Source organism: Centruroides sculpturatus, unplaced genomic scaffold, assembly GCF_000671375.1.
Source record: "Centruroides sculpturatus isolate CEXI.00-Female unplaced genomic scaffold, Cexi_2.0 scaffold354, whole genome shotgun sequence".
Classification (NCBI taxonomy): Eukaryota; Metazoa; Arthropoda; class Arachnida; order Scorpiones; family Buthidae; genus Centruroides; species Centruroides sculpturatus.
In genome coordinates, this window is record NW_019384699.1 from 477,661 (window position 1) to 534,693 (window position 57,033).

The following is a 57,033-nucleotide window of genomic DNA, read 5'->3' on the forward strand; positions in this document are numbered from 1 at the left end:
GTGTTGCCAGCTAAAACACGTAAAAATAATATTAAAGTAGCCAAGACATAGCCAAATATTGTAGCGCCACATCACTAGCGAACATTTGAAATTTGCCGACTAGGACAGTCGGTTAATCGGGGGTCGGATAATCGACGCTCTACTGTAATTTGGCTTATCATGATGACTAGGTGTTTTCTTTTGTCAGCTCGTGTTAGGACCAAGTCATTGTTATTTACAATTGTTTTGCGTGCTTCAGCTGTTTCATTTCAATGCTTTTTGTTCTAAGTTGCTTTTTGTTCTCTTTGTTGATTTATAAATCTAAGACCTTGCCTTGCCCACATCAAATTTACGTCTTGCCCCGCCGCTGATCTGATTCCTTCTTAATCGTCGCTTGTCTGAATGTGAATATCTCGTTCGAAAGACTCTTGTTTTTATAGGTAGCGTGCAAAATTTCAGGTTTTTCTATAAAGGGGTTGCCGAAATATAAGCAGTTGAAAAGTTCAAAGAACTCCATAAAAGCTGTATCTTTCTTATTCATTTGGCGGTGCAGATGCTCCTAGAGAAAGAACAGCACTGGGTCTAGAGAGCTCAAATTTTAAATTTACGCCACTCTCGTTATCAGTGAGGTGATGGCAAAACTATCTACCCGCAAAACTGCGGGTAGATAGGTAAAACTTGGCGGGGTCCGATCTCTTGCTTTTATTGCTTCTTAAAATAAAATTGCAACCGAACGAATGATTTTCATTCGAAATGTTTTTCAGAATAAGTTATCAAAAGCTCATTTTAATTACATTATAATAAATAAAATTGTGTGTGGCGCCATCTGTTACGAGATTTTGTTATATAAATTTTTCATATTTTTAATTATTATAAAATGGCAAGCGGTTTAATTTTAGGGTATAAAAAAAATTATAATTGCTCATAACGAGTAAAATCTTCATTAATACCGACCCTCTTGAAATATGACACGATTCCCGCTCTATCTCTCTACTCTCTTGACCTTTAAACTTTTGTTTAAATATTATTCCGGCTCTTCAGCAAGGTTTTATTTATGCCTTTAATGTTTTCATTATTTAACTACTTGTTAAGTAGAAATAAGTTGAAACCGGTTACTTCATACTTGAATATTTGTAGTCTTGGGAAAGAAGTGGAAAGACAAATTTTTATGACAATCGATAAATAAATCATAAATTTAAGGAAAATAAATTCTAGAGATTTTTTCGTATCTCGTGCGTTTCATTCATTAAATTTAGTTGTAAATGATGCTGCCAAAGTAACAGTTAATTTTTTAACATTGTACAAGAATTGTGCACGTTTTTTCATGCATCCCCTTATAGATGGGACATACTAAATCGTAATAGTTTAACATTGAAAACCGTAAGTAATACAAAATGGGAGAGCATAATAAAAGCAGAATAAATATATCAAATATTTTAATGGATCTTTTAAAACTCCTGTCAACTATACAGAACTTTCATAAAAACATACCTGTAAGCAGTAGCGTAGCGTAGGAGGGGCGGCAGGAGCGGCAAAATTTGACAATAAATAATAATAATATCTTGTAAGAATTTGAACCATTTTATTTCATATTTTCGTCCACCTACGATTCGGAGCGATTGAAATGAGCACGGAATAGTGTTACCATCCGACCCGCCGTCCGGGGATATCGTGCTTCGACCTTTTTTTTTGCTTGTACGATTCATTCGTAATCATATACACCTCCAATATCCAATAGAGCTAGGTCACTTGCGTTACTCCTATCCAAGTTTCCCTAGTCGCTAACTATAACTGATGTAGAACCGGCATGCACTGCAAATTATTCTTCGCATTGCAAAATGATATACGCATGCGTCAGGAACTTCTGTTCGAACAAACCTCACCTGCCGTCTGGGTCAACGATTTTAAAAAGGTGACAACATAGCACAAAATTTTTCATTACTTATTCTGTGACGAAACTGAATTTTAGTCTTTTAAATTGAGATACCTAAACAAAGGGGCGGCGAAGTTCTCCTCTGCCCCGGGCGGCTGACACCCACGCTACGCCACTGCCTGTAAGCTCCTATCGGTTGGGTTAAGTTATAAATCTATTCGCAATTCAGATAATGGGGCGAGAGCGGCCAAATATCTAGCACGCAGGCGGCTAACAGGCCAGAACCGGTCCTGCAGGATAAAATCATTGGAAGCGTTGTATGATATTTTGGTGTGTAGCTTCCATTGGGTGATGTTGGTGCTCTGTAAAGCGTGTGCACGAATGCGTATAATCTGGCTGCTTGGAAGCTGTCCCGTATTCGACAATACGGCGCTTCCATTCCGCCACTGATATTCGAATATACAATAGCAATCTTGTCGTTTTTTTCACATGTAGTATAGAAATTTGTAATAAGATACGTAATACGGTTATAATAAAATATTAATTTTAATTAATTCAAAGTACGTTAAAATATGAAAATAATCGCGCATTGTCTTTATATTTTAGAAAATACAAGGGAAACGGCGCTTCCAAGGACAGCACGCCACTGATATTTTTCAATTTAAACAACCACAAACTTTATTTTATTTTATTTATTTATTTTTTTGGATAAAAGGTAATCACATCAATATTTGACACGATAAGCAATCATACATTGAAATTTTGTGCCAATTAAGCAATGTGTTTATTTTTGGCTAAATTTTATTGCTTGAAGACAGGCGCCTGGACGTTGGGATATGTTGTCTATTTTCCGAATCCCAAAAGGGCCCCAAATTCCATTATCAACAAAATTCATGACTTTAGCCAATTCTGCAAATAGAAAAGAAACTAATGAACGATATTTTTTATTTTATATTTCCCCATGCAACTTCGTCGTATGTTGACCAAAACCTGGCCTTGAAAACATGGAACATTGTTTTACAGGCCAAATTAGTTGTAATTTCAACTCCAGCCATCTTACAGGAGCGGCGATCCAACGTTAAATCAGAAGCTTCTTGAATAATGTATGATGTTCTTTTTTAAAGTTTGTTCCTCCCTTTTGTAGTCTGCGGGTGCCGATGCTTGAAGACGATATAAAATAAAAAATTATATATAATTCGTTGTCAAGTATGCAGCTCGATATTTGTCAACGTATTACTTAATAAAATATTGTTTGTTCGTAATTACATTTAGAGCAGCGAGTAAGTAGTCAGCAAGTGACCATTACACTCGTCCAATGTAACTGAAGCTTAATATTTTCTTGCAAGGAATGAATTAATAATTTAGCCTGGTTAACTTGAAGTAATTTTTTCCCCCGATCGTCTAGCATAGTATTTTACATGTTAAATCAAAACTGGTTAACTCGAATGGGTTTTGACACAATATTTTCATTATATTCTTCGGAATTTTATTTAAATTAAAACAATTAATTCATCTATCGAATTATTAATCAGAAACTTTCTATAAAGCGAGGGCTAAAAATAAATTTCGTATCATGTGACGAAAGGCTTCCAAACAGCGAGTCACCTAGATACTATTTATTACGAACATTTTATTTTGATTGTGGACGAATTTCTCCCACTAGCTAAGATAACAGATAGCTTTTTCTTTTATTTAAAATTTATTATAGTCGAATATGTAAAACTTAAAAATACGACAACAATTGCAATGAGTGGTATGTTTGTGATAAAATATTAAAAAACAAATTCTAGGCGTGAAATACCAAAATTAAGTCCTCACTAAACACTTAGCAGCGAACAAATCAGCCATTCGGTGAAGCGTTTGAGTTTCTGGACAACACCGAAGTTTACATTGACAAAATTCTACGTAATAAGGCCCACAGAAATATCGTATAGATAGTTTATGGGTCACCAATAAACCAATGCACGAAATCTATTTTTAGCCAAACCTCCATAATCCGAATCTTTCCCGACCGATTAGGTAACTAGGTTCCAATGTAGCTTTTACTTTGTTCTTAGCAATACGTAGGTACAATATTCTATTTCTTTGGAATTTCCCCAAGTTTGTTTTGACCTGTAGATTTAGAAGTTAGGTAGATCATCTTATAGATCAATCAGCTGCCTACGTGAAACGCTGGCGGAAATTTTCGACTTGTCTTATACATCCTTGTTCAGTACATACTGTACTTTGGCATTGTTTAAGATTTGACTCCTAGTTTTAGAACAATCAAGTCAATTTAGCTCGTTTTGTATACAAGCTCAGGCTCTGAAGTATTTATTGTGCATACAGGCTTTTCTTGCATAGCATCATAGACAATATACAGAAGTCTATTGATATTAACCTTAATAACAGCATATACGATCACTTTATAACAAAGCAACCATACCAAATATATTATAGTCAGAAAATTCTTAAATAAACACACATAATCATCATAGAAACATTGCACTTTTTATTTTAGCAGCAAATTATACATTATAAAATTTCGTGTTACATTCTCATAATTTTTATTACTATTAACTTATACAGAGTACTCATAATTTGACATACAAAAATTTACTCAAATTCAAATCAGTGATTCCACAAAATGCATTGAATGCACAAGAAGCATTCTGCAAATGCATAATCAACAATTTTTTTTGTTTATTTTAAACAGATAAATTTTACTTTGTTCATTATAAAATAAAAACAAAATAGTATCAATAGTCACCAGTACTGAATGACGAACAGTAATTAATATTCACAAAACTGTATGATATATTTCAACAATCTCCATGGCTCGTTTCTTTGCCAATCTGATTATTTCAATAACATTCTAGTCTTAAGCAAACCACTGAAATTTGATCAAAAATGCATCAAAATTAGAATAGCTTATAATGTGTACATGACAACACAAACATATTAATATAATCAGACATGCATGGCCATCTTAAGGAACAAGTCCCATCTGGTGGAAACCGCGAATGCTAAANCTAGTAGGTAATGTGAGGATTACCTAGATACTCTGCACATTATCTAAGTAATTTGAGAAATGGAACAATTTTCACAACTTTAACGGATCACGCTAGTTAATCTGCAGATTAGCTAGATAATCTGCAGATTAACGAGTTTCGAGCTTTAGCGGTAACATATATACTTTTTTGACAGACGACGTATAATCGGGAACGACCTAACTCGAAACGACGTAAGTCGAGGTATACCTATAATGAGTTAATTGTCCCAACAGTTAGTTGAATAATTGAAAGCAACAACAAAAATCCAGAAAAAATCGTACTTATAATATCAAATCAAAGAAAACTTTTTATCTCCACCTCAAAAGGATCATACAGCCAAAATATACGGCTTCCGCTAAGTGATCACAGACGTCTCGACAACCGTCGTCGCCAGAAGCTACTCCTCTCTCTCTCTCCGTAGTCGATGTGTCGCCTTTTATAAGGCACTGATGCAAACTAAGTTTGCTTTTCCTTTCTTTGTCACATGTGCTTAGGAGTTTGTCCTTAACTAAAAAGAACCCCAAAAAGAAAATAATTAAATAAAAATAACGCCCCAAAACAAAAAATAACGATCGGACGTTTACTCCTTTACACCCCTCCCCTCTTAAAAAAAAGAAATAAAAATTATTTCTTTTACAGGGTTTGAAAATCATTATATCTCTAAAAGGGTGCCTGTCCTGTTTCTGCAATATTGGTATAGGGCGGTCAGTTTGCGGTCGTTCTATCTTTGAGGTGGAGATTTACAATTCCATTACACCGATGATTGGCAAGAAATAATAAAAAAATTGTAAACGTTGTCGGCGATGTTTTCTTGCTGGGTTTCTTTATTCGTTCCTTAAACCTGAGTTTGGTAGGCTATTGGTAGTTTATTCTCTTTCGGGGTCGAAGTCGTCTGGGCTATGGTGACGTTCGATCAAGAGGAGTTGGTGGAGATGCAGTAGTCTTCGCTTGTGGAAACAAGTTGTATTTCTTAAGATTTGATATATGATGTCGTCCATGTTTGGCTCCTGTAGTTCGTAGACTAGTGGCGATATCACTTTGGAAATCTCATAAGGTCCAGACCATTTTGGGGCAAACTTTGCACTAAAACGTTTGGGAGAACAAGAGATTGGATGAGTTTTCAATAATACTGGAGTACCCACCTTATATGAGAGTGGCCGCCGTCTCAGATTATAAGTTTTTTCTTGTTGGCGTTGAGCCTTTATGTTTTTCTGTGCATGCTCTAAAATCTTTTAGAATTCATTATATTTTTCCTCTATACTTTGAGGTTTGTTAGGCTGATTTATGAGGCGATCCCAAGGAAGTGTTATTTCTCTGCCGAGGTGCAATTTCGACGGTGTAAATTTCGTGGAGTCTTGTACACTGGTACGTACAGCAAGAGCTAACTTCTGGAGGTGAAAAAACACATAAAATATAGGAATGCTTACGATAATAAATACTGTGTTTAGACGTTATATTAATTAACAGAGTTTTTAAAATTTCTTTAAGATAAAATATTACGGAAATTTTTTAATTAATTGTAAAAAATTATAGTAAATGAATACATAAGTTGGTGTACAGACATATGCTTTTTCTATGCACAAGACTGTAGGTTTCTTTTTTATTAATCCTGAGATTAGGAGATTCAAATAGATTTTTCAGCAAATAAATATCAGATTGTAGGATCTTTGGATTGGAACATATCAACTTAATATGGTCAATATAAACTACAACATGGGATTTAAGATGACAAAGAAGGCTGTGATATATAATGAAAAGAAGAAAGGCCACTGAGAATAGAACCTTGCTGAACACAAAGAAATTGTCAACAAATTCATAATCGCCTACTTTATTTTTACATTTTCGTATCAAAAAGAAATCATTGAGCCATGAACGAATCGCTGATCGATTCATGAAACCAGTAAAGAAAAATATTTGGTAAGACGGAATCAAAGGCACTACTAACGTCTATATAATGATAAAAGACAAAGTTTGTATCAAATTCATAGTTTTGGAATGATGGCGAATACCACAATGCGTTTATTTATCACAGTGTAAAAGAAGATTCAAACGTATAAATGTAAATAGATTTTATTTCGAATGTTTTTTGTCGTCACGATCAGTAAAAAAAATATTCCAGCAACGAGTTGCGAAACTTTCCCAGCAAAAAACACTAGGACTCTAACAGAAAGTTGAAATTGTATGGCACCATCTGTATCATGAGATTTTGTATTATTATTATTATTATTAAATGGCAAAAGGCTTAATTTTGAAGGAAGAAACAAGTTTTTAAAATATTGTAAATGTCAATAACAATTAAAATATTCATGAAGTCCGAGTAAATTTCAGGCCAAATAAAACTGGTCACTATAGGAAGGTGGTCGTGTCACCGACATGGTCACATTGGCAGGTTCCATTGTGTGTGTATGTGTATATATGTATAATCAGTAAAAAAATATTTGGTTACAAGTAAATGATTTTGTTATAACAATTAAAATTCAGATTTTAATATCAAAAGTAAATTGTTACCAGAGCCTCTTTGGCCATCGGCCATTGCGACCGACGTTACCGCTTCCCGGGACGTGGACCCAGAGGTTGGATTTTGGGAAGAGTGTTCGGGTTGTGAACGGTGTTGTTTATAATGCACGTGAATGGAATCGTTGGTGATTGGATGCGACGAATGTGTCGTTGTTTGAACTGTGTGTTTCAGCGTAAGGGATGTTGTTGTTTATATGCGTGGATGTGAATTACTAAACTAGTGTGTGTACGACAAGGGGAAAAAAATTAAAAACCCCTTGTCTACTTACATCTAGATTAGTAAATTAAACTTAAGGTTTTAGTTTCAATGTTTAGTATGACAAGAGGAAAAAAAATTAAAAAACCTCTTGCCTTCTTATCCTAAATTAGTAAATAGAAAAAGAAATTTAAATGTTAGTATGACAAGAGGAAAAAAAAATAAAAAACCTCTTGCCTTCTTATCCTACGTTAGTAAATTGAAACTAAAACCTTAAATTTAAATGTTGTTAGTATGACAAGAGGAAAAAACAAACGAAAAAAACCTCTTGCCTTCTTATCCTAGGTTAGTAATATCCTTCAGAAATAGCAAAGGAAAAAGTCGTTCACATCTCTTACGAAGCGACGCTTTTTCCTTTCCATCTTTGCCCACACCGAACGAGAGGATCCCACTCGTTGGAAAAGGGAGGAATGATCGAAACATTCCTCCCCTCCCAGTGCGTCAAAGATGATGTCGTCAACATGGAGACATTTCACCTTTCGGAACACGTCCGAATGGCGAAATGTCTCCTCTCCGTTCAACGCGGAACAGAGAATGCTGTCGACATCCGCTATTCCTGAAGGCGATCCCGTGAAGGAAGAACCCCTTCCGCGATCGATGGAAGAGAGTTCCTCTCCCCGCTCAAAGGAGGAAAAGGCCCTCTCTTCATCGATTGCGGAAGGAGAACGCCCTTCACACTTCTTTGTCTTCTTGGGCCGCAGCCAACGCCAGAACCGCCAGCTCTTCATTCTGTAAAGAAACAAAAAAATATATATATTAAACTAATTAATGGGATTCGGATGTACTTAATGCAGAAAAAGTTCAAGATTATACTCACGACGGATCGAAATTCGGATAGCTCGCGTTAGATTCTACCGGAAATCGCTAAAACGTTCTAACTGTATTTGCAGTAGAGATGACCGACCCGGAACGAAGAAACTCTCTAACGTGTAATTTGTATTTGTACGACAGAAAATTAAAGACACGCCGCACATAGCCAAGCAGAAAAGGCACTCGTACTCGATCTCGAGTCCAAGTCGTAACAAGTGTTTCATTCAAGAGCAATTTACCCTAACGTGCGTACAAACGGTACGTCACATAAACGCAACGACGGCATTTAAAAGAGTTTCGTGCAAAGAAATTCCGAACGAGTCGACGAAAACACAACACAAACGTACGAAGAAGCGAAATGTGCCGACAGCCGAACTCGTTATTCGGGACAGGAACGTTTAAGTGGCACAAAAGCATTCGCAGGGGATTACGTAAGTGTGGAAGATCGACTGCACTCAGAAAAGACCACTTTGTGGAAAGAGACAAACAGCTTAAGGAAAAGAATTCTTTGTGTCCAGCCTGTATACTTAATTGTTAAGTTTATTAGTACTGTATTAGATGTGTTTGCAGACAATTTAATTCTCGCAAAATACGCCATTAAAAGCGTTGTAACTAATACATAGATTCAACAGAGAAATCGGAGGTCAAAGGACGAAATTTTTGACCCGTCGAAGGAACATCAAATGCTTCAGAATCCATCAGACAATGTTACGAGAGTATATTTTAGTTAAAATTACGATACGCTTTGCGATGGAATTCGTATTTAAAGTTAGTATTAAATAAGTTTTAATTGAATTTCTATAAATAAGATATTTGCAAATAATCCTTATTCTTTGATTGTGTTTATAAAATATAAATCTAAATTAATTAATTACGAAAATAAACCAATGAGCAAATAGTTAATACTTTGCGTCCGTCGTTTTCGGCGCTTCGGTCGCTTTCCAAAGTGGCGGCTGGTTTAAAAGTCAAAAGAGGTGCGTTTCAGATGGCGCCCCCACCAGTGGGCGAGTGGTCTCCGTTGCTGCTCATCGTAGTGGTGACCAGACCCTAAAGACTGGGAGGNTATTTAAGAGAGAAATAATGTTGTGATATGGTTCACATCTCCAGAGTTGCAGACGATACCATTCGTAGGTGGGGAATGATGAATGGATGGGCGACTCCTGTGACCATTTCCTCCGTTTCAGTCCAGGAGCGGGTGGAGTTGACGGGCTTCTCTTCACTGTCAACCAAGCAGATAGCCATCGGGGTGGAGGGATTCGTTCGACTGTCAGCTATGCACGTTTCGGTCTTGCAGGATATGCTTGAAAGGATGTCGATGAAATGAGTTGTTCTGTGCTTAAACAAAATCGCCTTAAAAATTTCCAATTATTTTACAATAATAAAATGCTTAAAATACATTTTTAAATTACTAAAAAATTATCTTCTTTTTTTTAAAAAAAAAAAATACGTTTTAAAAATGGCCGCTCAACTAATCCCTTTCATTCTTTTAATTTTGTAACAAAATATAGGCTACACTTTAAATTATATTTACGTCAAAAGTAAACTAATTCTATAGAAAAACCATATTAAAATACAGCAAACCGCTTATTAAAATTAGCGGAAAATTATACTTTTTCAATTATTAAAATTGGCTTTTAAAAGATTAATTCAAATCAAATAATATTTATCAGAAAACTTTTTGATAAATATTGATAATAAAAAGTTAGTTTTAAAAGTGAAATTTTGTAGAATATTCATATAATATTTTAAACAGAATTAAAATATTCAAAAATATTATGGGAGATGAAAATATTTACAAATTTGTAAATTCTTTTGAATAGAATTCAATTTCGTATTTTATATAACTAAATATTTATATAAAATTATACAAGATAAAGAAAAAATAAAAACAAAATTAATTTATATTAACTTATATTATGAATACGAAACTATATATAAAGAACATATTACACGGCGTCCTTAATGTATATTAAGGTAATTTCAATTATTTATTAATCAAAATAGGCGAGAAAATTATTTTAAAAATACGTTTTTAAAATTTGCATAGTAAATTTTTCGACTTTTGTTTCCATCCTTGAATTCTCTACAGAAGAATTTTGTTTACCTCACCTAAAATATGGCCTTAAGCGATATATTTTACGCATGCGTATGCTATTTAATTATATACATAGTTAATAATACAAAACTTATCATTTAAAGTTAAACTTTATTTTAATTATNGTAATTATTCGCATTTATTAATAATTGTTATGAAGTAATAACGAGACACAGCAAAAAATAATAAGAGAAATATAAAATATCGAAACGAAATATAACTATTAAATTAAGTAGTGAACGTTTAATAGGAAAAAAATTAAAATAAAAATAATAATAATAATAATAATAAAATATGATGAATCGATGGCAAACGCTGCCATCTATGGAGTAAAAAAGAAATTAAAATGGTTACCTTTTACGTATTTGAATAACGTTTGAGAAAATAATTTATTCATTTTAAAATTCTAATTAATTAATTTACTTATTTTTATCTTTAAATTATTTGCTTTCAAATTAAATAATCTATATATAAATAAATATAATTAAATATATACGAAATTATAATTTTTTAGATATTAACGAATAAAAGAAAATTGTAAATTATTACTTAAGACAATTTACAGCTTTTTATATTTAAAAAAAAAACTTTAAAAATCTACAGGTGAAATAACGAAATTAAAATATTTTTATAACCCGTAGAGGGTGGAATTCATCTACGCCATTGCCTCTTCCCTCCCCCCTTAAACACGTGGTGAAAACAAAGTTTTATATTTTTAAATGGAAGACGAACTTTTTCGTCTATTAATAAAAATTTTACAGGCTTATTCAAATCTCTATTATTGCCGAATAGTATCACTATTTATAATAAACATCGGCCGCTTCTATATTTAGGAAATAATCAATGACGATGTAAAATCAGCAGATGCCTAGAATAAATTCCAAGTGGTTTACGAAAGGATGCGTAATAATAGTCCGTCGTTTATCTATTTTCCAATACAATAATTGAAAATAAAGAACGAAAAAGTTTCGGAAATCACGCTAACGCCTTATATTCTAACATCCGTTTGATGGGCTACTGGCGTGATGTCAAAGGTCGAATAGAGGTCGACCGTGTCGCTAGCTTTGAATTTCAATGTAGAAATCCATTCGACGAGGAAAAAAAAAAACAGGAAACTAAAATCATTTTCCACTTTATTTAATTTCATTTATATTTACCTCTCTTTCCTTTAAAAAGGATACGAATATATTTATTTACTCCAAACATTTTTTTTTTTTTTTAATAGCTTCTGGTATAAAAATGGCGGCAACCTACAATGTTATTATTTACAAAGACGTATAATTTAATCGACAGAATAATTAATCAAAGGCAGAAGCCGGGATGCGGACTCGCTTGCTATATACAACGTAACGGTTGTTCGTACTTGTATATATCGGAAATAAATACTGTATACTACCCTAATACAAAAAGGTAGCCGACGAAAAGATAATTCAGTCGGTTTATAAAATAGACTACGTAATACGGAACACTGGTGGCGAGTTTCGGACCATCCGGCGAGTTTTTCCATTCTCAGGGGAACGGCCTTATTTACGCTCGAAATTCTAAAACTAACGACCAGACCGGAGCGTATGACGTATAGACCGGGCGTATCTTTTGTTTGGAAAACGTAATTCAAAGTGATGCGTTTTTGTTTTAACCAAGGAGTCTTTATAACAAAAATCAGCGGCAGGAAACTTTGCACCGGTCACTCGATATTGCTATTTCAATTTAGCAAAAAATCGCCATTCGCCGGTCGTAGTAAAACCAATCGAAATTTCTCTATAACCTTTCTAGAAATACAAAACCGATCTTTGAAAACGGGGAAACCCAATAAGATAATAAATCGGCGCTAAAAGCCATCCAATTAATAAATTAAAATTATATTTACTTTAAAAATGGGAGGAAATGTTATTCTTTATTCCCCACTTTTTAATTGAGTCGACGAAAAAAAAAAAAATTAGGTAATTAAACGCTCGTTTAAGTTTAGATCTGTGCGAGTTAATAAAAGGAAAAAGAAGTGGGCCGCCGTTTGGACCATTGTTTGAAAAATGAGTGAGGGAAGTTGGAAGTTTGTCTTTGGCTAGAGGGGTAAGCTCTATCAATATGACAGTGGCAGAGGGAGCTTTTGCCGGTCAAGAAGACCTAATGACCAAAGGCGAACGCTTCTGTTGTTTCCTGCAATCAGCAGCAGCTGCGATGGCGTTATCAGTAATAACGTGGCTCGGCTTAAGACGACGGTACACAACTTCTCAATTATGTCGACCCAAAACTTTCGGGTTGGAAAAACGGAAAAAATATCAAAAAAATATATCCTTCGCACCAGCTAACAAGGAAGAATAGTTGACTCCGGGCTAAGTTTCTTGACCAGATGACGGCCAAAAAATCTCGCATCAAATTGATCCGCCCAAAAAAAAAACATTCCATTTTCTACTTTAATTTACTTATTTTATTAAACGTTCTTTTCTATCATTCCCTATCATTTATTTCTTTTAAACTATTTAAATCTTGCCGTATCGATTAACAAAATTCGGCAATTTATTTTTTTAAAAAAAATATATATTAAATTTATTAATAAATTACAAATTATACATAATTTTAGGTTTTTATGGAATAAAATTTTTATCGATATCTGCGGTAATTATAATTATTTTTTTTTTATTTCTAATAATTAACACATTTTTATTAACTATTTTTGTCGATTCTCGATTAAATTCGATATAAAAAATTACGTTCTAATTTTTTTCGGGACTCAACCTGCTTCCATCTATTGTTAAAAAGCCAAACTAATTTTTTCGCATCGGTAAAAATATGCCTATTTGTCAAAAAAAACAAAAAAAAAACTAGACGGCGCTTAAAAAGTATTTTTTTTCCTTTTTTTAAAGTAGTTATTTGTATTTAAGTGGTTAATAAGGCCGAAAATTCTCGTTTATATCCCTGTGACGTCACGAGAAAGTTTATAATTTACGTCACTGGAAATTATGCATAAAAGTGTAAAATTCCGCAATAAAACTGACTAAATATTAGTGTAGCGGTTAAATTGATGCGGCTAATATGTTTCGGTGGATACGGCCGTCGAGAACGTGTCTAGAAGAACGGAATGCTAATTTGCGCAACAGCGTCCTCTATCCGACGTTTAAATTGTAAATAAGTAACCGTTGCCTTTAAAAATCCTATTTACGCCATTACTTAAGTTACGGAAAATAAATAGAATGTTTTTTATTCGTCTCTTTTATTTTAACGCATTTCACCATTAAAAATAAAATTAATCTTAAGCCGTTGACATAGATTACGACGCATTTTGGACCATCGATTTTACCCGTCGTTCTTAGTAGAGCCAGGAATCAATTTTTACGAAAATTTTAAGAAATGGAAGTAATAAAAATTTATAAAATATTTTATTACTTAATACGTTTAATTTTACATTTCAAAATCTTGGTCCTGTGTAGTTTCTAACGAAAAAGGTCAAGTCGACGAGTGGCGACATCTGTTATTAAAAGTAGGAATTTAATTTACGGCGGATAATTATCTCGGAATAACGGTAGAGAAATCGGAAGATATATCCAATCCGTTTTTGCCAAATTTACAGCGACTTTTATGTAAATTTGGCGGCGGGCGCATTATTTCTATCCAAAGACGTATTTTCGGCGGTCGTTTTTCCCTCGTCTGTAGAAAACGTAACCCAGTAAAATATTGTCGGTACTATACTAGAAAGTTTAGTGACATAACGTGTCATCTGTATTTTTGTACTTTTTTTATAGCTTAAACTTCCTATTTTTAATGCAAGGATTAAAACATTATATATAAACATTAATACAAAATAAGTACTATATTTAATTATGATCGTCCTGTTTTTCTCAAACTTTTTTCTCAGTCATTCAATATATTTGTTTGTAATGGTTCCGTCACCCACACGATTATTAATAGAAATGTACTCAACAACGAGCTAGAATTTAAACTACAGAGTGGCTTTAGTAACACCATGTTAAAAGAAAATTGAAATATATGTTCGCCATTTTCTTTTTAGTCAAAGGGCGTGACGTTTGTGTTGAGATTGTGTCGTGTAAAGATAACGAGCTAGAATATTCTAACTCGTGGAAAAGTTTTAATCCTTGACTGAGATGTGCGAGTCAAAATGACCTACTTAGTTTTTTTTTTTTTTTTTTAATTTTGGAAGTAAATAAGACATTTCTTTCTTTAACCCTTTATTTAAACGTTTCTATTGTTTGTTGTTCAGTTGGCTATATCTAAAATTTGGTGAAAGTATAAACTAACAGAATATGATAAAAGGAAAACATATTGGTCGATTACGAAAGACATTAAAGCGTCAGGATAGGATACTAAAAGCAACATATCTTGAAAATAGGTAAGGTATAATGAAATGAGAAGGGTGGAAAGAAGCGGGTTAGTCTGTGACAGAACAGTGGGAAATCGCTCGAAAGGAATCGGATTTTCGTATACAATGGCAAAGCGAAAGTTAGCACCGACGCCAATCATAAAAAACAAGGTTAGAATGGGCCAAACCAAAGCATTCCTGAACTGTAGACTGGATGAAACTGTTTATTAATGAGTCACGAATTAGCATTGCTTGAAACTTCTGTCTGGCGGTTCTAACGAAGCTTACGAGGACGACTGTCTAAAGGACAAAGTTGCCTATATCAGTTACGATTTGGAATCGCGTGTCGGGTAAAGGACGGGAGAGTCGGCCATTATTACAACAGTCGATGTCTCGAAGACTTTCTTATTCCATCTATTGAAAACATGTTTGGTGGTGACGATGTCATTGCCAAACTGTTGCGAATTTTCTTCACCAATACTAGATTGGCTAGCCAATAGTTCAAACGCAATCTGATAGGTAACACGTACTGGAATTAAACTTGGTCCCGGACAAAGTTCCGTGCTGCAAATCAATCTTTTGACTACTATCGATAGCGAATATCATTATTATTATTAGTTTAACTATGTCCGAAAGAATTAAGGCCGTCGTAAAAGCTCAACGTGAAGCAACCAAATCTTTTTCCGTTTTACGATTCCAATTTTTCATATATATATATATAAAACTTTAAAATAATTATAAATGGCAATAAACGAAATACCATNTTTTTTTTAATTTTTGAGCCTAACCCTCCTTTTCGTATTAGTTCTTTGTTTCGCATAACACGGATTCGCATAACGGCAATTTTTTGGAACGTAACTACCGTGTTATACGGGGGTTACCTGTATTATAATTGTTCTTATACTGAAATGAAGAACAGTGATGGACCTGCTGCTGGAAACGGACGGTTTACTTTTCTTTTTATAATAAAAAAAATCCGGCAACGAGTTGCGCAACTTTCTCGACTGTTGCGAGATTTTACTTAGAAACTAACTTTTGTGTTTTTAACTACAATGTAATAAATAGAATTGTGTGTGGCGCCATCTGTTATGTGATTTTGTCATAAAAGCTAATTGAAATAATTATCTTCAATTCACATAGTGGAATAACACTGATAATTCAATGAATAAGCGTAATGTCACGACATATATTTACAATTTAATCGTCTAATTTTATGATCGATGAATAAAATTTATTTTGAAAATAAGAAAGTAAAGTTCAATCTCGGTATTCTGATATGTAAGCTCGCCGATTAAGGGGGGGAATTTATTCCCTACCGTCGGGATGGACTAAAATCAATTCGTATGTGAGTGACGGTTTTAAGGAGGCAGGAAGAGACAAGTGTTTCACAAAGAAACAGTTTATTTAGGTGACAATGCTTACATAATTAGGTCAATGTCCGGAAGTCCGGAGTTTGGTTCACGTTGTCTTCGAAAGTTCTTTCCTTTTTCTTTTCGTGTTGGCGAGTCGGTCTTCGTTGATGTTGAAATTAATCGTACAAAATATCAAAGGTTTCACAAGGAACTGGAGACGTTGCGTGTACCTGATGGTCTGGAGAGGATGAAGCTATTCTATCCTTTTCGAACTAGTTCTCATCAAAAACTCTTGACTGGGTTCATCGCTTATTGGCTACAGCTTTTTCTCCTCGCTTCTCAATTGGTCTCCCACTTGTTTCCAGATGTAAATGGAGCTCCGTTCCGGGCGCGGGAGAGGTCAGCTAGAGATTGTCTATCCGACACCTAGACTCTGATCGCGTTTTGTCGATGACTATGACACCCACGCTCATTCTAATATTTTTCTAGTTTCGTTTTACTCTCTAAACTGCGTTTTAAGTTTTAAATATTTCCCTTTTTAATTTTCTTTATCTAAAATTTTGTTTTTCCCGCTATTCTTTATGAGCGTCGACGTCAAAGTCCGGTGTCGCCGACTCGACACTTATATAATTTGTTTTCTTGAAGGTTGAACTTAACAATTTTATTATTTATTTTTTTTTGCGCTATTTCCGGGCCTCACAGATACAACTAAAACTGGAATAGTGTCGATTAAGGAGATTGCCGGATTATTAGTTTATTCGGTGGCTTAATCGTTCGGAAAGAAAACATTCGTTTACTTATTTGTATTAACCAAAAACACATATTGAATATCAAGAAAATATGGAAAAGAAACAATCAATTTGAGCAGCTTAAAATGAGCCGAATACTCTTTAATATCGTGCCCTAGTTGGGGCTCGGTATCATACCTCTTTTGGTGGAAATTTGTTCAAATTTAGTGGGAACTTGAGTTTGAAATAGTGGGAAAATTGTCTACGACATACAACAGTGTCAAGAATACCCGAGTCTCCTAGTGTTTTATTATCGAGATTGTACTGTATGTTTCCTAGATCTCTATTAGTATAACACTTACAACAGTAGACGGCTAATGGCCGAGACAGTACAGACATTAACTTGCCACTCTGGTAATTCAAAATCACAGCCTCAAGAATTTTCATGGATGATTTAATCCGTTGATTCCTGGCAGCATACAATTTTGAAGTGGACCATACCCATAATGAGCATGAAAAAAGCAATCAGTATGCACAGTGAAGAAAGAGTAAACAAAAATCCAACCACAAATATAAAAAAAAACGAGACTGTTTTATAGCATCAAACGAGACGTTCATTTTTATTTCAAAGGATAACTTTTATACATTTTTATATTTTGGCTGTATATAAAATAAATGCATTTAAATTTGCATAATTATTAATTCATTTAATTCGTATTAATTTGGATTATACAAAAAAACTTTAATACGAATCCTCAAATTACAATTAATGCAAATTGACCATTTAAAAAGCGAATTCAATTGATGGTATTAGGCAACGACATTGTTTTAAAGAATTTATTTTATGTATTTGAAGAAGTAATATACGAAAAAAACGCAAAGAATCAACAATACAGGTTTAGCAGTTAATTTTATCCTTCCCTCTTTTCCAGCATAATCACATCCGCAAAGATTCGGAACATTTTCTTGGCATCGTTTATGGACGATCATATTACATGCTGCAAAATAATAGAAAATATAACATAAACCTTGTAAAAATATTAAATTAATTGATTATGTTTCCAGGAAGAACATCAATTACAGCGAGGGAAAGAACTAATTAAATAAATGAAAGAATTTTCAATGTAACATTAGTGAACAGCATTCAAAAATACTGTTCTAAAAAAATTAAGAATAAAAGTGTAGATATTCATTAACTGCTAATTTATTCTATATGAAAGTAAATTTAATAAATGCTAATTAAGAAGATCAGTAGCTGTAGTTATGAGTAATTCTACAACCTTCCACAATGACAAAGAGAAGCTCCAATTAAAACAAGTTCAAATAATTATCTTAAAATGAAAAGATTTATATGCAATGAAACTTTATAACCTCAAATAATGCATTTCTTCGAATTTTTGGCCAATTAATTATAAAGATTTGTAAATAAATGCTTACCTTTGCATTTGAGTCCTTGATAGATGAGGCCATAAAGTAGAGAACCACAATGTTCGCAGAAAGTGGGAGTGAAGAAAGTATTGGCAAGAAAATTGTGTTTCGTCCTGACATCCTGTAATTAAAAAAAAAGGTCAATAATTAATAACAATTTAATTTAAAATATTTCTTAAACTGTAAAATTTTGAGTGTTCTGTATGTTAAAATGAGCCGTAATTTATTGTAGAGTAATAAGGTGTTAAATAATCATTAAAGATTTTGTGAATTAATCTCGTTCACTGGTGTGATAAACCCGCATATATATGTGTCTATTTGATATAGACTAAGTGTTAAACAATATAAAGGGCTAAAAACAATAGATTATTCCATCGTACTATAAAAATTTACAATAGATAATGGTCACATGAATAGGTTTGGGCCTGGATTCCTTGAGGATATGCTCATACTTTAAATCGCTGTCATCTGTCTAATCCAGTGTTTTCCTTTCCAGACTACTGCCTCCTTTTAGTGTATATATTTCTATATTTCTTACATATATATTGTTTCAAAATAAATTTTTGTCCCCCTGTCTTCCAATACTCTATTACCCACAGCTCCAGTCTTCTGGGAATCACTGGTATAATAAAAAACTTTAAAATAATTATAAATGGCAATAAACGAAATACCATTAGAAGAGTACCGGAAATTCCTGAATAATAATTACAGGATATAATTTCTGGGATTTTTTATGACGTAAGCTGTCACACACTTATTTTAAACATTAACATAAAACGGCCACCTTTTATCAACGTGATTTATTCGTTGATTAATCAAAGAAAATCCGAGAATAAGTGTGCCACGCAACTTTCACAAATGAAATGGCATAAACCATAAATGTAAGCTTCCTTGGCAAATACATATTAAATTACTGGGTATATAGACCTAAAGACAATGATGCAACCTTACGAGTTAATCTTTCTTTGATACTATTGTTTTTGGATAGGCAGGCAAATAATGCGGTACACAGAAATTAAACCAGAGTAAGAAGGAAAACGGGCTGTCGTGACTAACATTTTCATAGAAACGAAAGCAGGAAACCATCACACTGGATACTAGCGAGAATCTACATTTTCATTTATACAAGTTCACACCAACATGAAAAATCAGAATTAGTTACTTTGGACTGGACACTTTCAGATCACATTACGAGTTTACCCAGTATTTACAGCATGTACCGTGGGAATGTGCTCGACACGTTGGTAGAGTTCCTATAGGTGTGCGCGCCCATGAAGACTAGTGCATCTCGGAGTACGACAGATTCCTCGATGGATGTCCGTCCGATACTGCGATCAAATTGGTCCCATGGATGTTTCGACGGATTTGAGATCAGGGAAATTTGGTGGCGGTAGTTGAGTCTGCATTGTGCTCTGTAGACAACTCTGGTCACGTGGCGCGATGCATGGTCTTGCCGAAAGATACCGTTGTCCCCTGGATCGGCAAGTACGAGTATACCTGATTAGCGACAATCAATAAACAATCATTTGTTTTGAAGTACCGTTTGCAAGTACCACCAGTCCAAGCCATGCCACGAAAACATTCCCTCGGTTATAATGCATCTCATCAGCCTGTCTCCTGCTAACAATATTGTACGGATGTCTGTTCTTGCGGATTTCTCACCTAATATGACACAGTCCAACCGCTCGATGGAGCAGAAATTTTAATTCTAGAAAACCACCCGTTGTCAAACTTCCAAGATTACCAAGCAAACCGATAGCTTTTTTTGCAAAAAAACAAAAGTCGTCCCCGTTGAGACGCTAGGCATCTACTCCACTCCGAGTTCTTGTGGACCTTTAGTTCATTTGGGCAGCCAGCTGTTCAATAAGATGCAATTGATCGTTTCCGTTTGTGTTCGCCTCCAGTCGGTGGCTTTTATGCTTGGTTTGTCGAAAAGCTGCCTCATTGTTTTGGTACACTTTCACCACTACAGCAAACGCTTCAGTTAGCTGCTTGAAAACGTGGCACCACATTTTCAAACAGCTAATTGCCGAGTCTGGTGTAATAGCCGATGAGCGTGCTTTTTTGAAGGTCCGATAGGTCGCATGCTTTGGCTCGCAAATGTCAAGCGTTAATCTTTTATGCATGGTGTTTATGCAATACATGTGGTATGACTTGCTAGAATTTGCTTTCTGCACTGGTAGTAGTCATAATAATGTGACTGAACAATGTACAGAATAATGAATGTATAATAAATATAAAGAACCAGTATTGAATTTTTAATTTAGTTTTAATATGTGAATTTAGTTTGTACTCTTATTTTTAACCATTATATTAATAGTTTAATGAACATTAACACCTTCCTTTAAAAAAAATGAAAAGTATTTTATAATAAACACTGGTAAAATTATATGTATGTTTGAAGTCACTTTGTTTTAAATTTCTTATAAGCATCAAAAACAAAAACAGTTATCTTGGAGCAAAGAATCATTTCACTGCTTCTCTAGAACTGTTATGGATGCAATAAAAACTATTTTTACACTACAGATTCCATCTCCATCAGCAGATGATGGAAATTGGATTTTGTGATGTATTGCTGCCCATTTTACTTATATTGTAACATGTGGATTGTCCTGCATTGCATAAATTTCATCATCCAATGTCATACATATGAACTGTCCTGTTCAATAATTTGAAGAAAAAACTATGCTGTTAAAATTTTTGCACAGTTTAATTAAGTACTCGGTGACAAAATTTACAATAAAATTTTAGGTATGATTGTATTTGACACAATGTAAATTAAATGAGTTACATTCTAATTGGAACTTAACATAAAAAACAAGAAAACAAATTTCCAATATTGAAAGCTAATTTATTTTTTAAAAAGCTAATAGATTAAAATACAATTTCATAGTAAAATAATATTTGTAAAGCTGAAATAATTACACAGAGAAATTCTTCTGCTTCAAAACACTAATTTTAGACTTAAACCTAGCCCCAGAATGAGTTATCGACAAAGATATTGTACAAACTGTCTTGAATGTATTAAAAGTCACATTGAATTTATATCAAATTTCATTTTTTATAAGTCCAAGACAAATAATTTTGCCTTGAGCACTCGTAGACCAGTTTTTAACTAAAAATTTTAGCTAGACGTGTTGAAACCTGAAATGTTAAACTATCGGAAGTCATTCACTTGGTCTGCAATAAATAGTCTGAAATAACATTAAAGAAGAAGCAAATTTTAAGCTAGGTGTAATTCACTTCTAACTGAAAAATGCATCATTTTTGTTCAGTTAGCCATTGGCATATATTTCAAAATTCTTCAAAGTTACACTCACAATGAAAATGTTAACTATACTACACAATCAACTAGATTAATTCTAATATGGATAAATTAAAAGGAAATTACTCTCTCATGTTTTAATTCTTTTCTAAAACATAGCCTACATGTTAAATTCTGCTAGATTCTCATTTAACGAATTCAAACAACAATTTCTCATTAATTATAACAAATTATTATATTTTCCTCTTCAAATATTTACATCTTCAAATGAATTACAGAAAACATACCACAATTTTTTGTAAAAATATATAGATATTGGGAAGGTAAAGAAATTACAATAAACTAAACCTTTGAGAAAGAAAAATGCAATATCTTTTGGCAAAATAAAAGCTAAATGCAGTAGTTTAAAAAAGGAAAAAAAAAACAACATTTGAGAATTCATTAAAATGAACATAAAGTTGTTTGTATTTTCCATTTAAGTAATGAGAAAATTAAATCTATAATTAAATTTTACAGCTATGTTGACCTATATTTTAACAAGATATGAAAACTATGCACAGACCAAATAAATAATTGAGATATGTCTTTGTTTCAAAAACAGATGCATTTTAAGATGCTTTCAGACTGTTTACAGAATTCCATTGAGTACTTCCCAATAGAATGCAATTTTTATTAGTGATTAATAATTAAGCAAATTTAGGCATAATGAATAAAGGGTTAACATGTTAAGATTTTTAGCAGGATTAATAAAAATATAAGTTACAGGAAATAAAATATTTGAAAGAGAAAATGTCAAAACCAATTTAAAATTTTTTAAGGTTAAATTATACAAAAATCTCTTTCCATTTACAACAATTAATGTAATTGTAAATGTTAGGATGTTTAAAGAAGAAAGAGGAAATATATATATAGTAAGTAGTCAAAACTAATATTGTTTTACAAATTAAGATTTCAAGAACAATTACATATGAAGTTCCCTTGGAGGCTTATACAATTTATCGCACTTTTGTCACCGGCAGGAACAATACAGCAGCAACTGCACCTGTGAAAAAACACTTGGAAAGTCCAGATTAAGAATCATCATATTTGATTCAGGCTGTTTGATATTTAGGTTCAAATTTAAAAATGCTGTCTATTCAAGGTCAAAATTATATATTTAAACTTTGAAATTTAAGAAATATATTATTAAAATTTATCTTATATCAGGACTCTCTAATATTGTCTACATTTAATTAATTAAAAAAAAAACAAAACAAATTTGCGGATAAGAATTTTACGCAGTGCTATTTAGCCCCTTTCCAGAACACAGGATCGGCAGCAAATGCCCTGCTTGTCAGCTCCCACAGCAACAACAGCACTGCACACTGGGCCCTAAAATCTGGCAGCCAGGTACATATCCGCATTCAGCTGGTACAGGAACCAGGAACAACAGGAACAGGACAGCACAGGAACCATTAACTGCAACACTACTGCGCCTGTGGTTATATAGAAATAAACATCAGTCAGAATTTTAAGACAGTTTTTATTGTACCAACTACATAGAAAAAAAGATGCTCGTCTCACTAAACATGACAAAAACATTATACTCGATTGCATTTAATTAATATGTTTCTTATAAGAAAGTTTACATAAAAACAAAGCAAAATTCAATAATTAAGACTGTTATTCTTTTGCTTAATTTAATCGTTGTCATCTGCCATGATATGCAGTTGCTACTTTCATGGTATGCTGCATTTTTATAAAACTTCCAAAACTGAAAATGCAGTGGGTCCACTTGTGAACCGAATTTATGATCAATTAACTGCATTTATTCGCTAGCAATCTGCAATATAGTCAGATAATTTTAAACATTTCTTAATTTTGTAATGCATTATATTCCTGGAATCACAAAGAAAGGTGACAATAAGTTTCATTTACTATTGAGAAAAATAAACATTAAAGAAAATTATATGATAGAATTAACTTTCAGCACTAATATTATTCAAATATTTGAGTCTATGTTAAATAGATCCTGTTTAAAGTGTATGTCATGTTTGATTCTTTAAAAAGAATTACTAAATTATAATATTCAATTAAAGAAAGTTATAAAGAAAAATGAATCATGCTGTAAAGATCAACAATGAACTAAAAATTATGAAATAAGCAGATTAAAGTAAATGTGTCGTATTTTAAAAATCATGCAGGTAGATAATTAATCCACCAGCAAATTAATTATTTATCCCATGCATAATACTGGTGTACTAATTAAAAAAATTTTTTTATGAAGGGTAGATGACAGTATGTCAATGAATAAAGTGAAAAAAGTTAACACATAACCTTCAAATTATAAGAACAATCCAGAGTTATGCACAATATTCTGCCTGGAATTATGATTCTTGTAATGTCATGATGCTTACTCCAAGTTGTAATCATTATGGACTTTGTGATTTACTTCTGCTTCTGCTTTCTCTGGCATTATTATTATTTTCTGCACTCCTACTTCTGCTTCTACTACGACTTTTGCTTCTGCTACGGCTTTTGGTTGGACTTCGACTTCTGCTTCTGCTCTTACTACGGCTCTTGCTACGACTGACGCTCTTTGCAGGGCTCTTGCTTGCGCAAGGGCTCTGACTACCATCTCTGCTCTTACTTCTACTCTTGCTTCTCTTTTCACTACCATTCTTCTCTTTACTAACACTCCGACTCCTACTTCTACTTTGGCTTTTGCTAGGACTCTTATGCTTTCTTTTTCCTCTACTTTTACTCCGGCTTCGGGAACGAGATCTGAAAGTTAAATACAATTTTTAAAATTTACTTTTATATATATATGCGTTATAATAGATTATAAAAGAAAATAAAATATAACTTAATATTTTGATTACATTAATGTATTTTAAAAACTTGTTATTAAAGTTTTCAAAGGTATTAGCTGTATAAGCATGTCAAAAGTGCCCCCAAACAAAACTGAAATTTTTTATAAAGCATATGATTTGTCTTGGCATTAAACCACTTGGCATCATTTTGTTAGAAACTATAGAAATTCTCTAGTACCAAGATGTCATTTGAATTTTGGTTGAGTTTGATTTTTATTCAAACTTAGTACTAGACATTATAGTAGTGTTTAATAATAACTTTGATAATTCTTGAATTAGTGCAAGAACAAGTACCCACAACACAGTAAAGATATTATCAAATCTATAAAGATGTATATTGCCTTTTTCTCAAAAAATAAGCAAAGTTTTTATATGGACAAGTTTTTGATTGAAATGGCTACAAAGAAATTCTGCTATAATTTGTAATGTAATTTGGCAGTAAAATGCTGGTTTTTAATTCCATTAACTCCTTTTCCTGAATTTTTTAAATTTCACATCCTTAAAAATCTGACAAAAATATGTTTTTTTATCTCATGAAAACACATTTACAAAAAATGGAGACATTACTACCATATTTTTTATAAGAAAACCGTATTTGAAATTTTATTTTTTAATTTTGATTTTGCCAAAAAGTCTAAATAGAATTTTTTCAGATGTAAAATAATAATTCACAGCACTATATTTCTAAAATGTTCATAAATAAATAAAATTAAAGACAGAAAAAGAGGAAAACATGATTTTCAACAGAATAAAAGAAGTTAAGCACTTGAAAATTGCTACACTATAATTTAATACCAAGGAAAATCATATGCTACATAAAAAATTCAATTTGATTTGGGACACTTCACACATTTATTTGGCAGACCCTTTATTTAATTAGAGTTAAATAAATATATATTTAGTCCATAACATGATAATTCAGCATACTGTTTTTGCAAATCTCTATGAAGTTGAGAAATACAAAAGACGTATTCCACAATGTCAGGGAGCCATTTTCTAAAATCTGAGAGAGCATATTTTTGCAATTTTAGAGATTTAATCATATTTGGCATGTTTGGAATAATTGGACTATTTAGTTATACCTTATAAATAAAAGGGCAATTTTGTTTGTATGTATATGTTATATATGAGGCCTTTGCAGTGTTGTTTGTATTTGCATCATTGTTGAATTTTGTCTTTTTTTCTCTCTAAACTTTTACAGAAAAATTATCCTTACTTTACTTTCCTATAAACCCATTCCATCATATATTTTTTAAAGAAAAAGTCCCACAAATATCTTTCAAATGACTATAAAAGTTTTGATGACACTGCCTATAGATCAATCTTACACAAAAAACAAAAAAGTCATATTATTTAATTTCATGTTCAATTACTTTCATTTTGGAAATAATTAAATTTTGTTACCATAATTTACTAAGAACATGTGACATAAAATACACAACAAAAAACCCAAGTCCTTCCAGTGGCAATGTTTTAACAAAATATGAATGTTTTTGAAGTCCTCCTGAAGTCTGCATCAGGTTTAAAAATATAAATTCCATAATGGAATGAATCAAACAAAATGTCTGAAGAATTTGAACCTTAAATCAATAAATTTGAAAAGGTAATAAATATGACTGAACTAATCAGGAATGCAAGGGTAAGAGTGAGTGGTAAAGATTAAATAGAAGTGCAACTGCCAAGTGCACAAAATTTGTTTTTCATCTTTATGATTAATACAGTTGCCTAATTGGTCTGCTGTAAAGATCTCCAAGGCTTCTAAATCTCTAATACAGTCATTATGTTGTTATAATCGATTACCTGAGGTTAATAGATTATACCTTGCCTCACCAAGTTTAGTTTCAACGTTGTCAGAGGCATACATGGACAGAGTAGTGGATGATTTCATGCTGTCAATAGCATATTTGTGCTCTTTTAAGCATTGCTTGAGGGATATGATCTAAACAAGGAATATGTTACCAGCTAAAATTACCTAAAGTGATGTTATTTAATTGGCATCTCTTTACCCAAGTACCAGTAATTTACTTGATTCCTTCCAAGGTAAAAATCTAATGATGCATGACTATTTTGAAAGTACTTTAAAAATTTTATTATTATTTTCCATCTAATTTCAATTTTAATAGCAGAACAGTTCAAATTACTTTTCCAAAAGTTCTCTTTCTCTTCTTAAAATTACTTTCTTAATATTTTGAGAGGAGAAAATTTTTTTAACTTTTGTAAATATTTCTGCAAAATACAATGAAATAAGTCTATGCAAATATGTGTAAATAAAATAAATTTTATTAAGGGAATCAAAATAAAAAATTTGTTGATGTAACAATGAAAGCAATTATTCAATTTCAAGGTGTCTACCAGAAGTTACTTTTAATTTTTACAAACTTTTTTCAGTTTTTGCATGACCATAGTAAACTGCACACATGAAGGTAAAAAAAGTACACTATTCCAATATAGTATGATTCACGAACAATTCATTTCCAAATAAGTTATTACACCAAGCTTCTTAACTTATGTGTTCCCAGTGGCATAGAGTGGCCACCCCATAAAAAACACATCAAACATATTTTGAACAAAAATGAAAAAGATGTAACTATAGGAAAAAAGAACCTGTAAAAAATTAGGACAGTGTTACCAACAGCTATTAATTAAGCGCAACTAATCACTTAAACAGGTAGGATAGTCAATAAAACTAAGAAAACACATTCCTTACCAAATTTTCAACTACAAACAATGTTTTGCAGAAAAATAAAATTGTGTCTGGCATCTTGTTGCTACTAGCCTAACAAAACTTTCCTTTTTATTACAATAGACCCAGTGTGTTGAGAGTTCATATGGGGTCTGGGAATAAAGCAGGTCCAGGCCCCTTCAGCCATCTTTTTTTGAACAAATGAAATATGTAAAATGTTTCTTTATTAATAAAAACCAATCTTAATGATTTTATTTCCTGTTAGTAAAAATAACATTAATTTTATTGGGATAGGAACCACTACAAGACCATCATAAGTTTTCTCCAAGCCTAGGAAAAAATCCCCACCTCACCTTCTCTCTCTGATGGCTCTGAGTAAGCCAAAAGTGCTGCCCCAAAAATATGCCATCAAGAGAAACAGCCCTAGATGTGCTACTGTGTGCCTCCAAGATTAGTGAGTTCACTGTAACTCTTAAAATTTGTGGTGGTGCCATCTGTTATAAAGTTTTTAAATAAAATATGACATTTTTAACTATTATAAAATAGCAAAAAGCTTAATTTTAAGGGTAGGGACGAGTTTTATGAACAATCGTAAATGCTAATAACGAGTAAAATCTTCATTAAGTCCAATGCTACTAGAGATTTACATAACCCCCCTTTATCTCCCCTACCCCTCGACTTTTAATTACCAAAATTTAATATCATCGATCTCCCTAATAAACAAACCTCCCTGCAAATTTTCAGAAATTTTTGGCAAAAACCACAGAAGTTATTAATCTTCAAAGAGGATGAAAATCATGCTCCCCACACACTAATAACCATACATACAGAATTATCCTCTAAATTTTTTTTGCATTTTAATGTTTCAAGGTGTCTTAAAAGTCCAAAAATGTAAACTTTTTGAGGGTCATTTTTTCACTGATTGCCATACTTTCCCTCTGTTATATATAATAGCTGGAAAAGTAAAATCAGTTGCAATTATTTTTAAAAAATGTAGTAAAGGTTAAAAAAACATGCAGGTAAAATTAAATAAATAAAACAACAACACACAAATAAATAAATTTATGAAAAATAATTATAAAATTATTACTAAATTAACACTAAACAAATTAAACTTAAAATTAAAACTAAAAATAATAACCAAAACTCTGGCATTTACAACAAAACTGACACTAAAATCAACTTTTAAATTTACATTATTTGTATGTAGTGGTGATGTCACATTTTGCTTTTAATACAGTAGTGTATCACTTATAACAAACCAATTTTAAAAGTACAAATGAAACATCCATAAGAGCAGTATTATTTTTTCCAGATACAATGAACCCATATATAACAATTATTATTTGGATTTAAAAATTGAAAGTTATTGCTTATTACAAATCATGCATACAAAGAATACTAGAGTTATCACTAGGATTTTTAAATAAAAACTTTTCCCCCTAACATAATGAGAGTGGTTAAACAAAACCTAAAATGGGAAATGTTGCTTAACTTTTTTATCACAAATTTAAATTTTCATTTAATGAAAATTAATCGACAGGACAATAAGTATATACTTAGAAAATTTTTTTTAAATTTCCTACAGAAAACTTTAAGTGTCCTCCGTCCTTTTAGTCCTTTTGAACACCAGCAGGAAATAACAATTTCATGGCGTAGATGACCTTTATTTAAAGGCTTCTCCCCACCTTTTAAAGTTCACCCTTAGGAAATTTTTTGCAATTTTTCAAAGTTTAAATTTGTATACTCTCTCAGTACCAGTTTTACTTCACTAAAGTATTGTCTGAGATTAATCTACCAGCCAGTAACAATGAACTTAGAAATTTGCACTGTTGAGGAATTTCATTTGTTATTTGTAATTTAAATTTTAAATGTTATTTGTGATCTGTTATTAAAAATTAAATGATTTTCAAAGGTATTTTGTTCAATTTCCTGCCCATTTAACATTTGGAAATTTAAAGTGTGTTATTGATTGACTAGAAAATTTCAACTGTAAATACAGTTAAAATTTTCTAGCCAAAAAGTTGGATGGTTTGGTTTTGTTCATCACAAAATTTAAAATTTATGCTGTCATTGGTTAGAAAAATTCTGTTCACTGACATTGTTTATAAAGAGTAACAAACTGCATGTAATCTTGAGGCATGTTGACCCCTGCCATTTGCTGGGTCAGAATTACAAAGTACTGTGCATACAAAGGGTCAGAATTACAAAGTCCTTCTGAATTACAGAATTACAAAGTCCTTCTGAAATACGACAACTCTAAGCCCTAATCAGTGTAAACAAAAAGTAATTTATGTTAGACTATATATCAAATTAAAAAGTGAGAAAGCAGTGTAAAGCAAAATGAATTATGTAAAGAAATGATTATAACTAATTTAACAGTTGCTACCATTGGACAGAAAAAGAAAAAATACGAGTTTCAAACACAATAATTTGAATGCTAAGAAGCTTAGAAAATCAGTGCATGATGAATTAGTTTAAGGATTGTTAAAATGGTTTACTCAAAAAGACTTAAGAATACAACTGTTAGTAGTGTTATATTGTAGTCAAAAGTGGAAGAATTAGGAATCAAAGTGTAAAAGAGTACAGAGTTTAAATGGATTAGAAGTTGGATCAAGAGATTTAAAAAAAAGGCAAATATTGGAAGCCAAAAAATTGTTGGAAAAGCAGCTGTAGTAAACATGAATGTGGTAGAAGATTTTTTGCAAAATAAGTGTCCAAAAATTAGACAAAATTTCCAAGATTGTTATATCTTTTAACGCATATGAAATGAGTTTTTTATAAGTTATACCAAGTAGAATGCTAAATTTCAAAAGAGAAAACTGTGCAGGAGAAAGATTATCCAAAGAATGAATTACTATTCTGCTATCAGCAAATCTCATGGAAATGGAAAAGAGAAAATTGTTAGTAATCAGTAAATCAAAAAATCCAAGATATTCAATAATCAACGGCTGGTAATAATCAACTAGTAAACTACAAACTAACCAAAGAGAATGGATGACCTCTGACATTTTCTGTGGTAAACTGTAAGTATGGAATGAAGAACCGAGAAGAACAAACATCCCAAAATCAATAATTTATGTTGCATTAAACTGGTGTTCATGCCACCCAATACAGCTTCAAAATTACAGCCTTTAGATCAAGCAATTATACATAGCTTAAAGAGCAGCTATTGGTAATTTCTCCTTTTGAAAATGGTAACTTCTATAGATAATAGTAAAGAATCATTTTCTATAAATCTTAATACAATCAACTTCATCCATATGGCATGGCAAAATGTATCAATACAAACAATAGCAAACTGTTTTCACCAAGCTGGCTTTCTACAAACTAATGGAAAAGAGTACATTTCCAATGACGACATTCCAATCAACAAACTTTGAAAAAGTGAACTTACAAATGTTGAAACGAAAGGTGTTCCAAACAATGTTCCCTCTAAGCTGCGCGGCTGCGCACTGCTCAAATTGTTGCCGCGCATGAGAATTTATGTACGAGTATGCACACTGATTTAAATTGTTGTTTATTTATTTCTCACTCTGTCTGCAACATGATTATTGCTACTTACATTTCAATTAAATACATTAAATCATTGACAAGAGATAATATTTTGTATAAAAGTATGTTTTAAATAACGTGACCACCACCTTATTGCTTGCTGAGGGAGTTTTATTAAAATCGAACGCTTTCGATCCACTTAACGGATCATCATCAGGATAGAATATACTAAAATGGAATACGTTAAGTGGATCGAAAGCGTTCGATTTTAATAAAACTCCCTCAGCAAGCAATAAGGTGGTGGTCACGTTATTTGTTTATTTTTGCTGGGTACGATTGTATTCAATAGTATGTTTTAAAATGAATTTTAATCTCCACACCAACCGAATGCCGAAAATCTATCGGGCTAGTATAAGGCTAATTATTAAATGAATTACGTAACCAATTTGGCTTCAGAGGTAAGTGTTAGGCACCATCTCTAATTATTATGTTAATAAGAGATGGCACCTAACGCTTAGGCGCCATCTCTTACTAACATAATAATTAGAGATGGCACCTAACGCTTACCTCTGAAGCCAAATTGGTTACGTAATTCATTTAATAATTAGCCTTATACTAGCCCGATAGATTTTCGGCATTCAGTTGGTGTGTAGCTTTATTATATATTGGGTTTAGCAATGTTTGAATTTTAATCTCTACTTTATAATTATTAATGTTAATAAGAGATGGCGCCTAATGCTTACCTCTAAAGCCAAATTGGTTACGTAATTCATTTAATAATTAGCCTTATACTAGCCCGATAGATTTTCGGCATTCAGTTGGTGTGTAGCTTTATTATATATTGGGTTTAGCAATGTTTGAATTTTAATCTCTACTTTATAATTAATTATTTTAATTTTTATAGAAAAAAATAAGATTTTATATATATATGCTCAGCAAAAATATTTTTTGCTCAGAGAAGTATATGTTCCACTCATCGACAAAAAAAAATTAGAGAGAACATTGGTTCCAAGATGTGCTCCCTCTGCAGTTACTGAATGCATTTTCTGACTATGATTTTGAAGAATATGTCGGGATTGATGAGGTATTAGTAGGAAACTTTGAATGATGATGATTTGGCTTCAGTGTCTTCCAAAAATAATAAAATCAGTGAGGATGAAGATGATGATACGACATACACAGACTGTGTCAACATTCCGATAATGCCAGTTTCTGAAGTTTTGTAAAACACTTGTTATTTGAGAGTTTTTACAAATGCATAATGCTTCACAAAATTTTTTAAATACTTTTTCTGAGGTGGAACTATACATTACAGAATGCTATGTAACCACCAAAAACTGATAAACAAACATAACATTTTTTAAGTAACCATAAACATTTATATTGATATATAGTTGGTTTGCTGTATGTTATATTAACAATGTAAATTCGTCTCTGTAATCCAAAACACACGCTTTGGTAGACATCTCACAGCAATTTCTGGTTAGCAAATTTAACTTTTATTTTTCATTGTTAAAATAAAAGTTAAATTTGCTAACCAGAAATTGCTGTGAGATACGTCTACCAAAGCGTGTGTTTTGGATTACAGAGACGAATTTACATTGTTAATTTATATTGATCTTTTAATGGAAAACTTCGTATGTAACAAATTGTTACCTTTTATCTTTGAGACATTTAAACTTTAGTTTTTCAAAATTAAGCTGTTTTATTTCTTATCTGATATAATGAAGATTGATTATAATGAACCAGTTCTGGCAGTACATAGTGTTATAAGCAGACACTACTGTATATACAGATTCATAAAATCGAGTTTTTATATTGGTAAGTTTAACTTCCAGATTATCACACTTTTTAAAAATCAATTATTATTTATTTTAAATTTAAGCAGGTAACAGAATGAATAAGTTTTTAATTAGAAAAAAAATTTTGAACATTTTTATTTTAAAAATTATGGTGTGCTGCAAAAATCTAATTAAGTTCAAAATATGTCACTAATTCAAAAAGGATGGGAAACACTGGTCTAGGTTAAAGTATACAACAAGTTTCAAAATTCACCAAACAGATGAATGCAGAGCAAAAACTGAAAAATAATAATAGAGAGTTGAAGAGGAGATGCTAGGTAGTTCACTGTCAAATATAGTAAGCCCATAAAAATGTTAAAAAGCAGGTCAAAAAAAAAGAAAATGATTTCAAATGCAACACATCCACTCGGTGAAGTAGAGATAATGTTACTTTACACATTCCAGATGTAAAGAGAGCATAGACACACTTTTCAAACTTCATGAGAGTCATGTTTAAAGAAACAAAATCTGTACATGACTGGCAAAAAGCAGGAATTTTTAACCTGTCCTACGTTGATCCCGAAAATTTTCGGGTTGACCTCATTGACCTGCGTGGGTGATCCCGAATATTTCTGTTTTTACATTGGAACGTTTTTGATACTAAATGTTGCTTCGCGTCATAATTTTTATATTAAAACAAACTTTTAAAATAAAATTTTTTTGTTTTTAGATTATTCAATATATATATTTTGTTTGTGAAACATAAAAAAATAATTTTTTACGATACAGTAAACACAATTTTTATTTTTAAAAAAAATTAGGCTTAACATCGGCGTAAATTCAACATGGCATCACACGCAACAAATAAACATTTCAACATCGAATAGGTTAACAAGCTAGAATGCAAGTATGTTCACTTAACTCTAAGGTTAGAATAAATTTTAAGCTGGAAGTTTTCATTTCTTTCATATCTGAATTTGACATTTCTCATCAAGTTTTCTTTACTTGAGAACTGATATCTCAGAAAATTTTGCTGATGAACAAGGCAAGGAATAGGAACTTGTCCCCTGAACATATAGAAGGATTGCATTTAAAAGTGATTTTTCTGAAAGAAACAATGAAATCTTTGCATCTTGAAATGTCATGATAGCATGCTTTGTTCCAATAAATAAAGAACATAAGAACAGAGTGTAGATTGTACTGATAACAATAATTAAAATGACAGGCTTAATGAAATTATTTTTTCTATTAATTGTGTAAGGAGTTAAGTCTAAATGTTATCTTTTATTTAGTTATTGTTATTATTTATTTTGCAAACTTTTTATTTTGTTTGAAAGATGAAAACTCCACACCACTCAGACAAAATTCTAAAAATAAAATTTTAACTATTTGCATGATTGACAGTCATAACGCCGACAACGTCAATCTAATAAGGCATCTTGGATTAAGCAATTTCTCATTTGAGTTAAATTGTCTAGTAATCCTTTTTGTTATTAATTTAAAAAAAAAAATAACAGAATATTTTGGGAAGATTGGAAGGACTAGTGTAACTAAAAGATTGTAATAAAAAGAGAATAATACTTGGTAGTGTGTGTTAAGTATGTAAATGAGTTGGAGTGGCATAGCTAATTGTGACGTCACACCAAGGTCTATAAAAACTCCAGCAACAGTGAAGAGAACAGGTTAAAACTTCTGACAGCAAGCAAAGACCATTCCAGAGCAAGGGACAAGAAGAATTTCCTGATGTTTCTCTGGTGTGACAGTTAGGTAGTTTAGATCACATAAATTTCCTTTTGTTGTTGTTGAGTTCTGCTTGTTTTGTGGAGAGTTAAAACTTAAGTTAAAGTTATGTTCCCCACCTGTCAGGAAGATTTGTGAACATTTGTTGATGAGACTATGTCTCATCTCTAAAATCATGCTGCTATCAACAGCTGCACATCTTAGAGGTTTGAAGGAGTACATGTCAGGAGTTGTAATTTGGCACAGAATATTTGGTGCCCAAATCATGTGCACATAAAATAAACCAGGCTTGTAGGTAGTCAGGGGACCGAGAACTGGGTCAAAAGAAAATACAAAATGCTGAGACTGTTTCTAGAAACAGGCGCGAGTGCGAGATTCATGCATGCGTTGCCCACACTCTCCAAAACATAGTTTTGTCCCAAAAATGGCTTTGCTGTTTTACTTGTTTTGGTTTTCTTTTTGATTTGAATTAATTATAGCTTTGAATTTTATACTTCTTTTATATAGTTTATCGCAATTAATGCATTTTCATGATTTTTTTTACTAATTGCGCATGAATAGTTTGTTTGCTCGTAATAAATTTTTGTTTCCTTTAATAAATTCAGGATTTTTACAGTAATTGTGTTTTGAACTAATCTGTTTGTTATTTTGTCCATTTTTGAAGTCTAGCCCTGTCAACTGACTAATCCTTGTTTCTCTGTTATTTTTCTATGTAACACCATATTGTTAGGTTTTTTCCAGACTAATGAATAATGTGTTATAATTGCAATTATTATTATTTTTTCCCCTCTAATTACAACTAGCTTTTACTAACATAGTTTTAATAATGAGAAGTTTCAGTCAGTATTGTTTCTTACTAACAAGAACTTGTATTAACTATAAAACTTTTAATGAATACTAGTATTATCAACTGTATTCACTTAATTCCAGATTAACTAGTTAAAACTAGAATTAATGAAGCGACTACAGTAGAGCATTGATTATCCAAAACAATTTGGGACTGGAATTGTTCGGATAACTGATCATTTACAAAAAACATATTAAAAACAAAACTGTACTGTATATAATTTGTATCACACGTCTTAAAATACATACCTTACATAATGTAATATATTAAACTAGGCCTATAGTTCAGTTTAGCAGGGAGGGGAAGAGTGCTGCAATGCCACAGCCCTACCAGAAATTTTAATTTGCCAACTGGAATGCTTTTGGTTAACCGATGTTTTGGTTGATCAGTATTCAGATAATCGATGCTCTACTGTATCTGTCTTATTATAATGATTTTCAAAAATAATTGATGAACAATCTCTAAAGAATAAAGAGATTATTAGTTTTCCAATTTTATCTTCAGTATTCATATTAATCAAAATCTTTGTAATCAAGGCAGTAACGTCTAGAATAACTAGACATACAAGTAAATGCAAAATAAGAAATAGACTAATTAAATTCATAAGAAATACATACCAATTCTACAATTGTAATAATAAAAAAATCTTTCAAAGAACAAGAAAATGATTACTTGTTCTCATAATAAAAAGTTATTGTCTATCTCTACTATAATATACATATGGAAGTTTGTAGAAATAAAATTGCAAAAATTATCAAAGTATGTGCTACAGTCAACCCCCCCTATAACACTATTGATACTAACGTTTTATATGAATTCCATGTACAAGTCACTTAGATTTTACAAATACATGTGCCGAGCTGTGAACGGCTCACGTATTTGTAAAATCTAAGTGACTCGTACAACATGGAATTCATATAAAACGGAATTATCAACAGTGTTATAGGGGGTTTGACTGTAATTTGAAATTTTCACACTACTGATTATTATCTGAATGCAAAGAACTGTAGCTTTGAATTTCAAAGACTGACAGGACACAATATTTATGTTATATATGTTCTCTTATTTAAAATATTCTGGATTTTTTCCAATGATAAATACTACTTTACAAAATATTTTAAAATTTTAGTTCAGCTCAAAATATTACTTCAGAAATAATAACTTTTTTTTTTCTTTGTTCTCCAACTTTAAAATCACATTTAAAAGAAAAATGTTCAATTTCAACTTAAAAGTTTTTTTCATGAATGAAATAAAATATTAATATAATATAATTAACATTAATGTGTCATGTATTGTCTATTTAAAACAATACTTAAAACTAAAATTAGCATTCTTAAGTCATATAATCTAATATATAATCGAGACGGGTTGATGATAATAATAATAATAATAAGCGCAGAGCCCAAACGGTTAGGAGTTGAAAGTTGAAATTTGGTACACAGATAGGGTACGTCACGAAAACGCACACTAAGAAGGGATTTTTCGAAATTCTCCCCCGGGGGGAGAGAGACAGGATTAAAACTTCTATATACATTATGGATACGAGCCCAAACGGTTAGGAGTTGAAAGTTGAAATTTGGTACACAGTTAGGGTACGTTAGGAGAACGCACACTAAGAAGGGATTTTTCGAAATTCCTCCCCACGGGGGAGAGGGACAGGATTAAGGCTTAACACTTCCATCAACAATGGAAGTGTTAAGTAACAATGGAAGTGCTAAGTAACAATGGAAGTGTTAAGTAACAATGGAAGTTTTAAGTAACAATAAAAGTTTTAAGTAACAATGGAAGTGTCAACAATGGAAATGTTACGTAACAATGGAATTGTTAAGAGAAAGCGACGTGCAATACGCAGATGCAGTTTTTTTCGTTTTTGCGGGAAATCGAACATATTTTTAGACCCATCTAAAAATTCTCTAATTAGTCTGGAAACAAGGGGACCCAATTCTTGCATTCTGTGAAAACGGGTAAGGTTGACTGTAACGTAATAATCTTTATCTTAGTTATCGTTACTTTTGCCCGAGCAACGTTGGGCCCACCTGCTAGTTACTTATAATGGAAAAAAATGTATGTAGAATATAACTTACTCTGATCTAGAATCGTCACGACTACGCCTGTGTCTTCTGGAACGACTTCTTGAACGTCGATGCCTTCTACTACGAGATGTAGAACGTGATCTTCTGAAAAAAAATACTTTTATATCTACTGTGTATGCATGTGTATATATGTATGTATGTGTATATATATATATACACACACACACACAAACATAAATACTTAATAAGTGAAGACACAATTTTAATCTCATTATAATTGATTAAGACCAAAATATAATACAACAATAATCATTTATACAAATTCTTAAAAAATGACTATATTATTAAGACAATTTATAAACAAATAATTAAAAACTGACAATCATTTCTAACAAAGTGAATTATAATTAATTACCCTAATTTTAATTATTGATATTTTAAGTTTTTCATGCAACTCAAAGCATTTTCAACTTACCAATTAAATATAAAAATGTATAAAATAAGCACATTAATTTATTTTATTATATAATCAGTCTTTGTACATATATAAACAATCCAGTAAAATCTTTTCATCTACAAAAAGTGACTTTTAGTTATTAACTTTATATCAAATATTAGGCAATTTATGGTTTTAAAACAATTATACTGTGATGATATATAAAAGAATGAAAAATTTATTACATAATAGCAATTTTTTCCCACAAACAAAAAGCTTTTATTTGATTTACACAAATAGACAATATTGTAGTACAAGGCAAGCAAGGTGTATCCCTCAAATAATAATACAGTAGAGCGTCGATTTTCCGAATCAATTGGGGACTGGGGTTGTTCGCATAACTGATATTTCGGATAACCAATTTATGTACGAAAAAATAGTTTAACGTGTCCGATGTTAAAATTTTTATCCGTTGCGTGTCGCTTCGCGTTGAATTTTTATCGATGTTAAGCCTAACAAAGACTATTGTATCGTTAAAAATTATTTTATTTTGTACAAACAAAATAAATATATTGAAAAATATAAAAACAATAAAAAATTATACTTCAGATGTTAATTTAGTATCAAAAACGTAAAATATTTGAGTAGCCCAAGACATAGCCAAAGATTGNTCAACATCGGACTCGATGACCAATTAGTGCTTACTGAACCGTAGCACTATGCAAATGTCATGTAGCGTGATTCCTGGCCGACCAATTAGCCATCACCAGCCGTAACGTTATGCAAATCTGTGATTCCCAAGCCATAGTCTTATGCAAATCATGCCGTGTGGCGTAATTGTCTGCTGACCAATCAGTGGCTGTACTTTCAAAAAGCCAAAGGCCACCTTCAACCATCTGTCGATGACCGTTACGACTAAAAAAACTTAGCTAGGTCTTACTTTCAGGGGGAGGTCTTATATTTCGCAATTCAGCAAAATCTGTGCTAGGTCTTATTTTCTGCGGATGTCTTATTTTCGGGAAACAGGGTAGACTTAAAATATTCGATATCTAAACCAGAAAGAGTTAGCTAGAAATAGACTTATTTATAGAACAACCCCCCATTTCTCACTTCAGGGAAAGTTATAAAACAGTTGGGTGCTAATGACTTTGTGAAAGGGAAAAGTTCTACACTTAGAAACTTCAAAAGAAGGGATTTGGCCTGTACCATCGTCCGCGGGCCGCATAAACATTGATAAGGGGCCGTATGTGGCCCACGGGCGGCAGGTTGTGCACCCCTGTTAAAAGCCTTTTTTGAAATTTAGTGACAAGAAACCTTGAATGGATTCTAATGTAGTTATGTATCTACAACAGAATAAATATCATAAAAGGCAAACATGACATTTAAAAACCAAGGAAGAAAGCTCTGCCGTATGTATTGCAAGTTGAATTTTGAATATTCAACTGAATGAGAATTTAATAATCCATTAAAAATTTAAGTGAATTAAATGTGGCTGTATGCCATATTGTCTGCTTTTGTCCTGACATTTTCCCATTCTTTGTACTTTTCATCTTTGAGAACTTTCTAATCTTAATTCTTCTTTCTTTAAGGTGAAGGCAATTTCCTAGAATTCACTAACAATGTATACAAGGATACCTCGGGGCATACAAAACAAAGGGAAGTCACTTTTAAGCTGGTGCTCAATGAGAGAGGATGATGAAAAGCAAGAGAGATGTCACAATGTCCGGTGCTCAAGTAAGCAGGTAAAGTCAGAACTTCAAACTGAAAGGAACCTTAAAATTCCCAGGTCAAAATTAGCATATTAGAGTCTGAATTTCATTTGACCAGCTTGACGAGTCTAAAGAGCAACCAACTATTGGGATAAAATATACAACTCTCAAGAACTGAGGCAAAGAATTATTGTGTGTTTAATAAGCTTTCACATGGCACCTCATTGTAACCGAACAATGTTTGCAGTGCTCAAGTATTCTTTCCTATCCTATCCATTATCTTTGCTACTTCTCACCTCCTAACCTCTAAGTCCTTTCTAGGTATAAATTATAACCAAACCTTTACAAAAACCTTTAATATGCAGCCTTTTTTATTAACTTTTCAAATGTTTTTGGCCATTTGAATAACCTTCTCCAGGAATAAAAAATCAAATGATTCCAATTTCTATAAAACAAAATTTATTTTGGAATGATTTTAAATTTTCATAGATGTCAAATGGCCAAAAATGTTTGAAAAGTTAATAAAAAACTCTGCATATTAAATGTTTTTGTTGAAGTTTGGTTGTTATTTAAGTGCAGTTAGAGAAGACATTATAAATTATTATAAATACTAAGGATTAGTATTAAGGAGAAATTTTTGTAAATATTATTTTTGGTTCCTTTTTGTATAAATTGCAATAATTTTTGTAATTGTTCTACCAATGACCAGATTTCAGGTGACTGTTAATCAAAACACCCTTGAGTTGGAATCCCTTTGTATCTGTACATTATTATCATGCCTAATAAATTCATTTTTTCTATCTTCTACTTTGCTTGTGTCTTTGCTGGATGATTGCCCTCGTCGATCAATGAAACCCTTTCATAATCATCACATAGATAAAACTTAATAAAACTTAATAAGTCTCATAATTATAGCAGTTTGATCAACTTTTCATTATGCATTTTATTGTAATTCAGATATCATTAATATGTAATATATACTATTCAGATATTATTAATATGTAATATATATGTAATATTTTACTCTTGTATCATTTTATTTTAAATGCAACTGTTATGCATTTTATGGAATTTTGTTGATTTGTACTCTGGGATAGACCTTCAATGCCAAATAGTACTGTGTTTTGTTTAAATAAAATAAATAAATAAACTTTAAGGATATACACAGATATGATGGCCACTTAATATAATTTTATCTGCATTGCTAAAAAAAACATTTTTTCTTAATTTGTCTGTTGTAAAATTGCAACAAGTGGCCTGAATGATTTTTTCTGATTATGTTATGCCATCTTGTATACTAATTTTCAGGTTTTGACATTGAATTGAATTGAAAATTATTTTACCATAATAATGGTTGCATAAATGGACAAATACAAATATATGAGAAATACAATAATAGCTAAAATACTGTTATTTTTAATGTTTATGTTTACTGAAAGAAAATAAAAATTTCTTCTTGAATATTTGTTTTTGTATTATATATTTTCACAATATTGTACTTATTAATGTTTATTGTGCAAGAAAACATTAGAAAAGGCAAGTTTTGCTTATATTCACATTTTTTAAAGAAAAAATTAAATCACCATAATACTGGGACAAATGAAATTTCCAATTCCACAAGCAATACTCTAACTACAGTCGACCCCCCTATAACACAGGTTCCTATGTTCGGATTGCTATATCACGGCAAAAAAATTGCGACAGTATTCGTACAAACATGCTAAAAAAACTCCTATAATTCAGTAAAACGTCATCGCAGACTCGTGTCGCGACAGGATTGCACAAACCATTGAGTTTAAACGAGCAGCGGACCTAAAACCATTTATTATTTAACGCCCATAAAAATTATATTTATATTAATGATGTCTCTAAAGTTCAGCAAATTTTTTGCAAAAAAAATAATTTATCGGGAAGCACGCGAGTGACTTTCAATGACAATCTCCACGACAAAAACAGCGTAGTCGAACAGTGCATGCTCGGTAAGTAATCCTACAATTTTTTGTTTATAGCATAGTTTATATGGATTATTCCCAAAAAATTATACGTATTTTGGAAATGTTGAGTCGAATTAGTCTAGAATTGATTAGTTTTATGGAAGAAACCTTTCAAACAGCCGTAGTCTGTAAACTGCATGTGTCGGGCTGTGATTGGCTGGACTCCTAGAAGCTGGATTCATAAAAAGAGGAACGTATCTACCATGTTATGGGGGGGTCGACTGTACTTGCATTGTGTTTATATAGTGAGCATGTTGCTCCAAAGTAAGATAGCACAGATTTCAACATATAATGTGTGTTGAATTTCTGCAAAACTTGGCTTGGATGAATTGCTGGGTGCATTGCAAATATGAAACACATGGTGCTTAATTTAATGTGTTAATTAGCCAAGAAATACTTGGCAAAATTAATTGTTGTTTCAAAAAAACAAGAAATATCAGATATATTAACTGTATTCCCATATTAGACATTTTTAATTGTATTAAGCAAGAAGATTGAGAATCTTACCTGCTGTAAGGTAAGGTCACAGTACTTTGCCAAATCACATAGCAATAATAAATGCAGTCGCACATTGAGAGACTTGAGAAAATAAAACTATATACTGAAAACAAACAAAGCCCTATAGTGCTCTGGGATTGTGTTGCTTCACAACAATGCAAAATCACATATTATGGAACAAACAAATCCACCACCAAACAATTCAAATGAAAACAGACCCATCAGCTGCCTTGTATCTTCAATCTTGCATACTTTGACTTCCACTGTTTCTGCATTTGGAGACCTTTTAGCAGGATCAAGATTTCTTAAGATTCTTGAAAATGATTCTTAAGAAGCAGACTTCTTGTTGAAAGGGAAAAAAAGCTTGTGAAATACAGTAGAGCATCGATTATCCGAAAGTCAATCATCCGAAAGAATTCCAGTCGGCAAATTTAAATTTTTGCCAGTGCTGTGGTGCTGCAATCTTTAGCTATGTCTTGGGCTACTCAAATATTTTACGTTTTTGATACTAAATTAACTTCTGAAGTATATTTTTTTTATTGTTTTTATACTTTTCAATATATTTATTTTGTTCGTACAAAATAAAAAATTAATTTTTAATGATACAATAGTCTTTGTTAGGCTTAACATTGACAAAAATTCAACGCAAAGTGACACGCAACAGAGAAAAATGTCAAGATGGGATAAATTAATATATTTTTTCATACCTAATCGGTTATCCAAAACATCAATCTTCTGAACAACCCCAGTCCCCAATTGATTCGGATAATCAATGCTCTACTGTAATACAAAATTTTTTTCAATTTTGGAGATGATTATGTTAAAAAGTTAGTAAATACACACACAAAATTTCAAAAATAGAAGAATGCCTAAAATGTTTCTTTGTTTCTTTTGTGGTAAATTGAAATTTATTTTCCAAATACTATTCATATAATACATGTATCACTTAGGAATGCAGATTTAATAAAACTGAGTAAGCATGCCAATGACATAGTTCATTTCAAATGAAATAGCCATGTCATTGGTTTGCTTAGCCATCCATATTAAAGCTGACCCCACCAGTGGCCAAGCGGTTCCATTCTCTAACACTGGCCAGGACAAGCTGGCCACGCGGAGTTTTCTGGATTTTCTTCACATTTGCAATGCTCAAATATGGACTAGTTACCCTTAAAAAAGACCTCCCAGAAGGCATTTCCCTTAGGCAATTGCCCAAGTGTTGCATTGCCATAATTTAATAATAAAACAAATAAACCATATAAAAGCTGCTTTACCAAGCAGCACACCCAACGAGTTGCATGCTAGATTCACTTCAAAAGCAATACTTAATTGTCAACATTGAAAAAAGCTATAATAATAAAAATTTGATAGAATATTAGTTTCAAGTATTTTGTATACATATATATCTAAAGGCAACATCTACTAATATACAGTATGTATCTATATTAAAACAAAATGGAACGACTAAAGAAGAATGTAAATGGATAATATAACAATTGCATTATTATTCAATTGCCCTTTTTCATCTCCGAAGAGAAACTCTTTTACATCTCTTATGTGCTTGCTTTGTTTTAACATTTTGTCTAAATTCCTTCTAAATCCAAGCAACTTATGAACATCTTTTTCTTTTTTTCCTTTAAGTTCTTGGCTTTCAAAATATCGGGCACCCAAAATGAACCACACAGAGGACCCAACAGATTGCGATACATTAAGCTTTCTCCATTTCTAAATACAGTGGTACCTTGGTATACGTCTGCTTTAGAATACGTCCAATTTGGAATATGTGCCGTTTGGACGACATAAATTTTGCTCGGTATACGACTTAATTCAATTATACGCGCCATCTATGAACAAGTAGCACTATCGGTGTACTAGACCAGACTAGACGTTCGCGGTGCAACAGTTTATAACTTTGTTAAATTTCTTCTGATTTTAATTCGTAAGTAAAATTTTATTATTTTTATTAATCACGAATCACAAAAAGGCAAATGAAAANGGTGTACTAGACCAGACTAGACGTTCGCGGTGCAACAGTTTATAACTTTGTTAAATTTCTTCTGATTTTAATTCGTAAGTAAAATTTTATTATTTTTATTAATCACGAATCACAAAAAGGCAAATGAAAAGCAACATAAAACTAAAAAAATGACTAGAATCACAATGGAACTAAAAAAAGAGATTGTTGAGAAATATGAAGATGGCACATGTGTTCGAGATTTTAACTGTTGCATACCGTATTCCGAGAACGACGATATTGACAATCGTGAAAAATAAAGACATTATTAAATCTGCTAATGTTGCAAAAGGGGTCAAAGACATTAGATTGTGTCGAGAAATTGCTTTTCCTTTGGATAACTGAAAAACGTGTGCTGGTGACAGCATATCGGAAGCAATTATTTGCGAGAAAGCTAAAAAGATACATGCTGATCTCACGAAAAATCAAGCGGAAACTAGCCAGGAAAGCGAGGTGTTTAAAGCCAGCCATTTTTTTTTACATGAGAACGGATTAATCATTTTTACATTACTTCTTATGGAAAAGGTTGGTTCGGTATACGTCCAATTCGGTATAAGTCTAAACATCAGGAACGGATTGAGGTCGTATACCGAGGTTCCACTGTATACACTTTTCACAATACTACTACTACTACCCGGTTACTATATAGTTTAACTAACTACACACATTTACAGCAGAGATACATTAACGTAGTAAAATCTAACTATTGTAATAATGTTTTTAAAATCACTTTTGTTTGTATGGTTATTATCTCAAGCAAGTCACATTCAACAAGCACGCAATTGATATAAACCTAAAACTTCTTTGTGTGGACACCATCATTCATCAATGTTAAAAGAAATAAATGTAAATGAAGTAAATTTACTTTCGACGTATTTAAATTAATCTTACTGTAAATAAAATAGTCGAAAACATTAATTTAGAGATAGTACCTAGTCAATTTCTTAAGACAAAGGTAATCAATTCTTTGTATTATACAGCACACATGGGTAAAGAATTTTTGGTGAATTAGAAGAAATAGATAATTGCTTACCTGGATCGAGATCGTGATCTAGATCTTCGATAACTTCGACTTCTAGATCTGGATCTAGTTCTACGATTGAATCCGTATCTGTTACGACTCGGACCTCTCCACGACTCGTTAGGACGGCCATAACGAGCCATTTGAACTCTCAATTCCCTTCCGTCTAAAACGAACCCGTCCAAATTATCCATAGCATCTTCGGCATCTCTTTTATCGTAAAATCGAACAAATGCGAATCCGCGACTTTCCCTCGTGTAAGGATGACGCGGAATATAGATATCGCCAACGTCGCCATATTTCTCGAAAACTCTTTTCAATTCATCCGGTGTTGTGCGATATGTTAAATTATCAACCTTTAAAGATGTCATACCGTCGATTGTAGGTGGCCCTCGACCATAACTCATTTTCTTATACTCTTATATATAACGGAACACCTTCGCAAACCTTCCGAATCGTTAATTTCTTTCGGGATAAAATATGGCGGACCTACCGCGTTCTTCTTCGAAAATGCCAAGTAAAGAGGGATACTATCGATGTTCCCGATTCGCCACTTGACTCTCACGTGACCTACCCGAGGCCAATTACAATCGAACTTTCTCGAAACCATTATACAATGATTATAATAATTTCTACTAAGATTTTACTAAGATTTTAAGAATTAATAAAATTTCTGTTATAATAATTTTAGAAAAATATGCAATTTAATTATAATTTAGTAAAAAGTAATTATTAATTAATTTATAAATTCATTATATATTTTTTTTAAACTCTTTTCGCCCTGTTGGCACTAAGAGGGCCTCTTTTTGCAAGTCCATTATGGGTTCGGCCAGGCCCACAATGGGGCTGCCGGGTGGTGAGGGAAGGGCCCGACATATCCGAGCGGGCCACCCCCCGAAAGATTCCTGGGGATTTTTCGACCCGTTCGGATTCGAACCCGGGTCCGCCAGAGCGGTAGGCTGCCACCTTGACCGCTCGGCCATCCGGCCGCATATTTAGGATTTAATTATTTCAGTCGAAGCGGTAGGCTGCCACCTTGACCGCTCGGCCATCCGGCCGCTAATTCATTATATATGTTGTTTCTTTCCGCCCTGTAGGCCCTAAGCCCTCTTTTAGCAAGCCCATTATGAGGCGATCGGTTGGTGAGGGACGGGGCACGACCAGAGCCGGCCCTACCATATGGCGAACGGAGCAGCCGCTCTAGGCGCAAAGTCCAAGGGACCGCCTCAGTGATAAAGAAAATTAAAGGGTATAAATTAGGGGCAACCAAGGGGGGCGCCATAATAGGATCTCGCTCCATCCTAAAACTTGCCTCGGGCCGGCACTGGGCACGACATATCCGAACGGACCATCCCTCCGGAAACTTCCTGGGGATTTTTCGACCCGTCCGGATTCGATCACGGGTTCCCAGAGCGGTAGGCTGCCACCTTGACCGCTCGGCCATCCGGGCGTCTAACTTTTATCAGTTAACAATCCAGTACTCCGTAAGAGGAACTGTGGTTCAGGATTATCAAAAAGTGGCCAAAAATCAAAAAATCGGCGCGTTCTTGAAAGATATTTTTGAAATCTGGTCATCGAAAACCTTTATAGTGAATACAACCACCACACTTGGGAAATATGCTTCAAATACGACCAAATTGTGTACTGTACATGCTTGTCGGAGGACCAGGTCTCCGAGGGCATCCCGAGCCTGGGCGCTGTGTGTGCCAGCTCTCTCTCGTCACTGGTCCCAACACAACTCTTTCTCACAGTGTTGTCGAACGGCCTATGTGTCAGGCCATTCCGCGAGATGATCAACCGGCTTCTCTCACCCGATGATTCTTCCCGGTTTAAACTCAGTTAATTGTTCATAAATTTGTGGACATTTTTATAAGCCAAGGAGACGCACTTCAACACCCTCTGCTGATATTACACAATGAGCCATCACGCTATAACTAATCATTTCCATAATCTGCATGCCAAGTTTCGCAGCGATACGACAACTCCTTCTTGATGCGGTAATTTTTATGGCAATGAGTATATATTTAGAAGTAATGTCGCTTCTTCAACAATAATCTACAGAATTTGCAAGTGAAACTGAACAAAGTGATTAATGCAACACTGACAGTAAAGATTACTTATCTGATTGATTAAAAGTTACAAGTTTTGAAAATTACTGTATTCTTTTACCACTAGAATTTCATTTTTTTTAACGCTTAACCACCTTTATTCGCTTCACGCAACGTCATATTTATATAGAGAATGCAAAATATATCTACAAAGTCTTGAGTTTAATACTAAATATGATGTTTATTTAATTAAGGTGTCAGCCGCACGATCTGCGAAATTCCAAATCCGGGTGAACAACTCCAAGAATTTTTGGGAGTGCTCCGGGAGTGTCCCGGATACTTCGGGTTCCATTCCTCGCTACCCAGCTATCACATTGTGAAGCCGGTCTTACTGACGATGAATCTGAAGAAAAATGCCCTCTAAGTGCCCGCAGTGAAGGAAATAAAAACATGAATAAAGGCCTTAAATATACATTTATGCATATATAGAGGGTCAAATATGAAATTGTCTCGTTATTTCCTGGATGTTATATATAACAGAGGAAAAGTATGGCGATTGGTCAAAAAATGACGCCCCCTACTGGGCGTTCTAGCAGCAGCGGTGTCATTCCGTGATATAAATAATAAATTCCTATTACAAATAAAAATAATAATATACTGAATTTCTCATGGCGTATCCTACTAAAACGCAAAAAAAAACCGCATCAAATAATATACTGAATTTATTATTAATTTAAATAATAGCTAGGAGCCTAGTGGTCGTTTTTGGCATACAATGACAGAACCCAGTTTTTCATCTTTATATAACAGATTTACTTGTGCATCAGTGGTGGCTGCATAAAACTTCAAACGCCAGTAACTTCTGATAACTGCAGCTTTCTAAAAATGTTAGATAAAATTTGTTTGCTTTTGATACAAAATCATAATATGCAATTAAAAATGGGTGTTTACATTTAAAAAAATGACAATGATGCCGTTTTCTTCGAATGTAGAATAGTCCTCAATTTTTACAGAATTTTTCCTCAATTTATTCGCGATATCAATTTAAATTAAATAAATAAAATATTTGAACTTTATAAAGAGCGTTTAATCAAAATTTGAAACCATCAAAATTGAGATAATTGGGCGAAAATGTATAAAACTGGTTACGATCTTTTACCGGATTGGTTAATTTAAAAATTTTAAAAATTATTCGGAGAATGGCGCACGTAAGTCTTATTACGAGTTAATGGATCTACATATTTTTTGTTTGTTTGTTTGAAATTGTATTATATTGCAAACGTTGCTTTATGATATTTCATAAAAATACTTAAAATGCATAGAATATTTTAATCGGTCTGTTTTAAATTAGTACGTACAGTACTGTATTTTATGACGGCCGGATGGCTGAGCGGTCAAGGTGGCAGCCTATCGCTCTGGGGTCCCGGGTTCGAATTCGAACGGATCAAAACATCCCCAGGAATTTTTTGGGGGTGTGTTCGGATATGTCGGGCCCAGTCTCTCACCACCTTGCCGAACCCATAATGGGTTTGCTAAAAGAAGGCCTCTTAGTGCCCACAGGGCGGAAAGAGTTTTTTTTTTTTTAAAGTATGTATTTGAAACAAATTTTAAATCAGTAAATAACAAATATTTGATTGTAAAGAGTTGTAGCCTGCTCCAGCAATGTTTAATAATCAAACGTTTTTAACTGTGTACCATCCTCGGGATCGAGCATTTAAGTAAAATTGATATTTGATTTATGATTTAAATTACCGATTTTAGTAAGTATCTGTAAAGTGAACGTGAATATATTCAAACAATGTGTACTCGACAGAGAGAATTTTGATATACTGTACAGTATATGTCAACATCCAAAATGGATAGGACATCAAAAGAAGAATCAACTTACTGTTTTTGTCCATTAACCTAAGGTCTTTAAAAATATGCATTGCTATTCGCTTGTGCCAGTAAATATAGGTGGCGTATGAGTCGACCAAAATGGCTGCCACAAAGGGTATATTGTGCATGGCAACATACGAGAGTTACATGTGTGTTGTCTTTTTAATATCTTCTCTCTCTGTAGTCAAAACGTTTTATCTGCATTTGTGTCCGACATTAATCCTATCAATAGTTGATTTCGTAGTTGTTTAAGTCAGGGCTTCTTAAACTATGGGTCGCGACCCCATTTGGGGTCGCTCAGCGAAATCTTGGGGTTGCGAGATTTTAATGCAAAATATTGAAAATAATTTGCGAGAGTTTGAAAATGGCACGCTTTGTGTCATAGGTTTCGTGAGTTGCGCTTTGTGTCAGTTCTGGTGCAGCGAGACAACAATTCAGCAACACTGTAGTGTGAACTAGTGTAGTGTTGTCGCTATTCGGTGTATTCAGTTGTCTCTGTTCCATTGTAACACAAGAGTGAACTGTGGTAGTACACCATTATTGTTTTTGCAAATTTGTATATATCTTTATTTTATATTTTTTGGGTTGCAAGAAAAATCACAATCATAAATGGGGTTGTGAAAGAAAAGTTTAAGAAGCCCTGGTTTAAATCATGATGATTACACTTTGTGACATTTTAGAATATGTGACAGTGTGATGTGGGTGCCATCCACCCGGGGTGTAGGAAAATTTTGCTGCTCCCTTATTTAGGTATCTCAATTTAAATGAAGCCCACCAGTGGCCGAGTGGTCTTCGTACCCTAAACACTGGGAGTTCGGTCGTGGGTTCGCGCCGCCATCGGACAGGCTGGCTGCTTGGAGTTTTCCGGGTTTTCTCCTTGCCAATAATGACTAAATAGGAGGCCAGTTCCCCATAAAAGTCCTCCCGGAAGGCATTAGTTCCCCTCGCGTAACATCGCACGCCCCAGAGAAGGCAACGGGAAACCACTCTGGGTAGCAACCTTCCCTAGTATACACCTTGGCGGGTTACTAACCTACACCAGGTGTCGCCGACGTCAGGAATCTGATATGGCACCAAGAAGAAGAAGAAGAATTTAAAAGAGTAAAATTCAGTTTCGTCACAGAATAAGTAATGAAAAATTCTGTTCTCATTTCAATTGGTCCGAATCATAGGTGCAACAAAAATATGAAATGAAATGGTTCAAATTTTTACAAGATATTGTTATTATTTATTGTGAAATTTTACTGCCCCCTAAAAGTGCAGCCTGGGGTGGGCCGCCCCTGCCACCCCCACTACGCTACGCTATTGATTTAGACAAGAGACTCCAAACTTTTGACTATAGACTACTTCGAGGATTCCACGCCTTTTATGGCTGCTTTTATTTTTTGCTAATATGATTAATAAACACCTCGCAAACAAATAAATTTGGGCTCCATTGAAAATGGTCCATTAATTAAACATTATTGATCCAATAGCGGTAAAAAGAATATACAAGGTCTGTTCAAAAAGTATCGGACCTTTTTCTTTCCGCGTAAACCAATGATGCGTGAGAGGCCTCCTTCGGTGGAGTTGTGGAGGGGACAGTCATGCACAGTCCTGAATTTTTTCCCGCCTGCAGGAAGCGTCAGTCGTTGGCAATCGGCCTATGAGTGAGGTCATGTAGTGCGCTCTCGTCGGATTCCACTAAGCTGGAAAATGACTGAACAACGTGAGCAGCGATATTACATCAAATTTTGCCAAAAACCTTGGCAATACCCGAGTGTAAACCATTCGCAAGATTCAGCAGGCTTTCGGGGACGATCCTCGAGGCCAAAAAAAGCGCGGCAGGTCCGCAGCAATATCAAAGGTCATGTTGACAGTTTTTTCGACTCTCGTGGGGTGGTGTGTCGTGAGTACGCACCACAAGGCCAAACCATCGCAAAGGAGTACTACGAGGAGGTCCTTCGTCGTCTTTCCGATACAGTGCGATGCAAACGACCGGATCTGTGGTCGATCAAAACTTCGCAGCTCCATCATGATAACGCATCCGCCCATTCTGCGCATCTGATTCAGGCTTTCGTCGCCAAACACAATACTCCTGTGGTTCGTCACGCTCCGTACTCTCTCCACATAGTTCCGTGTGGCCTTTGGCTATTTCCCAAGCTGAACATGCCGCTAAAAGGAACCCGAAATTAGTCGAGAGAAGACATCGTGCGGAATGCGACGGACCGGCTGATGGCCATTCCAAAAGATGCGTTCCAGCAGTGTTTCCAGCAATGGCAGGAACGCTGGGAGAAGTGTATACATTACCAAGGAAACTACTTTGAAGGGGATTAGGGTTTTGTACCTCAAAGTCAATAAATTTATTTTTGCCGACCAAAGGTCCGATACTTTTGAACAGACCTTGTATGTAATCTATGTTCTTAATGTTTTACTGTTTTGTTTTTATATTGTCTATTTTGTTTTGTTTTTATATATAAAAAACAAAAGGTTACGTACATGACAGTTCAAAATGATATGTATACACTGTAAGTAGATCGTTCCTATGTAAACAGTGTGTGGATTACATAGCATTTGTGACTTGAATAAAGTTCTAAATTAAGTGTTACAGTGGTACCTCATACTTCGAACGACTTGAACTTCGATTGCCAAATTTGATGAAAATTCTTTTCAGAGTCAAATAAACAATGCTTCAAAGTTCTGATTGTGCTCTTAGCGAAAAATAAACTCAATGCATAAAATAAGCTTATGAACAAAAGAATACAATCTCAAATTAGCAATATGTTAAATTTCACGACCTTATAATGAAAAAGCACATCTATGTTCAAATAAATCAATAATTTTACTTTGGTCCCGAGAGTTATTTTAACTCAAACTAGCTTCGCATTAGTTGTTAAAATCATTATCCTATTGACCTATTAAAAGGCTTGCAGTGGCTCACTGTGTTCACAGTTTTTAGTTTGCCTGTTGTTTGGTCTTCAAATGAACTATTTTTCATTGAAATCTAGATCAACATTGTAAATTCTGAACATTTCTGAATTGTTTATATGTAAGAATATTTCTTACAAGTTAGTCACAGTATATTAGGATCTTTTTCACTGTTTCCATCCTACAAGCACTAAGAAAGCCCCTTTTTATATTCCCTATGGGTTCAACCAAATTCATAATAGGGCAGCTGTGTTGTAAAGGAAGAACCCTAAATATTTGGTTTATAAGTAATATAAGTATCCATAACATTTTTGATGATCCAATTTAAACTGTAAACCAAATACTTTGGAGCAGCAGGCTGATGCTTCATTGTTTCCATTTTCTACTGATAATGTTGATCCCAATATAGATGCCAGAAGTTTTTATTAATCATTTTTCATACATTAAAATTACATCTCAAATATTGATATTTTTTGATACTAAACAGGATTAAAACTGTACTTGAAAGTTATTTATAAATTGCATTTCATTAAATTTATTTTTATGTGGTGCTATTTTATAACTTTAAAATTTTATATCTTACTCTGAATTTATTAAATACATGGTTTATATAACCAAGAAAAATTAACTTTTATATATCAATGATAGTAGCATTGTAAATCATCAGGAAGCTAATTAGAATTATGGTTATAGATATGTTCAATATATTGTTCAGTAATTCATTCGAGACTGCATACTATTAATTTAATACCAAAAGACTTACTATGACACCTTATCTTGCAGCCGAAGTTTATTATTTCAAACGTTTTCGGTCATGTTAAATGACCTTTCTCAAGAAAAAGAAATAAGAGAAAGCAAAATAAAAGATAAAAAACTGTAAAAATCTAATGCTTAGTACAAACGAACAAGCTTTTCGAATATTTTTGAACTAGCCTATAATCCGTTGCAACTTATGATGTCATTTTTAACATTGCAATGGAAGTATAAAATATCCTAAATATTACATAAATATCTAAAAATCATAAGTACAGAGAGTTACCATCTCCGATCATCGTGCATAAATACATAGCTTTAGATATAAGGATGCATAGTGTTTGGATTACAGATTGGCCCCAAGGGGAAATCCTAGGACAAATCAGATGGAAGAAAGAATAAAATTTTTCATTTATGTACATTGTTGCACATTATGTTCTCCCATATGCTAAAATTAGTCTTTTTTTCAGTCTAGGTATCTATTCTCTTCCTTACTCCAGATCTTTTAATCTTATTGACCAGTTTGTTTCCTTTTATCTCAGATCCTTTCCACACACCTTTCAACCACAAAATCTTTTTTTTTTTTTTTCTTTTTGTTTTTACCTTTAGGCCAATCCCAACAAGTTTATCTCCAACCATACTCTATTTGGTTTTCCAGTATGAAGATAAGAAATGAACAAGGAATAATAGAAAATGAAAGACAAAGCAGACAGAGAAGGGAAGAAATTTTACAATATACTCAATCAAAATAAAAAATCCAACTGGTTCTTAGGCTATACAGCTACATCCACACATCCACAGTGTAGTGTCACAGCCATCCTTTTCAGGTGTTTAATTAATTAAGGGACAAAGACCAATTCACTTGAGTCAGACCAGTTACGAAAATTTTCAAAAATCTGATCTGGATTCAAACTTATGTCATCTAAAATGGGTGAATGACACCTTTTTTTTACTGTAGCCAAGGGTTATAAAATGTTTGAATTTTATGGTTAAAACTTTTAATTAAAATTATTTTTCAACTTTTTTCCACTTTGTTAAAACAAACATTGAGTTTTTAATTAAAATATTAGTTAAAAGTTTGTAAAGATAAAAGATATTCAAATAATTTCATATTTCATGAAAGAATAAAAATAATCAACTTTGAATTTTAACAATAAATCACATCATTTCAGAACAAAATTGAAGAAGCTTTGAGAAGAATCCAGTCACAGAAAGGTGTTGTTGGTATCATTGTTACAAACAGTGATGGTAATCTAAACTTTTTTCATCACTACCTTTATATCTTGTAAATAATTGAATGTAATTTCTGAATTTCAGGTGTTACAATTAAAACAAATATGGACAATGAAACAGCTATTCGTTATGCTGGATTAACAACCCAAATGATTGAAAAGTCAAGAAACGTCATCCGACAAATCGACATTTCTAATGATCTTACGTTCATTAGAATTCATTCTAAAAGAGATGAAATAATGATAGCTCCTGGTAAGAAATTTGTCTCTTGACAATAATTGTTTAAATTATCAGATAGTGTTCATAAAAATAGTGTGTAGAATTTCTATTGTGTGAGAAATTATAGATGAATTGTTACAAACTTATCCCATTCAATACCAAGGAAGTAAACCCAACATTAATATTCTCTAAATTCACTATCTGTCCTTCATGGGTTATTAGATAACAACATGTCCTCACCTCAAAATGTTTCAATATGCACAATACTTAATGTGTGATTTGAATCTAAATATATTTGAATGTATTGCTTCAATGACTGTACAGTACCTTAATTTCAGTCCTGTTCTCGTTCTCCCTTTTCCACTAATTTGGAAAGTCTTTGATGTGCTATTACAAAAAACAACCAATCCTTTTGATATATGTATGCATAGCCTAGTGGTGTGCAATCCTCAGGATACAGAGTTCCTTTCTTCCTGTTCCCACACGTGCTTTCTCTTTGTTCACTAGTCTTCCTTCAACATTCTCCACAATGGTAAGGTTTAAACAGAAGAAAAAAATCCAAGGGAAAACAACTACTATCATCATAATTAAGGACATGTTCTTAGTTAGGAATGAATGGTGGAGACCATGAAGAGCAATGGAAAGATTTCTCCTATTATTTGACTACTTTCAGAGCATTTTGTTTTGCAGAGAAAACACTGCTATGATTCTGTTCATGCTTCTGTAGTTGCAACAAAGACATTCAGGATGTATACCATGTGCTATTTACATGTCCAAAATACAGGAGTCAGTGTAACTAATTAAAGAACATTATACTAAAAGAGACTAATATCTGACCATGCCCAACAGAAGTCCTCATTGCAAACAAGGTTTTTATTGGCCTCAGAAATTTTATAAAAATATTTATCACTAAGATTTGGACATATTAGAAGTATCAGTGGAGCCTTGTGCTGTTGTATACATCTCTATTATCAGTATATCATGTATGTACTGAGGCTGTTATGAATGTCATTTCCAGTCTAAGTATATTACAGCTACTATGTTTAATTTCTGTCTGTAAATTTTTTGTTATTGCATCACTATCACATATTTTGTCATTGCATCACTATCGCATATTCTGTCATTGCTTTGTTCAACTACTGTATCTTTTGTTTTATTAAACAAACAGTACCTGACAGTGGCTGAAAGCTTAAAGCCAGAAATTCTTGTTAATTAAAATATACTATGCAGTTAAGAGTAAAATTATATTATTATTTAGTTTTCAAGATGTTTTTTATCAAGTATGATCTATAATAGTTTCTTTCTTTTCAGATAAAAATTACATCATAACTGCAATCCAGAAAGTAGATGCTTGAAACTGTTGATAAATATTTAAAATATATTTGGCATTTTTTTCTCTGTATGAATAATTCAATTATTATTTATAGATTAAAATGGTAAATAATTTAAGTTTGGTTATTTAACTAATTAAATGCATTTGTGATTCAAGTTATTCAAGTTAACATACATTTTTAATGTTATGTGAAGCTCTTAAATCAGAAGTGCACAACTCACAAATTCCTTCAATGTTGTCTTGAGGGTCACAAAAGAAGTTTGATCTTCAATTGCACAGCTATAATTTCTCAGAGAGAAGAAAGTTGCACTCATTATTAGATTAAAATTTTTAATAAAGTTTTATTGATGCTTTAAGACTTTTGTTCCTGGTGTTTTTCCATTTCATGTGAATGCACTAAAAAGTATTTACCATAAGTGCTTTTTTATATCTATTAATAGCTTTTAACGAAAGCAACATTCTTTACTTGTTGTTTTATGTTGATCTGAATGTAGTCTTTGTTTGAAAATCATTAATTAATTAAGCAAATTTGCAGTATGAAAGTATGTGATGTTTTTCAGCCAGAGCACATAGCTAACTTTCCTGCTCAAATGTTGAAGATTTTGATGTTAACACAATAAAACCTATATGTAAAATAAAGTACATTTAATTAGCTTTCATAATATAAGTTTTTGTATTTAGTTGTTTATAATAAAGTATCTTGCCTCTTCTAATCCGTGAGAGTTAGACATGGGCTGTCAGAATACATAATCAAATTTTTCAACAAACAAAAGGAAATTCATGATTTCTAGCTTATTCTGCACATAAATATTGCTCATTAGTTTCTATTATGTCTATTGTTCCATGCAACGTTGTTGTATGTTGAAGAAACCTTGGCCTTGAAAACAAGGAACATTTTTTCTTTTTCAAGACCAAGTTGGTCCTGACTGTAATCGGTGCCACCTTGCAAGAATGCTCGTCCGACAATGAATCAGTTTCAAGCTTCTTGCAAAATGTATGATGCCCTGTTTTAAAGATTGTATCCCCTCTTTTTTATAGTACTTACTTACTATATGCGGGACTTACTAGAATTTTTCATTTTCTCTTTAAAATAATGTCTTTTATAAAATGAAAAGAACTGTTAATTTTAAAAACCCATTTTCTTTAAAAATTCCCTTTTATATAAATAAAATAAACAAAGATATAATATATTTTTAGAAATGGTCTCAAATTAAATCAATAAAAAGGAAAATATAACAAGCAGATATTTGTGATATCACAATGCCTGCCTGCAATTTTAATTTAATGTAAAATATATGCTCTCCACCTCAAATTAGTAGTCTTACCTCTGTACATCATACTTTACTGTTAGATAAATGAATGGCACTACTCCATTGCTAACTCCTTTCAGGGGAAAATACAGTCAACCCCCTATAACACGGTAGATACGTTCTGTTCTTTATGAATCAATTTTGTACGAGTCCTAGTCAATCACAGCCCGACACATGTGAAGTTTACGGACTATGGCTGTTTGAAAGGTTTTCTTCCATAAAATTAATCGATTCTAGACTAATTCGACTCAACATTTCCAAAATATGTATAATTTTTTTGGGAATAATCTGTATAAACTATGCTATAAACAAAAAATTGTAGGATTACTTACCGAGTGTGCCCCGTTCGACGTCGCCATTGCTCAAGCTTGTTTTCGTTGCGGAGCAGCGCACCAAACGGCAGGTGATTTCTGATAAGTTATTTTTCTGCAAAAACTTTGTTGAACTTTGGAGACATCATTAATATAAATAATTTTTATGGCCGTTGAATAAGAAATGTTTCTTTCACAAGAAATGTATAAAATTAGTGCTGTATTAGACTTACAGTACCTAATTTACGTACTGTACAGACGATAGTAAACTCAACTTACTCGCCTAAACTCTCC

General features: G+C 32.8%; 2 protein-coding genes across 6 annotated transcripts; one reads left to right on the plus strand and one right to left on the minus strand.

Moving 5' to 3' along the window:
• Positions 1-21,439: 21,439 nt before the first annotated feature.
• On the minus strand, positions 21,440-45,300 carry LOC111627510 (serine/arginine-rich splicing factor 2-like). 3 transcript variants are annotated; one of them, XR_002757022.1, is made up of 4 exons: positions 44,760-45,298; positions 37,130-37,222; positions 23,964-24,410; positions 21,440-23,122 (listed from the first exon to the last, which is right to left on the minus strand). XR_002757022.1 is itself a non-coding variant. In XM_023371098.1 (3 exons), the coding sequence occupies exons 1-3, from the start codon at positions 45,152-45,154 to the stop codon at positions 24,059-24,061; spliced, it is 837 nt and encodes a 278-aa protein (XP_023226866.1). In that variant the 5' UTR covers positions 45,155-45,300; the 3' UTR covers positions 21,440-24,058. The 3 variants fall into 3 exon arrangements, 2 of the variants coding, with proteins under 2 accessions (XP_023226866.1, XP_023226865.1); XM_023371098.1 differs by having other exon boundaries at positions 21,440-24,410; positions 37,130-37,219; positions 44,760-45,300; XM_023371097.1 differs by having other exon boundaries at positions 21,440-24,410.
• A 2,619-nt stretch (positions 45,301-47,919) lies between these two features.
• Positions 47,920-56,198, plus strand: LOC111627511 (dynein light chain roadblock-type 1-like). Of its 3 annotated transcripts, XM_023371100.1 has the most exons (5): positions 47,975-48,003; positions 53,506-53,581; positions 53,651-53,818; positions 55,097-55,184; positions 55,275-56,198. In XM_023371100.1, the coding sequence occupies exons 1-4, from the start codon at positions 47,995-47,997 to the stop codon at positions 55,138-55,140; spliced, it is 297 nt and encodes a 98-aa protein (XP_023226868.1). In that variant the 5' UTR covers positions 47,975-47,994; the 3' UTR covers positions 55,141-55,184; positions 55,275-56,198. The 3 variants fall into 3 exon arrangements, with proteins under 3 accessions (XP_023226869.1, XP_023226868.1, XP_023226867.1); XM_023371101.1 differs by having other exon boundaries at positions 47,920-48,003; positions 53,506-53,548; positions 55,097-56,198; XM_023371099.1 differs by having other exon boundaries at positions 55,097-56,198.
• The last annotated feature ends 835 nt before the right edge of the window (positions 56,199-57,033 follow it).

What these genes read in the sequence shown, in the direction of transcription:
- LOC111627510 (XM_023371097.1), bottom strand. Translation starts at nt 45,154, where the DNA reads ATGAGTTATGGTCGAGGGCCACCTACAATCGACGGTATGACATCTTTA. An exon ending in AGATCACGATCTCGATCCAG is followed by an intron (nt 37,223 to 44,759) that starts GTAAGCAATTAT and finishes ATTTTTTTTCAG; the next exon opens with AAGATCACGTTCTACATCTC. An exon ending in CGTGACGATTCTAGATCAGA is followed by an intron (nt 24,411 to 37,129) that starts GTAAGTTATATT and finishes TTTAACTTTCAG; the next exon opens with ATCTCGTTCCCGAAGCCGGA.
- LOC111627511 (XM_023371099.1), top strand. An exon ending in CATTGTTACAAACAGTGATG is followed by an intron (nt 53,582 to 53,650) that starts GTAATCTAAACT and finishes TCTGAATTTCAG; the next exon opens with GTGTTACAATTAAAACAAAT. An exon ending in TGAAATAATGATAGCTCCTG is followed by an intron (nt 53,819 to 55,096) that starts GTAAGAAATTTG and finishes CTTTCTTTTCAG; the next exon opens with ATAAAAATTACATCATAACT.